This window comes from Camellia sinensis, unplaced genomic scaffold (genome assembly GCF_055761805.1).
Source record: "Camellia sinensis isolate YWXY unplaced genomic scaffold, ASM5576180v1 Unanchor3, whole genome shotgun sequence".
Classification (NCBI taxonomy): Eukaryota; Viridiplantae; Streptophyta; class Magnoliopsida; order Ericales; family Theaceae; genus Camellia; species Camellia sinensis.
Window position 1 is genome coordinate 6,654,637 of NW_028129178.1, and position 72,089 is coordinate 6,726,725.

At 38.9% G+C, this 72,089-nt stretch overlaps 2 protein-coding genes across 2 annotated transcripts; both read right to left on the minus strand.

Annotated features, from left to right (window-relative positions):
• Positions 1 to 27,413: 27,413 nt before the first annotated feature.
• Positions 27,414 to 30,351, minus strand: LOC145816064 (uncharacterized). The gene is made up of 4 exons (XM_082912311.1): positions 29,818 to 30,351; positions 29,044 to 29,731; positions 28,292 to 28,437; positions 27,414 to 28,154 (listed from the first exon to the last, which is right to left on the minus strand). Exons 1-4 carry the CDS (start codon positions 30,349 to 30,351, stop codon positions 27,414 to 27,416), a joined length of 2,109 nt encoding a protein of 702 aa, XP_082768437.1.
• A 6,436-nt stretch (positions 30,352 to 36,787) lies between these two features.
• Positions 36,788 to 37,930, minus strand: LOC114262126 (uncharacterized). Its single transcript, XM_028202482.2, has one exon. It carries the CDS (start codon positions 37,928 to 37,930, stop codon positions 36,788 to 36,790), a length of 1,143 nt encoding a protein of 380 aa, XP_028058283.2.
• Between the last annotated feature and the right edge of the window lie 34,159 nt (positions 37,931 to 72,089).

The window sequence follows — 72,089 nt, forward strand, 5'->3', positions numbered from 1 at the left end:
TTGCAAACAAATTTCTCTTTCCCTGTCTCTACAAAACCTTCCGGTTGATCCATGTAAATTTCTTCTTCAAGATCACCTTGAAGAAATGCGGTCTTCACATCAAATTGCTCAATTTCAAGGTTCATACTTGCAGCCATGCCAAGTACAACCCGAATAGAAGACATCTTCACAACTGGCGAGAAAATTTCATCAAAATCAATACCTTTCTTTTGCTCAAAGCCTTTCACAACAAGACGTGCTTTGTACCTCTGATTCTTGCCCTCATTCTTCAATTTGAAAACTCACTTATTTTTCAAAATTTTCCTCCCCTTAGGCAACTTCACTAAATCATAAGTCTAGTTTTCAAGCAAGGAATTCATCTCCTCGTCCATGGCCTTTTTCCAATCACATTTCTTTGCATGCTCAATTGCTTCTTGGTAGCTCTCGGGCTCCCCTTGATCAGAAATCAACACAAACTCATTGGGAGGATACTTTCTCGAAGGTTGTCGGTCCCTTGTAGATTTTCTTAACTCAAGTTGTGGTGGCGGTTCTTGAGTTGGATGTCCTTCCTTAATTTCTGGCTCAACTTCATTAGGATTAGTATCATCCTCTACATCTTCAATCGGTGGCTGCACATCTCCCCCGTTTTTATCATCAACTGAAGATGAAGGAGATGGATCTATGTCAATGAGATCACTAATTTTTGGCTCCGGTTGATCACCTTTGCCAAAGTCTTCAATTGTTTGGTCTTCAAGAAACACAACATCACGGCTTCGAATGACTTTCTTGTCGACCGGATCCCACAATCTATACCCAAATTCATCATGCCCATAGCCAAGAAAAATACATTGTCTTGACTTGCTATCAAGCTTGGACCTCTCATCTTTTGGAATGTGAACAAAAGCTTGGCAACCAAACACTCTCAAGTGCTCATAAGATACATCTTTACCGGTCCAAACTCTTTATAGAACATCACCATCCAAAGGATAGGAATGAGACAAATTGATCACGTCAACCGCTGTCTTCAATGCCTCACCCCAAAAGGATCTTGGCAATTTAGCTTGTGAAAGCAAACACCTTGTTCTTTCCACAATGGTGCGGTTCATCCTCTCGGCAACTCCATTTTGTTGAGGAGTCTTCTTAACTGTCTTTTGATGCCGAATACCTTGGCTGCGACAATACTCATCAAATGGCCCAATGTATTCACCACCATTGTCTGATCGGATGCACTTCAATTTCTGCCCTATTTCTCTTTCAACCATGGCCTGAAAATGCTTAAATACTTCTAGAACTTGATCTTTAGTTTTTAGTAGAAAAGCCCAAACTTTCCTTGAATAATCATCAATGAAAGTAACAAAATAAAGTGTACCACCATGTGTTTTAACTTTTAAAGGACCACAAACATCTGAATGAATCAACTCCAAAACATTTTCTTTTCTAGAAGCAACATTTTTATGAAAAGAAACTCTATGTTGTTTACCCGCCAAACAATGAACACAAGTTTTGAGATGTGTACCTTTCAAACCGGGTAGAAGGTCTTTCTTGAACAAAACTTGCAACCCCTTTTCACTCATATGGCCAAGCCGCTTGTGCCACAATTCAGTAGAAGTATCATCTTCAAGTGCATTGACAACACCTTTACAAATTTTTCCTTGCATCGAATAAAGTGTATGAGTCTTTTTTCACTTAGCCACCACCAAAGAACCCTTTGTAAGCTTCCATATTCCATTACCAAATTTGTTGTTGAAGCCTTCATCATCTAGCTTTCTAGTAGAGATCAAATTGAGGCGAATGTCGAGAACATGCCTCACATCTTTAAGCAACAACTTGCAGCCCAAATTTGTTTCCAAGCAAACATCACCCATGCCGATAACCTTGGACAAACCTTCATTACCCATTCGAACAGAGCCATAATCTCCTTTAGTGTAGGTAGTGAAGAAATCAACTCGAGAAGTCACATGAAAAGAAGCACCAGAATCAATCACCCAATTGCTCTCTTAGCCCACAAAATTGATACAATCATCTTCACAAACGACCATGAGATCACCATTAGTAGTAACTGCCGTTGTGTCTTCTTGCTTCTTGTCCACACTTTTTTCATACCTTTTCTCCTTATTCTTGAGCTTTCGGCATTCTTGCTTCATATGCCCTTTCTCATGGCAATAATAGCACTCAATGTCTTTCTTTGAAAAAGAACCATCTTTTGATTTATCACGGCTTTGATCACGACCATGAGGAGTTTTACTCATCCCTCTTGTTTTGCTTCGGCCTCTCACAACGAATGCTTCCGAATGAGAGGAACCTGTTGATTTTCTTCTACTTTCTTCATTCAACAGGCTACTAGTGACTTGCCCCATTGTGACAACTCCATCGGGCGCCGAATTACTAACCGTTACAACCAAAGTCTCCCAACTTTCGGGTGAAGAACTAAGTAGCATCAAGGCCTGCAACTCATCATCAAAAACAATTTTCATAGAAGCAAGTTGGTTAACAATACTCTTTATTTCATTTAGATATTTCGGAATAGGGCTGCCCTCTTTATATTTTAAATTAACCAACTTACAAAACAGAAAGGTTTTATTTGTGGCTGATTTCCTATCATAAAGGCTCTCTAATTATTTCCATAAATCATGTGTTGAAGTTTCAGTAGCAACATGATGAAACACACTGTCATCAATCCATTGACGGATAACACCAACGGCTTTTCGATTAAGCCTATTCCATTTATCATGTTTCATACCCTCGGGTTTGCCACTATCACCCTCAATGGGTCCATACAAATCTTTACAAAATAATAGGTCCTCCATTTTAGTTTTCCAAGTTACCCAATTACTTCCATTGAAGCTAGATATACGACCCACATTCCCCTCCATTGATTTACACAAATAAATAAACTCAAATAGACCGTAAGCTCTGATACCAGTTGTTAGGGAACATATGTGATTCCCCACAAGTAAATCAATCAATGGGAATAAAAACTAATGCGGAAAAATTAAATCAAAAGCAACACAAGAATTTTTACGTGGTTCCCTCAATGTGAGGTACGTCCACGGGATTGAAATCCAATTCCACTATCAACCAAATAGTTCCAAACGATTACAAACGAGACACTAATGGTCTCACAAAACCACCCTTAGGTGAATTCCAAATAATCACAAATAAACAAAGAGGAAAGACCTCATCAAATAGATGAATCAAAATCTTCAGAACCAGAGTTGTAGAAGACCCAAAACAACGAACAAAATTAGTTTCAAAGCAGCCACAAACCGAACCAACAATAGCTTCACCGAATAAATTTGATCCAAACGGCACTCACACAGCAAGAACAAAAACCACCAATTTTGATTCTGTACCATGCACTATCTCACCAACAATTAATGATCACCAATAGTTGCTCACCTTTGAAAAACCAAAAAAAACCGTAAGGCAGGCGTTCACCATTTTTCTTAGGCAAAACCAATACCAATAATATATTGAATCTAGGGTTTTTTATCAAACCTTAATTGTTTCCAAATTGGATTGGATCTCCTCAAATATAATATATAAAAATATATTATACTAAGCCAAGCCAAATTAAAACTCTTTTAATAAATCAATTGGGTCCCACACTCCAATAAGGAGGTACACCCAACAGAGCTATGGGAGGGACTGGGAGCTTCGAGATCACTGGTTGGCTAGTATGTGATGTGTTTGGCTGATTCTATGTTCTATTAGTTGTGGTGTTTGTATAGTGCTTGTATGGTTGGTTTATGTATGTATGTTGTTGAAATTTGCCCATGTATCTTCCTCGAGTTCCCATCTGTCTCTTTGATAGACGGTGCAACTAGGGAATGTTGATACATGGGAAAATGTGTTTATTTTGTATTAGACCTTGCGGAATGTGCAAAGGTTGTTTATATTTGTGTTAGAGTGTTTAATTTGCACATCTCCCCCCAATCGTAGGGAGATGTGTAAAAAGTGTACTGAATTCGATTGGCTATTTTCTGTGGACAACAATTCCTGCATGTGGCTATGGTTTCTGTGTTTTGGGAAGACTTTCCTGAGATTGACTGACCTATTTGCTTACTTCATTGTGTCTTAATTGTGGAGCTCTGTGGGCCATATCTTCTTCTCCCATAGTTTGGTTTAATGACTATGGCAGTCACGGCTATGAGAAATTGAGTGCTTATTAGGTTCCTATTTCTCCTCGGCAGAGACTGAGAGTTGTGGATTTTTAGTGGTTTTTTTGGTGGTTTTCGGTGGTACACAGTGGTCTCTTGATGGGTTGTAGAATTTATCGACATATTGTGCATGGGTCAAGTCGGGACGGGTTTACCAAAAATCCATCACCCGACTCGACCATATCAGATGGAAAAAAACTCACCCATTCCCAACTGATGTATGGTTTGAAGTTGCGGAACTCGGTTTGATCAGTTTGGTGGTTGGATCGGCCGAAACCGAACAATATCAAACGAGCAAAAGAAAAAGGAAAAAAAAAAAAAAAAACATATTTACAAAAGATCAGCAACAGATTGAATAAAAGAAAAATTACCTCATCAATAATATTTGTAAAAATAAATACAAATTGCAAATGTGAAAAAGAGATCTAGAAAATTGCAAAAGCTGTTGGAAGGTTTCTGTTGGTCTTCAAATACATATCTAATCTTCTTCTTCTTCTTTTTGTAGAGATGGAGTGGCATAACCATATTCATTAGTGATGGAAACAATATAACCAAAATCATTGGACACAAAACTAACAAAGCCATTCGCCATAGATGGAAGTCATTATTCGCCGGAGATGGTCTTTATCTCCATAATTGCTAGAGAAGAAACTTTGATCTTTAAAGATAATGGGACTAGGGTTTTGATATTTGAGAATTTTGTGACAGGTGAAGAGAAATGGTTGAAATTGTAAGAGTAAAAGACTTAAAGACAAAGATTTTGAAACTTGATATTACTTTTTTGAGTTTTGTTTAGGGATTTTGGTAACAGGAAAATGCTTTAAAAGTTTGAGAGAGAGAGAGAGAGAGAGAGCGCGAGAGAGAGAGAGATGGTGGTGTAAGATATGTGAAGTCAAAAAGTGAGGTCTTTGTCTTTGGAAAAGAGAAAAAAAAAATACAAAGCAATGTGCAATGTGCAATGTGCAATGTGCAATGTACGGTGAAAGGTTGCCTTAGGATGGTAAAAAAATATAAGTATTCTTCTCACTAAATAAAGGGCTTTTTTCATATTAAGCTTGTTTTGTATCTTAATTTTTAAATTAGGTTTAGTTTGGATGGAATTTTTAAACTAAGCTAAAGCGCTATTAGAAATCACGCTTTCACTGTTTGGAGCTCAAAATGTGATGAATAATGAAAGCGCTATTGCAAACCGCGCTTTTAATTAAGAAAGCGCTATTAAAAATCACGTTTTTAACGGAAAATTTTTTTCTGAAGAAAACGCTATTCAAAATTGCGCTTTCACTGCACATTCGTATCCGGAAGAAAACGCTATTTGAAATCGCATTTTCACTGTGCATATCTGTTTTCTTAAGAAAACGTTTAAATTAATTAAAATGTGACCAAAATAAAACCCAATTGTTTTGTAGCACAAATGGTAGTGTGCTTGTTTTGCACCACAGTGGTGTGGGTTCAATCCGCGGGAATTACTACCTTTCAATTAAGTTCAACTCTTTTTTTTTTTTTTTTTCCTTCCACTCACTCTATACTTTATATATTTATTATGTAATTTTTTTATAAAAAAAAAGTAAAATGTTTGTTTTGTTAACTAAATTTTTTTTCTATAAAATACATTTTTTTTCAATATGTCAACATGAATATTTAACAAGTATTTAGTGTATTTGGTTTGAATTTTTTGGATTTAGTTATTTGAAAACTGAATTTTTTTATTTTCGTATTTTTTTGTTTTTAGTGAATATTTTTAAAATTTTAAACATTTTTTTTTACTTTTTTAGATGCACCTTAGTTAGATGTATCTAAAAAGTAAAAAAATTCTGAAAAAAATATTTTACAAAATTAATAAATACATAAAAAATGTACGCTTTTAAAATATTTTGGTACATTTTAAAAGCGTACATTTTGCTGAAAAAATATTTTTTGAGTACACTTTCACTGTGCATATTTTTTTTAGTACATTTTGCTGAAAAAAAAATGATAATTTGCTGAAAAGATACTAAAAATACAAAAATATTTTTTCAGTACATTTTTTGTATTTTTATGTATTTATTAATTTTTTAAAATATTTTTTCACAATTGTTTTACTTTTTAGATATATCTAACTAAGGTGCATCTTAAAAAGTAAAAAAAAAAAAGTTTAAAATTTTAAAAATATTCACTAAAAACAAAAAAATACGAAAATAAAAAAACTCAGTTTTCAAATAACTAAATCCAAAAAATTCAAACCAAATATACTAAATACTTTTTAAATAATCATGTTGACATTTTGAAAAAAATTGTATTTTATAGAAAAAAATTTTAGTTAACCAAACAAACATTTTACTTTTTTTTGATAAAAAAATTACATAATAAATATATAAAGTATAGAGTGAGTGGAAGGAAAAAAAAAAAAGAGTTGAACTTAATTGAAAGGTAGCAATTCTCGCGGATTGAACCCACGCCACTGTGGTGCAAAACAAGCACACTACCATTTGTGCTACAAAGCATTTTTGTTGTGCTTTGGTCACATTTTAATATAATTTAAACGTTTTCTTAAGAAAACAGATATGCACAGTAAAAGCGTGATTTCAAATAGCGTTTTCTTCCGAATACGAATGCACAGTGAAAGCGTTATTTCAAACAGCGTTTTCTTCAGAAATTTTTTTTATGTTAAAAGCGTGTTTTTTAACAGCGCTTTCTTAATTAAAAGCGCGATTTGCAATAGTACTTTCACTATTCATCACATTTTGAGCTCCAAATAGTGAAAGCGCGATTTGTAATAGCGCTTTAGTTGTAATAGCGCTTTAACTTAGTTTGAAAATTCCGTTCAAACTAGGCCTAGTTTGAGAATTAAGATACAAAATAGGCTTAATATGGGAGAAGCCCCCTAAATAAATGGTGAGATGTGACTATTATAGTATATTAAATATATAGCTGTCAGTTCGGATTAAATGATTTTTTTCCCAACAAACCGTGACCCAACCAAAATTTATAAAAATTTGATAAGTCTCAATTGCAGCCGACTGTTCACACTGACAAAATCGTCTGTGAAGCTTTGGGGTCGGTTGGTTTGGATCAAATTCATCGGTTGATCGGTTATTTGCACACCCGTACTTCATACTACTTTGTTGACTTTGTTGCTTCATGTGACACTTTCTGTAGTTGTTCTGTGACCATTTCCAAAATGGCCTGAGGAGCCACAGGCGTGGGGAATTGAGGCCTTTGAGAAACTATGGGAGGGACTGGGAGCTTCGAGATCACTGGTTGGCTAGGTTGTGGTGCGTTTGGGTGATTATATGTTCTATTAGTTGTGGTGTTTGTATTGTGCTTGTATGGTTGGTTTATGTATATATGTTGTTGAAATTTGCCCATGTATCTTCCTCGAGTTCCCATCTATCTCTTTGATAGTCAGAGCAACTAGGGGATGTTAATAAATGGACAAATGTGCTTATTTTGTATTAGACCATGCAGAATGTGCAAAGTTTGTTTATATTTGCTTTAGAGTGTTTAATTTGCACATCTTCTCCCAATCTTAGAAGGTGGAGTAGAATTTTGTTAGGATTGTAGAATTAGCCTGGGGTATGCCCTTGTACACATGTATATTTCATTGTCTTTATTTTATGACTTAATTACCCAAAAAAGTTATCCCATAATTTCCCTCTAACTCTCGCTTCATTAGGTGCATATACATTCCAAATTACACATTCAAATGAGTTGAACATAATACTTGATAGGAGTATAAACCTTTTACTGTTGCAGCAATCAACTAATTGGAATACCTTCGGATCCCATATGTATGAAAGCTCTCCAACTGAGCCCTTACAGTACACTACCATATATTCCATTTTATTCCCCCCCCCCCCCCACATTGCTCTAACCTCTTTTTCTGGGATATCTATTTTTTTTAGAATGTCCACATTTGTTTCATTCACTATCTTCCTTAACTTTCCTTTCTTATCTCGCCTTCCAATATATCTAATATTCCAAACTAATATCTTCATATAGAAACTTTCAAAACTCCTTTTAGACCCCTTTTTTACTGTAGTGTTGCAACTACCCCAATTTCCCCTTTAATCCTTTACTTATCTTTCATTTCAAGTTCCACTATTTTGTTTATAACTTCAGCTTCTCTTCCATTATACTGCGAACCCAATATTTTCCTCATTTGTAATGTTGCTTGAGCCTCATTAAAAATCATTATTCCGCCATCATTCCTGTTAAGTTTTTATTCTTGACAATCTCGTTTGACAAAACTTCTTTCAGTTGTAATTGTATTCAATCTTTTATTTCAGTGAGGCTATGAGTTTTAGATGCGAATCCAACCCAAATTGTGCCATGCAGAGATGTTTTAGAAGTTAATTCCATCATGTTTGTCACTTTGCTGACTATGTTTAGGATCGAGCTGCCCGGTCAGCTTGCGGGGGTCGAGGGGGCAACGCCCCTTGGTGGGTCCAAGACAGCGCTTGGCGGGGTTGAAAGGTAGTGCCCCCGGAGCAAAAAACAAATTTGCAGTCAAAGTTGCTTGTCCGCTCGAGCAGCCGTTTGTGCGCTCAAGCGAAGAATGTTTGGTTCTAGAAGTTTGACCTGTCTGCAAAAGTACTAGAAGTTGGGATTTTACACTCGAGTGAACTTTCCTGCGCTTGAGCGAGGTCTGCTTCAGCGGCCATTCTTGTGCTCGAGCGACGATCGCGGATCAATTTTCTATAAATATGTGGTTTCATCCGTTTTTAGGGTTACGGCTTCAGATCTTCTTCTTGGATATTAGGGTTTATATCTGGAGTTTCTTTGCTAGTTTCTTTGATGTTTGTTTGAGTTTAAATCTGGTTTAAAAAGTATACATCAAAGGATTGTTTGTTTCGTTCAATACAAAAGAGAGTGTTGTTCTTCGGTGGATTCTAGAGTGACTCATTGTCATGGGTTTGACATCGACGTTGTGGATTCAACGTTGGGCAAAACAATTCTGAGATGAAGACGGGGTTGGAAGAGGCACATTGGGGTCGATTCGATTCGGACATGGATTCGCTAGGTAATTGAGAGTACACTTGTGTAATTCCTTTATGTCTTCTTAGTGGATTGTTTTGTGGTTGTTGCCCGTGGTTTTTTTATCACAATTGGAGGTGCTCCAATTGTGATTTTTCCATATTAAATCATTGTGTTGATTTGTCTTTGATTGTTTTATTGGAATTGTTATTTACTGGTTAAAATTGATACATAATCACAAATCAATATCTAGGGAATTTCTAGATTTTTCAATTCCCACTCTCAATGGATGCCGATAATGATGCTTCTGCAACTGAACCTCTGAGTAATACATGCTTTAGAATTGTTTTGCTTGTTGAATCTCCCTTATGGCCATACCTTCTCACTAGATCAAAAAAATCCATTTTTCTGAGGTTGATTCCTTCATTTGGCCTTTTTAATCCATTTCTTCTTCTTACTTGCTTCCTTGCTCGTACTTTTATTCATCTGGGCTTTCTTTTGACACTATTCTGCACCGCCATTATTTGGATTTCCCATTATCATCATTGTTTGGCATGCTTCTATCTCGAGCTCCTTTCCCACTTCACCACACGACTCTGCAACTACTGTCACACTCTTCTCATCCACCTCTTTGTCCACCTCTATGTTGTTGATATGTCCACATGTCTTATGCCCTCTTGCCAACTCATTACATTGCCCCAACTCATAGGCTGACGCATCAACCCTATCATCATCCTCTTCATCTTCTCTGTTCCTCTCCTTCTTGAACTGATGTGTCTGTTCATTTGTGTTGTAGTCCTCTTTCATTTGCATATGCTTCTTACAGATACAAGCTTCTTTAATTGTTTGGACTACAACAATTTGTTCTTCACATACCCATACTGGGTATATTATCTCCTTGCACTCCATATTTATCACCTTATTGATTGGCTTCATGCACTTTGTGGATATCTTTATCTTTCCATAGGTGAACAATTGTGGCTGACCCAAATCTCCCTCAATACAAATGATTTCGCCTTATATACTACCAATTCTATGGAAGAAAGACCTTACAGTCAGCTGCAGAGTATTAGTCCTTTCAACTTGATAGAAGCCCTACTCTTTATAAAATATATATATATATATATATATATATTAAAATTAAGAGGGAGTGATTTGGATTCAGAATTGTAGTTCTCCCTCATGCATGTATGCCTTATAAAGTAGTTGTTATGAATTAGGGGGGGAAAATTACTATAAATTTAAATTTGTGATATAAATTAGATTTAGAATAAATTTGATTCACAAATTTTTAAATGTTGTTGAATATTGCTTTTGGATATGTAATACTGCTATCATAAACCATGTATAAACAACTAAAAAAATATATATTATTGAGAAAAGAGAGTGGTGCAACGAAAGGGCAAATTTGTCAAAACAAAATATTGTGGAACTGCTATGGTTAATAATGACATAGGTGATTCTACTTACACTACTATTTAACCTCTTTACACCCTCCATCTCATTACACCACTAAAAAAAATGTAATTCTCATTACACCCCCAATATATTACCAAAACTAACCCTAAATTAACTATTTCACCTCTTTACACTACTAATTTTGGTAACACGGTACTAAACAATTTATATTATTCCAGTGTTATTCTGCCGAAAAAAATAAATCTCTCTAGCATTTTATTGCTATACATTTACAGAGACATTTTCTTCCAAACAATGATTTTTTAATTTGTGATAGGCTTGTTTCGTAATACAATACTAATTAATTTGAATTATTCTAGTGCCATGTTACCGGACAATATTTTTTTTCCCAGCATTATGCTGCCGTCCAATTAGATGATAACAATAAATTAATTTGGGTCCTTGTGAAGTACATGTTCAATGATACATTGTTATACAAATGAGATTACTCTAGTGTCATGTTGCCAAACTACAATAGAGTTGTTTGGACTCCCGTCGCTGTATATTGAAAGATTTACTTTTTCCTTGAAGTATCCATAAAAAAATTCATAAATCACACTCATAAAATCATACATAAAAATATCAAGTGTATGAATATCTACAAAGTATTCATAAAATCTATCATTGTTTAAATCCATCAATCAAACATGTTATCACAATTCGTCTTGGTAATTTGTAGGTAATTTTTCCCCTTAATAGAAATAAATATCCATACTTTTTAGAACTTGTCAACCTCAATCGTTCCTTTTTGATCTTTTTGTTGTCTCTATAGTAACCACATTTCTTACAAGCAAGTCTAAGTCTTGGTTTTATGTCATTGCCTCCCGCATCGGATGTTTTTACAACAATGACAAAACCAGTCTTCTTTCCAACATCAGAAGCCCATTTAATTAATGTTTCACGACTACGAAAAATCTAAAGATAATAAATACATTTATACGTCAAATTAATAATAAAACTCAATACAAATTAAAAATAACAAAAAATCGTATTCATAAAAATAAAATAAAAAACAAAAACTTAACAAATCTCATCTGTAATGAATCATGACTAGAGTCCACTAATATTGCAGTGCTTGCGTTGTTGTAATAAGTATAAGCATAGTCCTTCCAGGCAAAAAAATAAAAAAATATATATATAAAAAAATGAAATTGAAAATACAAGGTAATGAGAAACTGAACAAATTAAAAAAAAATCGATTTGGGGTTACCAGAAATGTATCTTTTATTCGGTAGTTGGTTACCAGATTTATATTTTTTGTTTGGCAATGTGATGTTGGACTATTTTATTTTGTTCGATTTTGAACCACCGAACGAAAGTCGAACACCAGTCGAAAAAACGAAAAAAAAACCTACCAAATAAATAAAAAAAAAACTCACAATTTTACTTTTTTGATGGTTCTTCACCACTGTTTCTTTACTTTCTTTAATAATCAAAATACTATGATTCTTACTTTTTGAAAAAATATGTAGAAGAGAAAATAAAAATTAAGAAAGAAAAAGAGTAGGGATTGAAGACCAAGGGTGTAATAAGACAACAAAATATATTTAATTTTAGTATTTTGTCCTTAAAATTAATTTCACATATGGATAAAATTGGGAGAAAAAAAAGAACTCATGTGAAAGATATAAAGAGATAAAGTAGCGGTGTAAATAGAATCTCCCTAATGACACAGGTCATATGTTTAAAGAATATTATATACATAAATACATAAGAGGTAACATATTACAAACATATAATAACAAAGGGTGTGTGAAATAATGGAGAGGATGTGAAGGAGATTGAGAATAAAATTAGAAAAATGGCCCAAGGCAATGATGAGACCCTTAGATTAAAGCAAGCCACCTCATATGGGTTACCCACTCTAGTTAGCAAAAATTATTTAGTGTTATTTATTACAATATCACAAATGCCTTCAAATTATTTATTTGTGTCCATTTTATCCATTTTGTTTAATTTACGTTTTGAAAATTATTTTTTAATATTTATTGATTTTTTAATAGTTTAATTATTTTATTTTTTTGGGTACTTTTTAAATATACTTATTCTATATGGAAAATTCTAGGTATACTTAACAAATAAAATATCTATGAAGAAATTTTTTTTAAAAAACATAACAAATTTAGTGAATTATTTTTAGACTTCTTCACAAATATATTACTTTTTAAGTACATCTAAATTTCATGGATCTAAAAAAAATTATAAAAATATAAAAAATGTTCTTAAAAACATAATTTGAGTCTAAGACCCATATGAGTAAAGTGATTTCTGGAAGGAACATGGTTGAAAGAGATATTATCTATTAAAAGATCATGCTTAAGTTAATTAGTCTTTGACTAATTAAAATTTTGAATATCGGGGGCATGACACCAAAACGGGAAACAAAAACTTCAAGGGCTAACTATGAAATTACCAAAACTTGAAGGGGTATAGTGTAATTTATTCAATAATGAGTTACTTTGTTACATGGCTACCAACATGCTATTTTTTTTGACAGATGTTAGCTATTGGAGCAAATTGGGAAAAGTTTGAAATGTTAAGGGCCTAAGTGAAAAAATGAAACTACTAAAATGAAAAATGGTGAAACTTGAGTGCAAAGTGCAATTTACCCAAATAGTTAAGGTGGGGAAGAGTAGGTGGAAGGCTTAGTGCTTAGATTTAGAAGTAGATTTTTGCATCTTTTGTGTTAATTTTGGAAAGATTGTTTGAAATCAAGTTTTGAATGTTTTAAATTTTTTGAATAGATTATTTATTTATTTATTTATTTTTTAATGTGTAGATGAGAAGATAACTTTCTTTCGATGTAGAGATTGCATTCTTTAATGTCTCTTTAATATAATTTCTTTATTTATAAAAAAATACATTTTACTATAATAACTAACTACCAAACAAAAGAGGAAAACAAAATTTATTGTCTTTCGTTTTTTTCCCAGACAATTGAATGCATTCTTTAATATTTTAGGCGTCTTTGACAACTTGCAAAAAATGAATACAATAAGTGTCCATTTTTAGATTTAGAAGTAGATTTTTGCATCTTTTGTATTAATTTTGGAAGATTGTTTGAATCAAGTTTTGAATGTTTTAAATTTTTTGAATAGATTTTTTTATTTTTATTTTTAATGTAAGAATGAGATAACATTTCTTTCGATGTATATATTGCATTCTTTAATGTGTCTTTAATATAATTTCTTTATTTATAAAAAAAAAATACATTTTACTGCAATAACTAACCACCAAACAAAGGAGGACAATTTTTTTTTATTACCTTTTTCGTTTTTTCCCAGACAATTGAATGCATTCTTTAAAATTTTAGGCCTCCTTGACAACTTGTAAAAAAACTATTTGTCATTTGTCACATCATAAAAAGTAAAAAAAAAAATCATTTTCTAAAATAAGTCCAAAAAAAAAAATTTTAATTTAAAATTTAATGTATAAACTGCCGTAAAATGAATCCATAATGGTTTTGTTAATCAATATCTTTGGAAAACTCATTATCAAAAAGATAAAAGTATAAAAAAATGTTATATAAACTGGTAAATTTTACAATTATTTTTTACTATCTAATGTATAGTGCAATAACAAAAATTTGAAAACTAAAATAGGACCGACTTAGGTAATGTAAAAAGTGTAACATCATTAAATAATTTATTTTTTTTTTATAAAATTTATTAATTTGTATAACAAATATAACACATGATTTTTCTTCATGAATTTCAAATCTAGTGCACATATAAACATAATGTACTCCTTTGTTCATGTATATTTTAAATCAGGAAAAAGACAAGCCAAGCAAAAACCACAGCGAGTACAGCTGGAGAGAGTGTGCTGTCATGTTTATTAGGTAAATATTGTGGTTTATTAAAAGCGAGCAACTTGCCTCCAATTTAAGATCGGACGGGACGATACTGTTTGGCTTGTAGAGACTCACTCCGGATTTTTTTTTGATAATCTGAACTGTTCAATGTATAAAACTCGTCGAGTACTATATATTCATAAAAAATCAAGTTGATCAGATATTGATAACTATGTGATCAAATCAGTTTTGTATAAAAAAAAAAAAATAGACGGTGAACAAATTAAAGGTTGACAAAAACTGATCCGATGAAATAGCTATCGATATCCGATCAACGTGATTTTTTACAGACATATAGTACTTGACGAGTTTCACACATTTGAATGGTTCAGATTATTAAAACAGGACCCGTGGTAGGCCCCCACAGGCTGAACAATACCGTCTAATCTGATTTCGGGCTAGAGAGAAACTACTTCCTTATTTAAAAACCTCATCTTTCAATCTCTACGATTTTGCATTGATTCTGAGGGGGTAATTAAGGTGATGTTTGGGATGCAGCTACAAAATTTATTTTTTTGGCTAAGCCAAAATGCAACCTAACTTTTCAACTCACAAAAAATATAATTTTTTAACAATTTCTTAAATACATTAACTTTTTTAGCCTCTAAAAATGCTTCAAATCTACTAAAATGTCAAAAGAACTCTAAATGAGTTCAAACCCAAGAACTTGAGCATGTTTGTACTGTATAGTTGTCTACATCAACAAATGGACAAATGAGAGAAAATTATTTCCTTTTTTCACCTAGCAAAAATGTTATAAACTTAAAAAGGTTTCCAAAATTAAATCTATAATATATATTTAAATTTATATAGTGTGGATCTAATATAGAATGTATATCTCATTTACACATTTTAAATTTAATCAGAAGGTAGTACTATTGTTTTATCCCTTGCATTATTTTCATGACCCCAAGTATGGTAGAGATTTAAATGCATGTGATTACCTTCTGGAGACAAACCTGGCCCCTATATAAGTTGTTTCCCATCCTTCTTTCCTCTCCTATCCAGTGAACCAAACAAGAACAATATGGTGAAGGAAGCATATCAAACAATGACCAAATTTACCACCCTTCTTATGGTAGCCCTCCTCCTTTCTCCCATGCTAACCAAAGCAACTGCACGTCTGAGGCCTTCCACGGAGAAAACCCAACTTAGGGTATATGTTCATTTCATTTCATCTAATCTCATCAATTGGTTGTTAAATATTTCTTGATTAATTTTTCAATCTTTTTAGATTTAATTAAGGGTTTATTTTATCTTTCAATATATATAGGATGGCGAGGCAGAGCTTATTGATGAGATTGATAATGAAGAAAGTTGCGAAGAAGGGCTTATTGATGAGGTTGATAATGAAGAAAGTTGCGAAGAAGTGCTTATTGATGAGGTTGATAATGAAGAAAGTTGCGAAGGAGGGAACAAGGAAAAGTGCTTGATAAAAAGGACATTGGTGGCTCATATTGATTATATATACACCCAGAAACCACCCCCCAAGCCCCGAAGGCATGAATAATATCTTTGTGTAACATCAGCTAGTATCATAATCAAATAAAACAACATATTACTAATATATGATTTTCATGTGTTTTTGCTTTAAGGAGTTGGCTTGTTATTGGACTAAAAGGTCTGGTTAAGGGACTTTTTTTTTTTGATCAGCGTCTGGTTAAGGGACTTGTGGGCACATTCTAGATCCATCTCAATAATCTAAATTGTTATCTTATTATGTCCATCAAGTAGATCATTCATTAGAAAGAAAAAAGAAATTAAAAAAATAATAATAAAAAAAAGATTTATTAGATATGGATAACCACTTATTTGGATCACATTGGTCTTATAGAAATGGATGACAAGTATAATTATGAAAACATGCTACTCATTTTTTGAACGTAAATGTGATCTAAATATGTGGTTATCAATGTTCTATAAACTTGATTTTTTGCTTAAATAATGTACTCGGGAGGCACTAAAATTGAATGATTCAAATGATCAATAGAAGCCCAAAGTAGGCCCACAATCCTTAAAAACGTATAAATAGATCCCTTATATTATTGAGAAGTATCACTTTGCCCCTAAACTATAAAAATGTACTAATTGAACCCCCTAATGGAATGGGTCAAAGTGAAACATGCCAATAGTTTATGGGGGTTCCATTTATACGTTTTCATTAGTTATGGGGCAAAACAATACTTTTCAATAATTTAACGTGTACATTTTATAGGTCGAAGTGATACATTTCAACAATTTATAGGGTTTATACATAGATAATCCTTATTTTAATCAAACTAATATCACAGAGAAATTTGTATGAGTTTATTTATTGAAAGAAAGTTAATTTAATCAAACTAGTAAGTTAAAGGCATTACACTAAACAACAACACATATTTCACAAAGAAACTTTTCTGTGCAAAATTACATTTTGTGCAGAGAAATTTTACTCTCAGCACATTTAAAATCCAAAATAATAAAACATATCAAATAGAATCATACAGAGTTTCTATATGGAAAATTTATCTTACCTAAAGTTAAAATAAACAAATTCAATAATGAATCCAGCCAAATAAACTGTCTTAATAATTATTTGTTATAAAATAATAAAAACACATTACTTTTTATAATCTTTTTGTTTGTATAAGATTATTGTAATGAATTTCATTTGATTATTTGCAGTTTTCTAATTGTAACGTTGAACTGACAATTAGGTCCAGTTTGTCCAGTTTGAGAGTAGTAATCTCAGTATAATCTTTGAAAACCAGTGTAATCTCAGTGTAATCTTCATATGATCATGGCAGTTACATTTTTCTTTGGTAGTTATCTTGCCTATTATGAATCAACACAACTCTTCACATAAGCAAGTTTTAAGGTTGTGTTTGTTTGAGGAAAACATCATAGAATTGGACTATTTATCTTTATTTTTATTTTTTTTGGTTACTTCGGAAATGAAAACTATTTATCTTTATCAATCATGTGTATTTGAATACAAAATGCGTAATTTCATCTTTGAATCATAAATTGTTATAATTCTACCAAAAAAAATATAATATTTACTACTAAAATACGTAACATAACTAAAAAAGCACGTAATAATGGTACATATGACATACACCTTTTTGAGGGGGTGTACCATAACATTACGCTTTTTCCACTATCAACTTTCGAACAAGCAGAATGGTTCCATAAGCGAGAAGATGACCAAAAACGATCAAAAAGGCTTTTAAAATGATCCGGAAAAAAAAAATTAAAAATTGAAACTTATGCAAAATTATATATACAAATCTATTAAAAAGAGTAAACTAATGGCAAATCTACAACATAAAAGCTCTAACGTTGTGTTTACTTGGGAGATTTGAAAAGGGATTTGGAAAAGAAAAAGGAAAAAGAAAAAGTGTGTAAAACTAAGTGAAATATATATATATATATATATATTTTATTCATATTTTCTCTATTTTTTCATTTTTTTTCTTTTCAAATCCCTTTCCAAACCTGCCAACCAAACACACCGTAATGGAATAATAGAGTTCTTCAATGTAGGTTCAACTTCTTCGACTGGTTTTGGGTGTAGTGATATGAACATAGTGTATGTGGGTTTGGGTGTGTGTACATTATTTAGGGTGCATGTAGACTTTTACATGTGGGATATATTTGCAATATAAAATGTTTGGAGTGAGCAATATTAAATGTTTACAATATTGAAAATGATGTGCACAAAAAAAATAAAAATAAATAAAAGTAAATAAAATAGTGTGTGAAAATAAAAGCTCCCAACAAGGTGGGGATACAACACGAAAGGATTAAAGAGCTAGAAGACTAAAATACTTTATCATTGTGATTGTTAGTTTGGGAGTAGTAAAGGCAGTTAGTGTAATCTCAATGTAATCTTTGAAAAACAGTGTAATCTCAGTGCAATCTTCATATGATTATGGCATTTATATTTTTCTTTGGTACTTATCTTGTCCGTTATGAATCAACACAACTCTCGACATCTGCAAGTTTTAAGGCGAGCAATGACATATTTTCTAATTTTGAAATTTTAATTGAACTCTAATGATGTGGTAGTAAATAATATAAAATAAAATAAAAAAATAAGGTCAAAATATCACATCATAGTGGGGCTCACTCCCATTAGAGCTCTTTATTAGAGCTCCCTGTCACTTTTGTTTTAAGGCTTTTAAGGCTGTTGTTTGTTTGAGGAAAAAAATCATTGAATTGGACTATTTATGTTAATCAATCTTGCATGTTTGAATACAAAAATCGATCTACAAATTGATAGTCTTCCCAAATTGAGAGAATGTGGGATACAACACGAAAGGAGTAACGAGTTAAAAAAATTAAAATACCATCTATATTTGATTATTATATCATGTAAAATATGTTTATTGATTGCAAATAAACATAGAATAAGATCAAATTAAACTAATCCTCTCTACTAATTTAGAAGTAAAAATTAAATAAATAGGTGAACCTCATTAGTCAAAGATAACACTTGGGATGGTGTGACACCCAAGACTTCATGCATATGCATATCATGACATTTGTGCATATTAGTTTCATGTTAAACGCTTATTTGCTTGAACTAGGACTTGGTTAGGAGAAGAAGAAGTTGGTTTAGAAACCTAAACTTAGAAGTATTGTTTGTTCCAAGGTTGAAGTTAAGGAATGGTTTAGATTGGAATTGAGAACCATAGGATATCCCTATGCCTTAATTAAGGAGCTTAAAAACTTTAGTCTAATAAACTTGTTCATTCCATGTTTTTTTTTTTTTTTTTGATCGGCAAAAGAAAACTTTATTGATAGAACACATACAAGGTATGAGAAAAAACATCAATAAAGAGGAGCTTGGAGCTAAACCAAGCTCCAACCTCTTAGTTGGTGAAAGACCAACGAAAGAAAGCAACAAAAACAAAGCACAAACAGAGCCAACACTGTAACCAAGCCAAAAGGTAGACAGACCAAACAGAAGTAGCCAAATGAAGCAGCCAAAAAACTCAAATTGAGCTCAACTAGAAAGAAGCCCAGAAGCAGCAAGCAGCAGATCAACAGATCAAAGAACAAAGACAGCAAAGCAACTGAAGGTAACCGACAGATCAGTCTAACAAATAGAAAGCAACTGAATGCATTGAACAGATTAGTCAGGCAGATAAGAAGCAACTGAAAGCTTTCAACAGACCATCAAAGACGCAACTGAACATCACTCTACTGAGAGCATCTGAAAGCATGCATCAAATCAATAAAGCTGCCAGAAAGAACTGAAAAACATCACTCAAACATCACCCAAACGGAACAGAACATTACCCAAGCATAAGCAGCCAATATATAAACTCAGAACATCACCCAAGCAGAACTAACAGAACATCACCCAAGCATAAGCAGCCAAGATATAAACTCAATAGCAACAAATGATTTGCCTCCAATTGAGAACAACATTAACCATTGAGAAAAAAAAGTCCTTGAGAGAGTTTTTAAGCCAAAAAACTAATCTGAACTTAATGAGATCCCACAGATTAGCTGGTTTCGGATTAGCATTGGTGAAGACACACTCATTTCTATGCTTCCAGAGTGACCATAGAACTACAAGTGGAATAGCTCTCCAAAATTTCCTAAGTGGACTCTTAAATTTGACACCCATCCACCAGTTGAGGAGATCTGCCACCGTTTCTGGGATGCACCATTGAAGCCTCCATTCAAACAACACATGAGACCAGATGGACCAAGAGAATGGGCAATGGAGTAAAATATACTGAGCAGATTTAGGGGCAGAATTGCAGAAAGAACAGCAGGTGGAGACAGTGATACCAAGGATGCCAAGGTTTTTCAAGAAATCAACAGTTTTGATTATATTTTTCTAGGTGTAGACTGCCCGGAACTCCGCTCCGTGCGTGAGGGCGCGAATTGTAAGTTCTAGCTACTGTAGTTCGGACTCCTGTCACGGTTCTAAATCTAATCTCACAAAGTGCAATGTAAGACTGATAAATCACCAAAGAGTCCAAATCTGGCAAATCATTTTGGAAAATCGATTTTAATAAAAAAAAGCACCAAACATGGACTGCTTTGCTAGATTTCAGAGTTACCACCTAAATATTTTGTTTTTGGGAAATTTAGGAAACCCTGACTCATGCCTAAGGCCACGTGTCCGTCATCACAAAAGTGGCCTCAGCTTGGGAACTTGGGTACGAGAGGGGAAGGTCCTGAAATGAGCACCCCCGCTCGCCCGATCAAAGATCGGCCTCTACTAACATGATATGTTGTTTTGAAAACACATGTGTCCTTATTTCGGTTATGATGCGCACAGCATACAAGTATAGACTCAATCGCAAGAATTGAAACAAAACATCTCATGTTTGTTTTTCAAAAATGGTTTGAAGGTGCTACTCGCAAGTAGGCTAAGACACGGATTTGCCACCTTCAAGTGGGCTTAGAAAACATGATTTGCCGCTTCAAGTAGGCTTAAAATGCACATTTTGATGAATTCTTTCAATTCAAGCAATGAAGCCTTCATCCACAGGCATTCATGCAGTTAAACACTTAAGCAGTTAGCCTCATCGCAAGCATGCTAATCATGGAAATCACTTACACACATGCAAGGATGCTAAAGCGAAAACACTCACAGTGTACTCTGAGTCAAAAAATAAGCTAGTTAGCAATCAATGCATGATCCTAGCTATGTTAAAGATGCCGAATGCAACGCATGCAAAAATGCAACTAAGATAGGCTCAGCTATCCTAAGATGTCATGTGAATGCAACTTGATAACATGTATTCAAATTGGTATTGAAATACAACGCAGTTTGTATGATGCGCCGAGCTCGGTGCATGCAAAACAGAAGAATGATGCACGCATGCGAAGCATAAGGATGCTAATTGAAATATGCCCTAAACTAATCATCAAAAGCTGATAAGTAAAAGGGAGAAAGAAATGGGGGTTGGACGACATGCATCACACACACGCATGCTTATTACAACATTTGCCCTCTCGACGGAGGGTCCGAATAATAAGCTAACTAGCTAATCTAAGCTAATTAAACTAATTATTACAAAATAGAACTAATTAACTAACAAGTTAACTAATTATTACAAAACAAGCTAATTAGCTAACTACACTAGCTAATTAAATACAAATGAATAGCTAAACGCATTAACTACTTAAGCACAGAACCAGAGTGTAAGCTAGCTAAACAAAGCAGCTAAATAAAGTAGGAAAGAGATGTCCTCAAGGCGAGAAGTGCATGCATGCTCGGTCGCCTCATTCGGAAATCCATCGTTATGCCCCAACTTGCCTCAGTTTGCATTTGTTTTCAAAGCTGTAACAACCCTCATACTGATTACTGATTAATGACTGATTGATTACCGATAATCACCGATTACTGTTAAACGGAACTGATAACTGACTGAGAATTGAACTGATTAAAGTACTGAACTGACTGACCGAAATTGAAACTGAATTGAGTGAATACATCTGTTTGAATTGCATTTTATCTGTTGACTGTTTGTTTGATCTGTTCGTGTTTTATGTTTAAACTATTAATTGAAGGCCTTATCGGCGGCCGAACCGGAAATGGGTTAGTGTATTATGATCATCATATTTAATATGATTTTATGGTATAATTTATCTGAAAACTGATTAGGTATGATTAAATTAGATTAAATATTGATCAATTGCAGAGTTGGCCTTATTTACCGAACTACCCCTAGTGGACCACTATCTCACACACACACTTGAGCCTTATACATTGAATCAAACATTTCTTTAGCCTATTTGTGAGACCCTTAGCTGACCGTAGAGAGAGAGAGAGAGACTTGAGGAGTTGAGTTCATCTCAATATTGCTTAGAATTTGAAGAGAATTGAAGTGTAAATTGCTAAATTGAGCTCCTAGTCTTCTAATTCAAGACCTAAGGTAGAGTAATTACCCTCTTGCTTATGAATTGAGCTTGTTCTTGCATGATTCATGTCAAATTAAGGAGCTAAGTCTTGTTTTAGTTCATACATGTTGAAATAGAACATAATTCATGCATGCATGTTTGAATTGTTGGATTTTGAGTTGAATTCATGGCAAATTGTCACATGCATGTCCATAATTTTGTAATGGTCCATGTTTTCATCTTGTTTGTGAATCAATTGGCTCACTAGAGCATGTTTTGAAGCTTGAAAGTTATTTAAAGTTCATGCATGTCATGTTTGAAGATTGTTCTTGAAAATGATTTGAAATTGAGCTTGAATTAAACACCCTTGGGCTTTGATTTCTCAAAATTAAGCTTTGAACCATGTTATACTATGTGTTTATAAATGTTTTCCAGAAAATGGGCCCAAGAGGATTGGTTTTGATGCATTTGAGTGTGAGTTGGAGCTTGGAGGTGCAATCTGGAATTCCCAAATTTTGCACTTACGCTCGAGCGGGGAAAGTGGCGCTCGAGCGTGGAATCCAAGCATCCAGCATCTCTCTGCACTGTTTTGCAGTCCGCTCGAGCGGAGGATTGGGCGCTCGAGCAGAGTCATGTCTCACGCTCGAGCGGGCGTCGAGCGGAGATTTCACCCATCCAGTACTTTTACAGTACGCTCGAGCGGGAAAGTTTACGCTCGAGCGTGTACCTTTGTTGCATTACCGCTCGAGCGGGGAAACCTGCGCTCGAGCGGAACTCTGTTTTTCTGAAAATGCTTTTAAATGTGCATCTTTGCATCCTCATCTCATTCTAGGCATTCTTAGGCCTACTTGTAGACATCTTGTTGAGGATATAGATGTAGAACACACCGAGGCATTAGGGGTTAAATTATTATCTTTCCCAGCTGTGTAGCTTAGTGTGTTCAATCTGTTAATTGTGTAGGGTTGGCGACTGGAGAGACACGCTCTAGCATACTGTAGCCCGAACTCTGTGAGTAACGAATGTGTAAAGATATGTTCACAAATGATTATTTTCTGAACAACTGAACTGTACTGTTTTCTGAACTGATTACTGTTAACTGAATGAATGTATGTCCTATATTCTGAACTGTATTGTGGCAACCTTGGCACCTACTGCTTACTGTTACTGCGACAGAATTCTCTGTCGGTTCCCTCGTTGGAACCACTACTATTTACTGACTGATGGCCATCATTACTGTTCGGTCTTTTAAGACCTACTGTTACTGTTATGCTAATGGATGTACCACATATGACTGTTTACTGTACTGAGCAACTGAAATACTGATTGAAATGAACTGTTTTCATTACTGTAAAGACATTCATTCTAAACCCCTTTACGCTTTATGTTATTCACTGGGCTTTAGCTCACTGCTCATATATATATGTAGGTGTACAGGCACCGGATTGAAGCTAGAGGCGTCAGGGTTACTCCAGTTTTGTCAAGCCAGCCTTTGTGCCTCACTGCGAGGTTCCGAGCCTAACGTGTTAGGGCTTAGGGGTGTTTTACAATTCCCCCTTTTGTACTGTTTCACTGTTTTGTATAGATTGAATGTTTACCGTACTGTTATCTAGGGTTGAGTCCCTAGTCTGAATGATTGTAAATATTGTGCATACCGTTTTGTACTGTTTACGTATAAATGTATGAAAAATCTTTTCATATAGACTGTCGCAGCTCATTGGGCATTGTTTATTTACTGTTTTGGCTTCCGCCAGGCCCTGTACTCTGTTTTACTGTATTACTGACCTGCAGGCCTTCGGTAATCTCGGATTACTGGCCGGTTACGGTGCTAAACCCGTGGGGCCGGGTTTGGGTCGTGACAAAAGCACTGTACAAACCTCCAGATAGCTTCTACTTCATCATGGAGACCTCCAAGAGCATTGCCGACCACTTATTGGTGTTGCCAACCACCTGCCGACCACTTACCTTTGCTGCAGACCAGAAAAAGTGGTTGGCCAGCCACTTTTACTGGTCTGCCGACCAGAAAATTCTGCACTTCTCCAGTTTGCTGCAACAGAGAACAAGAAGGGGCACGACAATGTATTTGCAAGATATGTGTGCACAACCACACTCCCTATCATTTCTTAAGCTCAAGGGAGTGTAGTTCTCGACTCTCGGGCCACCAACCGAGCATCGCAATGCACGATGGCCGAGAAGCCAAGATTGCACAATTCAATGTAAATGAATGCACAAATAACACTTAAGGGCCTTAACCTCTGTCATGCATGATCAAGAGGGTCGGCGACCGAGAAATGAGGCACATTTCATCACTTCAAGTATGAAACGTCACTCGTTTCTCGTGTTTGGACTAACACCTTATCCAAACACAATGCAATGCATGCATGATCAACTTATCAAATCTAATGGCATGCAAACTCAATGCAATGTATGCACATGCAAACAACATGCAAACACAATGCAAACAACAACATTCAAACAACATGCTCAATGGACTTAAACCGAATATAGACAGACCTCAATCATGCCCAAAACAATGGCTACAATGCTGAAATGATGGCATGAAATGCAAGATGATGCATGCTCATGCCTTGGCTCAGCAATTGAGCATAAGAGCACAACTCTCAAACATGAGCATGGAGTGACAAATATGGAAGTGTAACAACACTACAAGCTCTAAAATCATGTATGAAATGATGTCGAATCATCCAAACAACATAAGCATAGCATACTAGGAGGCCTAAGGCACAAGGCTACTACACGGAATTACACAGGAGTCATGCAACACATGGCACCAATGATTGAACTAACCATGGACAAAGCTCAAATAGGTCAAAACAAAAACCAAATCATGCTGAGATGGGAGCTCAAAGATCTAGACAAGCATGCATACACATTAGGCCACAAACAATGCAACAATGCATGACCCTTAAAGGCACTCAAAGGGTGAAAGGAATGGGAACATGGCAATGCTATATTCTCTGAAATAACATGTGAAATGATGCCAAATCATTTACATGTTACAAATGAAGCATGCTAGGAGACTCAAAGTTTGAAACTAGCGTAGGCACTTACACTATAGCTATGCAATACATGAAGCATATGGCCAATACAACCCAAAACAGTCCTAGAGTATGTCAAATCAAGGCTAAAACATGCACGGAGTGTAGCCAAAACAAGCTAGCATGAAGAGCCAAAACAACAAGCATGCAAAGCGAACAAGGAGGATTACACTACACCTACCAAAACCAAGCATGAGATGACTTAACCAAAAAATATTAGAGTTATGGCATGTCAAAATAACACCAAAAATGGACTAATACCAAGTCAACACATGCTAGGATAACAAGCTCACTCGTTAGGCATGCAAGGCTAGTAAAGAGGACTTACACTACAAGTGTATAAAGCATACAAGAGGTGACCAAACCAGCCTAAAACAGAGTTATGGCAGGTCCTAAAAGTTACAAAAAAATGCTCAAACAAAGCCTCAAGAAGATAGAAATACATGCTCTTTTGATGGGCTATCAACACAAGTAAACAAGAGAAGGGGAGGGGGGACAACCCCCACCCATTTGGGACCTCAAAACTCCATTTTCACCACTGAAATTCCTTTGGAATTCAGTGGTTTAAAGGCCAAAAAAGTTAGTTTGAAAGGTGGTGAAAGATGGCTCAAGAGGCTTTACAAGCTAAGGAGCAAAAGGGAGGAAAACCCCCTAGCCAAGCAAGGCACAAACTAACACTATTAGGACTGAAAAACAGAGGAAAAACAAAGGTTTTTTTAGTTCAACACCACCCCAAAAACAGTTTACAAAGGTGGTAAAACAAGCATGCAAAGCAAAGGTTTAAAGGGACAAGTGCTTACCCTTGAAGCACCTTGAAGGACAGCAGCAAAACCAGCCAAAATCTGAGCAAAAATTAGCCTTTTGGAGCTCCAAATGATTCTCAAAGAATCTCAGCCCAATGGTGGTTAAGTTTGATCAAGGGTCTCTTTGCAAGAGTGTAGAGAATTCTAAGCTTAAAGCTCAAAAACAAGAAGAGAATGAGAGAATTCTAGGGAGGGAGAGAGTTTTGCTCTTCAAAATTATAGAGAGAGAAAGACTTTAGAGAGAGAGACTCCCCAAAACTTGCTTCAATGTTCTTCTTTGCAAAAATGGGAGATATGGCTCATATATAGCAAAAAGCAAGAGTTGGTTCGAAATATCTGTCTATGGAACAGCTGGAGGTTGTGAAAGATAGGTGGAGATAAAATATCTTCAAAAAATCTGAGTTTGGGACCTGCAGACCACTTATCTGGTCGGCCGACCACTTTTCTGGTCGGCCAGCCAGTTTTCCTGGTCGGCAAGCAAAATTCTGTTTTCTAGATCCAACTTCAAATGGCCATAACTCCTTCATCTGGACTCCGTTTCAGGTCATTCTTGTATCCAAATTGAAGCCCCAGAAGTAAACTTTCCAATGGTGGAAGCCTTGCATCAAAATTCCAACTATGTAAAAATTTATTCCTGTTTTGGTGAAGCCGCTTAGTTTCGATCCTTCCCGGATTCATGCCGAACTTCTCCCAAACTAGTTTTCTTCTCTCCTTTCCTCCTTTCTTCAACTCCGAACCCCTAAACAAGGTGTTTTGAAAGATTTTTCAAATATTTCATCTCTCTTTCATTCATTTCCACTTTGTCCTCGCTCGGTTTACCGAAAAGCGCAACATCGTAGAAACTTTATTTCAAAAATATTTTGAAAGAGAGGGTTTTAAGGTCTAAAAACCATTCAAAATAGCTTTGGTCCAAAATGAGGTGTAAGGTTGGGATTTGACTCTCCTTGCCAAAGAAACCAAACCTTTGCACTGCACAACTTTCAGCACCAAGTAAACCATCAGTAACGCCCAAGTCTTAAGGGCGGTCAAAAATGGGGTGTCTATACCAGGCCAGCCACCCAAAGAAATGGACTTTGGGTGGTAAAATGTTACTCCAAATAAATTTGCTAATACTAAGATTAGACCTATGAAGAGAAGTGCTGAAGGAATATAAAGAAGACACTGAGAAAGAGCATGAACCTGTAGATGAAGAAGCCCAAGACAGACTATCAGCACTAACTGGGTTCAGTGAAGGAGCAGAGGATAACAAAGCAATTAATCTCACTTCATCAGCCAGCTCCCAAGCATACAATACTCTTCTCTAAAGGAAGTGCCAATCAGAGTTGCTGGTTTTCCTAGCATAAAATTGGTGGAGAGAACCATTCTTTTCTGTAGAAAGGTTGAATAGAGAGGGGAACTCCTCCTTGAGACAAGAAACACCACACCACTTATCATGCCAAAATTTGATTCTGCTGCCATCCCCGACCTTGATTTTGCAGTTTTCTAGGAAGAAATTGAAGATGTTACTATTTTGAATCCCAATGAAGGAAATATCCTTCCACACCCTAGAGTGCTTGTAAGAAGAAGTGACAGGAGGATGCCAACTATGCATTTCAATTTTGTATTTGCTGCAGACAATTTTCCTCCATAGTGCATTTATTTGATTCCCAAATTTCCACCACCATTTGAGAAGCAGGCTTACATTCACATCTCTAATCCTCCTAATGCCCAAACCTCCCTGTGCAGAACTCTTTGTGACCTTAGTCCATTTCACCAAATGAACTTTTCTTTTTAGTTCATTACCACCCCACAAGAAAGCAGCTTCAATCTTTTCAAATTCTCGAGCCACACCTTCCGGCATCTTGAAGAGAGAAAGGTAGTAAACAGTTAGGCTTGATAAGGCAGACTTGATCAAGGTTAATCTTCTAGCAAAGGATAGCAATTTCCTCATCCAGCCTGATAGTCTTGATCTAATGTTGTCAAGCATTGGTTTCCAAGTGGATTTCCTACTTGGGTTGGCATCCAGAGGTAGCCCTAAGAATTTCAAGGGCAAGCTACGTACCTTGCAATTCAAGAGGTTAACAAAAGAATGCAATGACTCAGCTGCCACACCACCCCACAGACCACACTTTTGTGGTAGTTGATTCTCAGTCCGGATAGGACTTCAAAACATCGAAGTACTCTTTTGATAATTACTACCTGGTCCATATCAACTTCACAGAAAAGAATAGAGTCATCCGCAAATTGAAGATGAGATATAAGAACCTCATGAGCCCCAACCCGAACTCCATTGAGGATGCCAAGATAAAGTGCTCTGGTGAGAAGAATATTGAGCCCTTCAACCACTATATTGAAAAGGAAAGGTGATAATGGGTCACCTTGCCTAAGACCTCTTTACAGAGAGAACTCTTGCGTTGGTGATCCATTCACGAGGTTGGAGATATGAGTAGTAGATACACAAGTTTTCATCCAAAAGACCCATTTGGACCCAAACCCAAAACTAAACATCAAAGAGAACAAGAATTCCCAATTAACTGAATCAAAAGCTTTCTCGAAGTCCAACTTGATAATCAGCCCTTGCAGCTTGGCCTTCTTTCAACTATCAGCCACTTCATTAGCAATAAACACCCCATCTAGGATGCTCCTACCTCCTATAAAAGCTGTCTGAGTTTCACCAATGATTAATGGCATCACTAACTTCAATCTATGTGCTAGGACTTTTGCCAAAGTTTTGTAGAGTGAACCAACCAGGCTGATGGGTCTATAGTCAAACAGGTTGCTGGGATTATCAATCTTGGGAATAAGGGTGATGAAGGAGTTGTTTATTCCATAGGTAAGCCTACTATGGTTATGGAAATATTTAAAGAACTACATAACCTCATGCTTCATGACTTTTCAAAATTTCTGATAACATAACATATTAAAACCATCGGGGCCTGGAGCTTTGTTACCATCATATTCATTTATGGCTGCCCAAACTTCAGCAACAGAGAATTCTGGAATAAGATGTTGGGAGACAGTGATGGCCTCAATTGATTTGAACTCCCCGTGTAAAGTAGGCCTGTTAACCCAACTATCATGGAAGTGGGTCCTGAAGTGACTTAAAGCTTCATGCTTGACTTTGCTAGGATCCTTAACAGATACACCATTGACTGTAATAGAATTGATCATGTTGCGACTTTGCCTAGTACTTGCAATAACATGAAAGAACTTGGTATTTTTGTCCCCCTGCAGGGACCAATTCACTCTGGATTTTTGATGCCATAACCACTCCATTCTTCTATAAAGCTGCCACACTTCACCTCTGACCACCCTTTTTCTAGCCTTTTCTGAATCAAGTAGTTCTCTAACCTCAGCAGTGATATCTATTTCATGTAATTCATTCTCTACAGCCTTGAGATTAGTTGAGACATTGCCAAACACTTTAGAATTCCATTTCTTTAATTCTACCTTCAGGTGTTTCAGTTTTTGTTGGATAATAAACCCAGCCCAGCCCACAACATTAGTGTTTTCCCAGCAAGACTTAAAAAGAGAAGAGAAGCTAGGATGGAAAATCCAAGCATTGATAAACCTAAATGGTTTAGGGCCCCAATCTCTTTCATCTTCATCAGTAGTAGAGGGCAGTGATTTGATATTAGTCTAGGCAATCCCCAAAGCTTCATTTTAAAGTGAATCAACCACTCTGGGCTTAGCAAGACTCTATCAATTCTGCTCCATTTCTGTGCCTCCTGAGCATTACACCAGGTATACTTCATTCCCAAAAGAGGTAGGTCATTCAGCTCACATTTATCTATAAAGTCATTGAGATATTTCATTCCCCTGTCGCTTCTGGAGCAATCAATTCTCTCACCCATATTCCTTATTTCATTGAGATCACCTCCCAAGCACCAAGGATTGGGGAAAGAAGCTTTGAGGTTAAGAAGACTATTCCAAAAAATAGATCGACTGCTGACATCATTAGGTGCATATACATTAAGCAAAACATAATCAAATGAATTGTATAATATGCCTGAGATTAAAATAAATCTTCTGTTACAACAATTGCCAGTTAACTGGAAAACATCAGGATCCCAAATGCAAAGGAGCCCTCCTGCTGTTCCAACCGGATCCACAGATAAGAAGTCCATGTTTCTGCTTCCCCAAATTCCTTTAGCTGCAATAACTGAATCAACCACCTTCTTAGTTTCTTGAAGGAAAGCAATATCAAAATGCCTATCTTTTAGTAACTTTTTTATTCGACTTACCAATCCCCCTAACATTCCATGACAGGAGCTTCATAAAGAAAGAAAATGGACACTCTGAACTCCCCCAGCTGCTGCTATTACAACTTATCCTTACCATCTTTGGTAAGTCTTTCTTTATCCTGAAGTTCCAGATCAATGATCTTATCCAGCACAACTTTTTCTTCTCCTCAGAAGTTTACTCCAAGATTCTTCCCCAGTTGAAGAGTGGCTTTGGATTTTTTAAGCAAATAACTATGCAAGCTTGATTCACCCTTAGAGAGATCAGAGTGTGCAAGAGCAGCAGCTGCTAGTCTAAGATAACAGCCTTAGAGGAGTGTTTAGCAAGTTCTACAGCTTTGTGGCCATAGAGTCTAGCAAATCGAGAGAAGCCCTCCATCTGAGCTTTCCTTTTTCCTGGTTTCTTGATAGGTCGCAAACGATCGAGGATGGTAGCAGAAGATCCAACTTGAGCTTGATCATGAAGACCCAGAATATCCAACCCATTAATGACACCATTTGTATGTGGCCCAGTGGATTTAGATGGAGCATGAGGGTTGCACCCAGGTGGGCTGTTACAACTAGGCCTATTGATCTGAGAATTAGCTGGAAAATTCAAAGAGTTAATAACTGAATGCACATAAAGAGGAAGGCCCAAGTCCACCTCCAAATTAATGCCAGGCCCAAGACCATCAGGTGGTCCACTCAGACTTTTTAAGACACCAGAAGATAAAGCTTGCTAAACACATCTTAGGGGTTCATCATAGCTCTTTAGGCAGGGTACACGCTTCTGCATCATTGCTTCTTGCACACCTACTGCACTAGGTCTACTGAGCTCTACATCACACAGTGAATCCTCAACCACTGTATCTACCTTCTCTCGATTGTAACAGTGAATAAGCCCCTTCGTTAGTGCCACCTCATTGGAAGGGATGATTACAGCAGCAACATGTCACACCCCACTGCCTCCTCATCATCATCTTCGGTCCTCTTGTAATTCACCTCTGAAAGTCAAGCTTCCTTGAGCCTACAGTAACCTGCAATGGAGCTGCAATCTTCCGTCCCATTTTGCATCTTACTGCTGGACTCCAGTGGGTTGACAAGAAACTCTTCACATACAAGGATTGGGTGAAGTTTACCCTTGATTTCCAGGTTAATGGTTTTGTTGATGAGCTCCATGCTTGTTGTAACCACTTTGATTCTGGAGTAAGAGAAAGATTTTGGTTGGTTAATATCACCTTCTAGATTGAGGACTGTCCCTCACAGGTTTCCAATGGTATATAGTGTATTCTTATTAAATAGGTTTAAAGGTATACCCTGGCACCTCAACCACACACATCTCTCCTGAACAAGTTGGATACCTGGCCTCCATTCCAACACGAACTGGCTTCAATCTTTAAACCATTCCTTGATGTTGTGAATATTGGATTTCAACTCCACTTGGGAGGTAAAGGTCAAAACTGCATCACGGCCTCCTCCCTCTCTGACCACAACTTGAGTTAACCCATTCCTCTTCAGAACATCTCTAATGCTCCTGATGGAGTATTCCGAATTGAGTTGGATAATTACACTTTCATATAGCCAACCATGACCATCTTCATTAACATTGATGGTTAAGCTTACTGACCTAGCTGTATTGGTTGGAGCGCCTTGTAGAACCTCTGCATAAGATCTGTGACCAACAAAAGGTATTTTACCCTTTCTTCTGAGTGCTTCAGCAGCACCTCGGATGGGTTGGGGCCTTCCTCTGCTGTGCGCATCCATGGTGCGCCTGACATAGGTAGCATGCTTGACTTCGAGTACTCTGTCATCTACCAAAAGTCCATTAGCTTTCTGGACTGCAATATCTGATGCTACATGACAGTCAAACCGCATAAACCCAAATCTAGAGTTTGTCATTTTCCTTCTTTTGAAAGGGATGAAGACATCTTTTACTATGCCGAACTTTGTAAAAAGTTTGAATAGAGATTTTGCATCCATAGAACCTAGGAGATTATCCACAAATACAGTAAATAGGCCATTCCTAACGTCGTTGCTCCGAGAAGCACCTCCTCTCCGTTGATGCACAATCAGGATCCAACCGCCATTCCCTCCTCTCCGTTGATCCATTTTTTAATTTAGTTTAATTTTTCATTCCATGTTATTTGATGTTTTGCTAATTAGATTTAGAATAAATTTGATTCACAAATTTTTAAATGTTGTTGAATATTGCTTTTGGATATGTAATATTGCTATCATAACCATGTATAAACAACTAAAAAAATATATATTAATGAGAAAAGAGAGTGGTGCAACAAAAGGGCAAATTTGTTGAAACAAAATATTGTGGAACTGGTATGGTTAATAATGACATAGGTTATATGTTTAAAGAATATTATTATTTATGAGGTAACATATTACGAACATATAATAATAAAGGGTGTGTGAAATAATGGAGAGGATATGAAGGAGAGTGAGAATAAAATTAGAAAAATGGCCCAAGCCAATGATGAGACCCATAGATTAAAGCAATCCACCTCACAAGGGTTACCCACTCTAGTTAGCAAAAATTATTTAGTGTTATTTATTACAACATCACAAATGCATTTAAATTATTTATTTGTGTCCATTTTATTCATTTTGTTTGATTTACATTTTGAAAATTGCTTTTGAATATTTATTGATTTTTTTAATAGTTTAATTATTTTTTTTTTGTACTTTTTAAATATACCTATTCTATATGGAAAATTCTAGATATACTTAACAAATAAAATATCTATGAAGAAATTTTTTTAAAAAAATACAAATTTAGTGAATTATTTTTAGACTTCTTCACAAATATATTACTTTTTAGGTACATCTAAATTTCATGGATCTAAAAAAATTATAAAAATATAAAAAAAATGTTCTCAAAAACATAATTTGAGTCTAAGACCCATACGAGTAAAGTGATTTCTAGAAGGAATATGGTTGAAAGAGATATTATCTATTAAAAGATCATGCTTAAGTTAATTAGTCTTTGACTAATTAAAATTTTGAAAATCGGGGCGTGACACCAAAACGGGAAACAAAAACTTAAAGGGCTACATATGAAATTACTAAAACTTGAAGCGGTATAGTGTAATTTATTCAATAATGAGTTACTTTGTCACATGGCTACCAACATGGTATTTTTTGAAAGATGTTAGCTATTGGAGCAAATTGGGAAAAGTTTGAAATGTTAAGGGCCTAAGTGAAAAAATGAAACTACTAAAATGAAAAATGGTGAAACATTTTTTTTTTTATCGGCAAAGAAAACTTTATTGATGAAAACAACTGAAATACATCAATAAAGAGGAGCTTGAAGCTAGAAGAAGCTCGAACCTCCTAGTTGGTGAGAAACCAACAAGCAAGGCAAGACAAGGAAAAACCCAAGAAAACCAAAAAAAGCACCAACTAGGTGGCAAAATACACCAAAATATGAACAATAACCAACCCTTCATCACCAAACCTCAGAACAGCAGAAACATCACTGAGATCAATCAGCAATCAGCAATCAGGTCTAACAGTAAAACAACTCTAAGAAAGCACCAGACTGAAAAGGGCACCCAAATAGTAGAGAACTGAAAAGGCAACTAAGGAAATATTTTGCAGAACTAAATGTAACAATTGGTTGCTATAACTGGAACTAACTTTGAAAGTGCCATTAGACTTATTGAAGCTCAATACAACAGTCCTCAACCCAACCAACACTAGATCTGAGATCTAAATTGCAGAACAGATAACAACACACATTCTAACTGCAGAACAGATGCATAGTTCCAGCATACACAACAAAAAGCATACTGTAGAAAATCAGACAGAGCATTGTAGCCTAGCATCAACAGCAAAACCACACGGGAGCAGCCTAGCAGCATACCACCATAACACTTCAAATTACAGCCAGCAGAAGTTAAAGAACCAAAGGACAAACTCTAACATAATAGCATAATCAAAGCTTAAGAACCAAACCAAGTATAGCAGCTCCTCCATCTCTAAACACCATCTATACCCCAGACACACATCCACTGCTCAGGCCACTAACCAGCAGAAGGAATGGTACAATGAATAGGCCTCCACATAACTTTATACACTTTTGCCACCTCCCAAGATGAATCTGATGCGCTCTAAATTAAACATGAAATCATGAACTGAAAACATATGTTCCTTGAATACTTCCTTAAACCACACAGCCATTTTTAACTTAATCAGATCCGTTATCCCATCCACACTTGGGACAATATCCCAAAACAAGCATTCATTACGATGATTCCATAAGGACCACATTACAACTAAGGGGAGGGCATTCCCCAACATCCTTTCCTTTTTGCTAAAACCCATCCCTGACCACCATTCAAGAATGGTCTCCACTGAAGCTGGCAGAGCTCCTTGTACCTTCCACCATCTAAGCATTTTATACCACACTCTCCAAGCCACTGGGCATAATAGAAGCACATGGACAAGTGACTCCTTCCCAGATTTGCATTGGCAGCATACTACAGATGAACTAGCAGGCAGAACACCAATCCTGTGAAGAAACTCAGCCGTCTTTAGCTTTCCTTTCCAAGCGAGCCATCCAAAGAATTGAACTCTAGGTGGAACATGTTTTACCCAAATCCTCTTGCTTATTGGGCTGAAGTTACTAAAACCATCAACCAAGTATTTATACATAGATTGAACTGAATAACTCCCAGATTCTGAAGCTTTCCGAACAAGAGAATCTTCTGAATGACACCTAATAACAAGACATGCCTCAATCTGATTTACCAATCTGATTACCTCCTCTCTTTCCCAGTCGAACAGAGCCCTTCGAAACTAAAATACCCACTCACCAGCTTCCTCTTTCTTGACCATCATAGCAGATAGGGTTACTTTCTTATCAGCTACCACCCTGTACAACAGTGGGAAAACATCTTTAAGGCACAAGTTTTCACACCACTTATCCATCCAAAACTTAGGTCTATTACCATTACCCACTTTCACCTTACAGTTGTCCAGAAAAATACCCACCAGATTGCTACTCTGTTCAGACTGTAGTAGTATATCCTTCCACATTTTAGAGCACCTGACATTAGAGCTTACTTGAGGGCTCTAATTCCCTTCCTCAATCCTATATTTACTACTAAAAACTCTCCTCCACAAAGCTTTATTTTCCATACCAAACCTCCACCACCATTTTAACAAAAGGCATTTGTTAACCTCCTTTACTATCCTAACCCCCAAGCCCCCTTGGTCTATAGGTTTAGCCACTTCCTTCCATTTTGCTAAATGAACCCTCCTCTTCAAATCAGAACCTCCCCACAGAAAAGAAGCTTGGAGCTTGTCCAAATCTCTAGCAATCTCCTGAGGCAACTTAAACAATGACAGGTAATAAAGAGGCAGCGAGGAAAGGACAGATTTGATTAAAATAAGTCGCCCAGCAAATGACAAAAGTTTCCTTTTCCAACCAGCTAGTTTACTTCTGAATTTGTCTAATATAGGCCGCCAAGTTGTTTTCCTACTTGGGTTTGCCCCCAGCGCTAAACTGAGGTACTGAAAAGGCAAACATTTAACTGCACAGTTCAACACTGATGCATACTCATCCATTTCCTTAGCCGAAATACCCACACCACATATTACACTTTTATGATAGTTTATATTCAGGCCTAATATTATCTCAACGCACCTCAGTAGCTTCTTAACATTTCTTACCTCCATTGCATCAGCTTCACATAATACCAGAGAATCATCTACAAACTAAAGGTGAGTAAGAACTAAACCATCAGAGCCAATCTTCACCCCCTTAATCAGTCCCAGATCCAAAGCTCTATTCATCAAAATGCTTAAACGCTCTGCAGCTATGATGAACAGAAAAAGGGACAAGGAATCTCCTTGTCTTAGCCCTCTCTGTGGACTGAACTCCTTAGTAGGAGAGCCATTAATAAGCATAGATAGCCTAGCTAAGGTAATACATACCTTAATCCACTCCACCAATTTTCCCCCAAACCCAAACTTGACCAACATGGAGAGTAGGAACACCCAGTTCAGTGAGTCATAAGCTTTCTCAAAATCTAGCTTAATGATCAAACCTTTCTTTATGGACTTCTTCCAACTGTCAACAACCTCATTGGCCACCAAAACACCATCCAGAATATTCCTTCCTCCAATAAAAGCTGATTGGTTTTCACTCACAATCTGGGGAATCACTGCCTTCAGCCTTGAGGACAGAACCTTAGTAAGAATTTTATACATCGACCCAACCAAACTGATAGGTCTGTAGTCAGCCAACCCCACTGGATTCTCCTTTTTAGGTACCAAAGTGATGAAAGAGCTGTTAATACCTTTAGCCAACTTACAATTCTTATGAAATTCAGGCAAAAAATTCAGCACATCGAACTTCATTACCTTCCACAGTTTCTGAATGCAAGCCAAGTTAAACCCATCTGGACCTGGAGCCCTATTCCCATCACAACCCTTTATAGCAGCCTAAACCTCTGCCTTACAAAAACTCTGCCTCCAACAAATCAAAACACGGACTATCCCTCACTGACTTAAATGGTCCTTCCAAGACAGGCCTATGTTGCCAATCCTCAGAAAACTGCTTCAGAAAATGGGCTAGGGCCTCTAGCTTAACTCTACATGGATCATCAACCACCACATCCCCAACAGTTAGAGAATTAATTTCATTTCTCCTCTGCCTACACTTTACTAACACATGAAAATATCTTGTGTTTTTATCACCATTAAAATTCCAGTTGAGCCTCGATTTTTGGAGCCACAACCATTCCGCCATTCTTGTTAAACATCCAGCTTCAACTTTAGCCTCTCTTTTTCTTGTTTTTTCTGCCGCTTCAAGCTCTCTTTCCGCTGCTAACAAATCATTCATATGAAGCTCATCCTCTACCTTCTTCAACTTAGTATTTACATTACCAAAGACTTCACTATTCCACTGTTTAAGTGCTATTTTCAGCTCTTTTAGTTTCTGAAATAACCTAAACCCAGCCCAACCCTCTACCTGATGCTCCCTCCACCACTTTTCCACAAAATGTAAAAATTTTGGATGTAAAGTCCAAGCATTAACAAATCTAAAGGGTCTAGGGCCCCAATCTCTCTCATCTTCCATTAACAGTAAAGGACTATGATCAGACAAAACTCTAGGAAGCCCCCACAACTTCAAATTAAAGGTTTCCACCCATTTTGGATCCACCATAACCCTATCGATTCTGCTCCATTTCTCCCATTCCCTGGCATTACACCATGTGAACCTTCTGCCTAATAAGGGCAAATCATTCAGCTCACTTCTATCAACAAAATCATTCAAATCTTTCATTACATTCTCCCTCCTAGAACAACCTTTCCTCTCTCCAATATTTCTAATTTCATTAAAATCCCCCCCTATATACCAGGGCTTAGAATACTCCTCCCTTAACTTGAGAAGGCACTCCCACAGTTTACCTCTTTGGCCCACTTCATTTGGTGCATACACATTGATCAAGACAGAATCAAAAGAGAAGAATAAGGACCTAGAGAGAAGTATAAACCTTCTATTACAGTAGCAACTTGACACTTGAAAGACTCCTGGATCCCATATGCATAATAGGCCACCAGCAGAGCCTTCAGCATCCATAGTCATGAATTCCATTCTATCCCTTGCCAAAGCTATTTTATCTCATTTTCTGACATGGAGGCCATCTTTGTCTCTTGAAGAAGAACAATATCAATACCTCTAACTTTCAACATCCTCTTTATTTTAGTCCTTTTTTCCTTTTCCCCCAAACCTCTGACATTCCATGTTAGTAGCTTCATCATAACCATTAACACTAAACTCTGACCCCCAAAAACTAAATTAATTCGCAGGAACTACATCCCCCCCCCCCCTTCTTGCTCTATCCCTTGCCTCAAGGTCCATAATTTTGGTCAACACTTCCTCTTTTTTACCTTTGTAGTTTATACCCAGCAATTTTCCCATATGAATAGTGCCCTGAGCCTCATTAACCAGCGATCTACTTCTAGCTACTCCACTTGCAGTTGATTATGAACCAGATGCTGCCGCAATTGCTGCTCTCCATAAAGCTCCTTTCGAACCCAATTTACTAGAGGAAGCTCCTTTGTGACTATACCTTTTTGGCTGCTGAAGATACCCCTACTTCATCTCTTTGATCTTCCATCCACTAGATTTAGTAACTACTCTCTTCCTCCCTTTATTCTTCTGGTGCTTCTTCCTTGAGCGTAAATTGTTGCACTGTGTTTCTGATAAGTCTGAGCCTATCATTAAAGGACTCACTCCATCTTTAAGCCCACTTTGAAGACCAGCCTTGAAGCCCTGGGTTTGCATCTCCACCCCTTCTCTCATATCCACAAGCCCATTACATAGGCCCACCTCTTTGCTCCGACCCAGCACCATCTCTAAATGGATCCCCGGTTTGAGTATAGAAGAGCCACTCAAACTTCTGATAGCACCTTGCGTGACAACCTGCTCATTACTTTTCTGATCTACCAACTCACAGCTGTTGCCTATGCTCCCAGCTACTTTCATGATGCTATCAGCTTTGCCCTCGAGCTCATTACCTGCAGACTTTGGCACCACTGTTTCAGATTGCCTTGGTAACCCCATCTCCACCTCATCACTACACCTCACTCTACCTGGCCCATCCCCAATACACACCTCCTTTGAATGGCCCAGCTCCCGAGCTGACTCACCATCCCGGTCATCATCTTCTACAGCCACATCAATCACCATTACCCTTACACCAACCTTCTCACCATTGTTTGAGCTACAAACTCCTTCCCTACCATGCTCCAAAGAACAATCATTCCTCTCTGCCCAAATCTTAGGTAACCCATATAATTGTTCCCACACTCTCACAGTATGGGAATATCCTTTGCACTCCAGATTGATGACTTTATTAATTGGCTCCATACACTTTGTTAGAATTTGAATCCTTACATATTCAAAAGATTCTGGGTTGCATACATCACCTTCAATACAAATAACCTCCCCCCCATAAATTTCCAATTCTATTTATAGTTGTTCTATTCCAAAGATTCCATGGGATCCCAAAGCAACATACCCACACCTTACGTTCCCTCACTTTGTGAAAATCAGGACTCCACAGCACAATATCCTCACACCAATCCTTTATCCACTCCTTCACAGTTCCCAAACTATCATCCCTACATTCTTTAGATTTGAAAGTTAACAACACATCCCTACCTTCTCCATCCCTCACTAGTACATTCTCTATGCCCCTCCTCTATAATTCAGTTTTAAGCTTAACATTGGCATATTCAACTTTAAGACGAACCATCACACTTTCATAAAGCCACCCATTTCCTATTTCCTCTGCCTGGACTGACACACTTCCACTTTCCATACCATTACCATTCTTGATGACCTCTGCATACGTCCGAACACCTGCTATTGGCTTCCACACATTGCATTCGCCCCTTCCACCCCGTGGAAAACCTTTTTTTTGAGGAGGATATCGGGTTTTGACTTCCTTAGCTTTCTTACCATAGTCTGCATGCTTCACTACCAATTGCTTATCCCCCACCCATATCCCATTGGCCTTCTGCACTGCTACTTCTGCTGCCACTTCACAATCAGACCGAACAAAAGCAAATCTAGTGTTCCTCACTTTCCTTCTCTTCAGAGGAATGTAGACACCCTTCAGCACTCCAAACTTCCTGAATATGTCACCCATCATCTTCAAGTTCATAGATCTGGGTAGATCTTCTACAAAAATTGTGAACAATCTTGCATTATCTTTCTTTCTCCACCCTCCGTTTCTACCTCTCTGACTCAATACCGGAATCCATCCTTCTTTCTCCATTCTTCTAAGGATTTTATTGCTATATACGTTGTGTATATCTTACATGGGGAATGCAAAAAGACTTATTTTTTAAACTCTCACAGTCTTCGTGAAAAATGGTGAAACATGAGTGCAAAGCGCAATTTACCTAAATAGTTAAGGTGGGAAGAGGAAGTGGAAGGCTTAGTGCTTAGATTTAGAAGTAGATTTTTGCGTCTTCTGTACTAGCCCATCACCCGTGTTCTGCACGGGATAATTATAGATATTTATATTTGTTTTATATTTTTTTAATATATAAATTATGTTTTTAAGATTTTTATAAAAATAATTTAACAATCTTATCACTAACCATAGTGTATGAGAGAAATTAAAAAGGGTATTGCAGTAATTATATACAGATTGTATCTATAATTATTTGTATGAGGGATTTTAAATGCTGATCAGGTGATTTTGACCAAATCAATAAATGCAGGCATGTGGAAAGACATGTGGATTGAAAAAAGTTAATAAATGCTGATCAAGGGATTTTGATCAAATTAATAAATGCTGAGTTTTTTTTTTAATAAAAAATTTAGAAAATTCAGATTGAGATATTGAAGTTCCCACAGGCCTTAGGGTTAAAAACGCTCTTTTACTTAATATATAGTATAAATATAGATATAGATAGATAGATAGTATAATATAGATAGATAGATATGTTGAAATTTTCAAGAAATTTTGTTTATGCTGGTCTTTAATGCATTAAAGTTTAATTATGAGGGGATTTTGACCAAATCTCCCAAAAGGCATGGGGATTGAGAGAAATTAACAAATGCTGAGTTTTTTTTTTTAAATAAAAAAATAAAAAAATTAAGATTAGGATATTGGAACTCCCACAAGGCTTATAGGTTAAAAACCCCATTTTCCTTAGATAATTGTGTTTATAATTATCTATATATGTGAATTGCGATTTTTAAATATTTTTTTTTAAATGTCTTTTTTTTTTCATTTTTTATATTATATTAAAGTTTAATATTTTGATAATAATCATATATGATGGACTTTTCAAGAAATTTTTTTATACTTGTTCTTAATGCATTAAAATGTTATTAGGAGGGATAATAATAATATGTGTTGGAACTTTTTAAGAAATTCATATGTGAGAAGTTAATAAATACTAAGGTTTTTTTTTTCTAAATCAGGAAATTTAGATTGGGAGATTGGAGCTCCCACAAGGCTTGGGGGTTAAAAACCCCCTTTTACTTAATAAATAGTACAGATATATAGATTGCGATTTTTGAATGTCTTTTTTTTTTGACAAAAAATGTCTTCTTTTTTTCCTTTTTTATATTATATTAAAATTTAATATTTTGATAATAATCATATGTGTTAGACTTTTCAAGGAATTAAATGTCTTTTTTTTATTATTATATTATATTAAAGTTTAATATTTTGATAATAATCATATGTGTTAGACTTTTCAAGAAATTTTTTTTATGCTTGTTTTTAATGCATTAAAGTGTTATTATGAGGGATAATAATCATATGTGTTGGAACTTCTCAAGAAATTCATATGTATTGGATTTCAAAGAATTTTTTTTATGCTTGTTCTTAATGCATTAAAGTGTTATTATGAGGGTAAGACTTGGGGGTTGGGAGAAGTTAATAAATGCTAAGATTTTTTTTTTTAAAATCAAAAAATCAGAAAATTTAGATTGGGAGATTGAAACTCCCACAAGGCTTGGGGTTGAAAACCCCCTTTTGCTTAATATATAGTATAGACTACCCTATCATCCGTGCTATGCATGAGATAATTATAGATATTTATATTTGTTTTAATTTTTTTAATATATAAATTATGTTTTTTAAGATTTTTTATAAAAATAATTTAACAATCTTATCACTAATCACAGTGTACAGGAGAAATTAAAAAGGCTACTACAGTAACTATGCACGGGTTGTATCTATAATTATTTGTGTGAGGAGATTTTAAATGCTAATTAGGGATTTTGACCAAATCAATAAATGCAGGCATGTGGATTAGAAAAAGTTAATAAATGCTGATCAAGAGATTTTGACCAATTCAATAAATGTTGAGATTTTTTTTTTTAAATAAAAAATTTAGAAAATTAAGATTGAGAGAGTGAGCTCTCACAAGGCTTGGGGTTTAGAAACCCTATTTTTCTTAATACATTTACAATTATCTATATATGTAAATTGCGATTTTTAAAATTTTTTTTTAAATATCTTCTTTTTTTTTTCTTTTTTTATATTATATTAAAGTTTAATATTTTGATAATAATCATATGTGTTGGACTTTTCAAGGAATTAAATGTCTTCTTTTTTTATTATATTATATTAAAGTTTAATATTTTGATAATAATCATATGTGTTGGACTTTTCAAGAAATTTTTTTTTATACTTGTTCTTAATGCATTAAAATGTTATTATGAGGGATAATAATCATATTTGTTGAGACTTTTCAAGGAATTCATATGTGTTGGATGTCAAAATTTTTTTTTTATGTTTGTTCTTAATGCATTAAAGTGTTATTATGAGGGTAAGACTTGGGGGTTGGGAGAAGTTAATAAATGCTAAGGTTTTTTTTTTTTTTAAATAAAAAAATCAAGAAATTTAGATTGAAAAATTAAAGCTCCCACAAAGTTTGAGGTTAAAAATCCCATTTTCATTAATATATAGTATAGATTAATTTTGGAAGATTGTTTCAAATCAAGTTTTGAATGTTTTAAATTTTTTGAATAGAATGTGTATATATATATATATATATATTTTAATGTATAGATGAGAAGATAACTTTCTTTCGATGTATAGATTGCATTCTTTAATTTGTCTTTAATATAATTTCTTTATTTATAAAAAAAATACATTTTACTATAATAACAAACCACCAAACAAAAGAGGAAAACAAAATTTATTGTCTTTCGTTTTTTCCCAGACAATTGAATGCATTCTTTAATATTTTAGGCGTCTATAGCAACTTGTAAAAAATGAATACAAGAATTTATTATGAAATAGAAGTGTCCATTTTTAGATTTAGAAGTAGATTTTTGCATCTTTTGTACTAGCATATCACCCGTATTATACACGGATTGTGTTTATAATTATCTATATATGTAAATTGTGATTTTTAAATTTTTTTTAAATGTCTTTTTTTTTTCCTTTTTTATATTATATTAAAGTTTAATATTTTGATAATAATCATATGTGTTGGACTTTCCAAGGAATTAAATGTCTTTTTTTTATTATATTATATTAAACTTTAATATTTTGATAATAATCATATGTGTTGGACTTTTTAAGAAATTTTTTTTGTGCTTGTTCTTAATGCATTAAAGTGTTATTATGAGAGATAATAATCATATGTGTTGGGACTTTTCAAGGAATTTATGTGTTGGATTTCAAATTTTTTTTTTATGCTTGTTCTTAATGCATTAAAGTATTATTATGATGGTAAGACTTGGGAGTTGGGAGAAGTTAATAAATGTTAAGATTTTTTTTTTAAATAAAAAAAATCCGGAAATTTAGATCGGAAGATTGGAGCTCTCACAAGGCTTGAGGGTTAAAAACTCCCTTTTGCTTAATACATAACTAGCCTATCACCCGTGCTATGCACGGGATAATTATAAATAGTTATATTTGTTTTAATTTTTTTTAATATATAAATTATGTTTTTTAAGATTTTTTATAAAAATAATTTAACAAACTTATCACTAACCATAGTGTACATGAGAAATTAAAGAGGCTACTGCAGTAACTATGCACAGGCTGTATCTATAATTATTTGTATGAGAGAATTATAAATACTAATCAGGGATTTTGGCCAAATCAATAAATGCAGGCATGTGGATTGAAAAAAGTTAATAAATGCTGATCAGGAAATTTTGATCAAATTAATAAATGCTGAGATTTTTTTTTTTAAAAATCAAAAATTAAGAAAATTAAGATTGAGAGATTTGAGCTCCCACAAGGCTTGGGATTTAGAAACCCCATTTTTCTTAATATATTTACAATTATCTATATATGTGAATTGCGATTTTTAAATATATATATATATATATATGTATTTTTAAATTTTTTTTCCCTTTTTTATATTATATTAAAGTTTAATATTTTGATAATAATCATATGTGTTGAACTTTTCAAGGAATTAAATGTCTTCTTTTTTTTATTATATTATATTAAAATTTAATATTTTGATAATATTCATATGTGTTGGGACTTTTCAAGGAATTTATATGTGTTGGATTTCAAAGAATTTTTTTTATGCTTGTTCTTAATGCATTAAAGTGTTATTATGAGGGTAAGACTTAGGGGTTGGGAGAAGTTAATAAATGCTAAGATTTTTTTTTTATTTTTTTAAATAAAAAAATCAAGAAATTTAGATTGAGAGATTGGAGCTCCCACAAGGTTTGGGGTTAAAAACCCCCTTGTAGACATCCCCGAAAGCCCCGAGAGGGGCGAGCTCCCGTTCCGTTCATTTGGGGTCACTACAGCTCAGGACTCTTCAAATTGTCACGGTTCTAAATCTGAACCAAAGAGTCCAAATCCGGCAAATCGTTTTGAGAAAACTGATTTTTAGAAAAGAAGTGTCAAACATGGACTGCTTTGCCAGATACAGAGTCGCCACCTAAATATTTTATTTTGGGGAAATTTAGGAAACCCTGACTCGTTTGCCTAAGGCCACGTGTCCGTCATCACCAAAGTTGCCTCGGCTCGGGAACTTGGGTACGATTGGGGAAGGTCACTTCGTGAGCACCCCCGCTCGCCCGATCAGAGATCGGCCTCTACTAACCATGATATCAAGTTTTGGAAACATTGTGTGTTTTTATTCTGGTTATTAGCCTAGATTTACTATGTGATGCACACAGCATACAAGTATAGACTGGGTCGCCTGAATTGGAACAAAACATGTCCTGTTTGTTTTTGGAAGATGGTTTGCTACTCGCAAGTAGGCTTAAAATGCAGATTTTGCCACCCTCAGGTGGGCTTAAGAAAAGATGGTTTTTGCCACTATCTAGTGGGCTTAAAACAAACAGTTGATGATTTATTCCAATCCAAGTAGCCCAACCTTCACCCACAGGCATTCAGGCAGTTATATCACATAAGCAAATAGCCTCATGGTAAGCATGCTATTCATGGCAGTCACTCACACGCATGCAAGGATGCTAAAGCATAAAAACTCACCGAGTACTCCAAGCCAAAACAGAAACTACATTAGAAATCATGCATGATCCTAAGTATACAGAAATGCCTAATGCAACACATGCAAAAATGCAACTATAGCAGGCTCGGCTATTCTAAACATGGCATATGAGATGCAACAGCTAACAAGTACTCAACTTTGAAATTGAAATACAATGCAGTTAGTATGATGCGCCGAGCCCGGTGCATGCAAAACAGATGAATGATGCAAACATGCTGTCATACTGTATGCTAATTTAAACATGCCCTAATCTAACCATCATAAGCAGGTAAATAAAAGGGAGAAAGACGTGGGGTTGGAAGACATACATCACACACACGCACACTTATTACAGTTGTGCCCTCGTGCAGAGGGTCCGAATAAATATACAATCCCGAATAAAAGAATAGTACAGTCCAAATATGTACAAGTTCCTAATTAATTAACAAATTAACTAAGAAAATAAATAAACTGGCATGCAAGCCAGGGACTGCTTTGATTCCATTCCGGATGATGAATGATGCATGCCCGGGTTGCCTTTGCGCGGAAATCCATGACGGTGCCCCAATTAGCCTCTGTTTGCACCTGTTCTTGAAATGCGTGCCAAGCCTCGGAAGACCGCTGATTCTTGATTTGCTGCAACAGAGAGCAGGAAAGGGGCATAGCAATGTATTTTCACAAATGTATGCATGTCTCGATTCTCGTGCCACCAATCACGCATATCGATGCATGATGGCCGAGGGGTCGAATTGCACAATTCAATATAGGATGAATGCGCATGAAAACAAAACAAAACCTAACTCCATCATGAATAATCCGGAGTATCGGTGACTGGGGGAATTGAGACACGTTCCGTCACTCGGAGTACGAAACGCACCTCGTTTCCCATGCCCGGGCTAACTCCTATCCCGAACACGATGCAATATGCATGACATGCATGAAATGCAACTAAGATACAACCCTAACATATACAATGTCATGGAATGGCATACACGCTACGCGAGGTAATACACAACCGAACATACACAATGCTATGGATGAAATGGCATACGCAATGCAATAATGGGCTTACACCAACATGAGAGAGCCTCAGCCACACTCACATAGGAGGCCATCAGATGAAAACAAGACAACTCGAAATGCGTGCACGCATGCATGTAAACCGAGGATCGACCCTCAGGCACCGAAATGCCACTCTAATGAGAGATGGAAAAGATATGGAATATGGCACACTATAATGCAAAAATCAGAGGTAAAATGAGATGCAAAACAGCCTCGAAACCCGGTAAAATGAAACCCGATGCATGGAACGAGCCCTGAAACATGGATTTTGGCGCATGAAATGGCCTATAGCTATGCAATGCATGCATAATTTGAACATGAGATGAAAAGACAGAAGCAAGGCAGCCCCTAGATAAGCATTTTTACAATTCAAAGCATGGCCAAACAGCAAACACAAATAGGGAAAAAATAGCATGCAAAAATGGCCCTAAATGTGAGATAATGAAACAACTCGCAGCTGCTGACCCCAAACAGATTAGGTCCCTTCAACAAAATTGAAGAGGGGCCCAAAATATGATCTTTTACAGTTTATGGAAAACCACAAAAACCAGCACAGGTATGGCTAAACTCTCATGCAAGAAATGGGCCAAAAGATGGCCAAAGAAGCAAGTGGTGGTTGCTGGCCTTAAACACAAAGGGGCCCTTCAACAATGTTGAAGAGGGGCCAAAAATAAAGCATTTTACAGTTGATAGCAGGACCCAAAACAGTATGAAAATATGTCCAAAATGCTATGCAAAAATGAGGCCAAAAAGGGAGATATAACATGAAGTGTATAAAAGATGCCTCAAACCATGAAAGGCCCTTAATGAAACATGAATAATGGGCCAAAATAAGACTATTTTCAGTTCTGAAAAGAACCCAAAAACAGAAGCACAATGGGCTGCCAAATCATGCAAAAATGGGGACCAAAGAGGGGTATAATGACAAGTGGCACATGGAGGTCCCAAACAGTGATGAACCCTTCTTCAATGTTGAAGAAGGGATCAAAATAAGCCTATCTACAGTTTACATCATGCTCCAAAACAGATCACACATAGGCTAAAAATACTATGCAAGATAACGGTATATAAGAAGGATAATGAAGCAAGTGCAAGATAGGGACCTCAAATGCCAAAATTCCCTTAATGAAACATGAAATGGAGCTCAAATAAAGGGTACTTTCAGTTTTGGTCGGAGCTCAAAACAACAAGAAAGATAGCTAAAAAAATGTTGCAAAATTAAGCTCAAAAAGAGGGAATTGGTACTTATCCTTGGAGACAAGTCTTTAGCAACTCTTGGCTTGAGTTTGCAGCACCCCTAAGCTCTGGAGAACACCCTCAAACTGCTGGAGTGGAGGATGGAAGGGTAGGGCTTGGTGGTGTAGTGTAAAATGGTGTAGGGTTTGAAGAATGGAAACTTGGAGATGAAGAGGGAGAGAGATATAATGCAAAGGGCTTGAAGGGAAATTTTCTAACCCTTTTGATAGAGCTGGCCAGCCAAGTATATGGACCAAAGAGGGGGAGAAATGGAGGGAAAAAGTGGGGGGAAAACAAGCCAAGTTTCCCCCCAAAAGTTGTCCCCCCGGATACAGGTTTTTGGGGGGAAAAAAGTGTACAGCTGTAATGTACACATTGCGAGGATCATAGCCGGCTAGTTTTTGGAGCTTCAGGTGGCCGGCTGGCCACCCCTCATGGCCGACCGGCCAAGGGTCAAAAGGGTCAAGAAGATTTAATGGCCGGCCACCACAAATTGCTGTCCTCCCAGGTGCCCTCAACACAACCCTGTGGTTCAAAATTGTCAATTGTAAAACAGGAGAGAGAATAGGCCATTTTTAGGAAGGGTTCAAAAGGGTCAGGTGGAATTACTGGCCAGCCACCAACTTTTAGTGTCCTCCCATGTGTCTACAACACAAATATGTGGTTAAAAGTTCAAGAAAATGGCCCAAGGGTATTCAACATTGGCTTGGAAGTGAGAAAAAGCGGGCGTCGGAGGGCGCCGGAGGAATATAACTGGTTGCTGACACAATTGCTGGCCTCCCACCCTTCTACGGCCTTCCTGGGGATGAAACAGAGGTACCTGCCAAAAATGAACGAAAACCGATGCAAAATGAATGTTCAGGGGCCAGAACACGCAGTTCGGGGCCCCGAAAACTGCCTATTAAGCACCGAAAGTGGCATTCGACCACGAAGTGGGTCTCTCAGACCTCAGTGTCCCTCAAAAGGGAGTAAATAAGATGCATGCCAAAAACCGGAGCAATAGGAGATGGTTAAGCGGTCCCGAACCGAGGCACACGGCCTGACGGCTCCGAAAACCGGGAACCGGGCTCCAAACGGGCAAAAATGGCCTACGACCACAAAACGTAGCCTATGGCCACTGAGAGATGGTCTACGAGACCTCTCCCTCCCTTCGCGATGAGAAAACAGAGAAAATCGAGCCTGGTTCGCAAACCGAGGCAAAGCATGAAAGAGTTCGGAAGTCCGGAGGCAAGGCTCACGGCCGCGACCCTGAGACTTCCGAATGAGCACAATATGCAGTATCACCGAGCGCTCAACTGGTGACGTCTGAGTCTCAAGGTCGGTGAAAAATGGGGTGTCTACAGTTGCCCCTCTTTGACAAAACTCGAAAGTCATAAATGACGGGAGTGAATGTCAAAGCCCAGAGACAACCCATTTTTGACAAGGCCGAAGACTTAGACAAACAGGCGTGATAAATAGAGATGTGCCCGCAGGCATGCCAGCAGGCAGGGGCAAAATGCAACTGATAATGCAAGAAGCCGAACATAACTTATGATCATGCAAAGAAACATGGGGACGTATCCCGGTGTTTAGGGATGTATCCCGATGTTTAGGGACGTATCCCAAGGTTTAGGGACGTATCCCAGGATTTAGGGACGTATCCCAAGATTTAGAAAAGAAGAAGAAACATAGGGTCGTATCCCGGTGTTCCGCAAGGAATGTGAAACATAGGGACGTATCCCAGTGTTCCGCGAGGAATGAGAAACATAGGGACGTATCCCGGTGTTCCACAAGGAATGTGAAACATAGGGACGTATCCCGGTGTTCCGCAAGGAATGTGAAACATAGGGACGTATCCCGGCGTTTCAGAATGGTATGAGCATTGGAACGTATTCCGAACACTTTTAACCGAAGCGGGAGAAACATAGGGACGTATCCCGGTGTTTTAGAATGGTGTAAGCATTGGAACGTATTCCGAACGCTTTTAACCGAAGGGGGAGAAACATAGGGACGTATCTCGGCGTTTCAGAATGGTGTAAGCATTGAAACGTATTCCGAATGCTTTTAACCGAAGCGGGAGAAACATAGGGACGTATCCCAGTGTTTCAGAATGGTGTAAGCATTGGAACGTATTTCGAACACTTTTAACCGAAGAGGGAGAAACGTAGGGACGTATCCCGGTGTTTCAGAATGGTGTAAGCATTGGAACGTATTCCGAACGCTTTTAACCGAAGACGGAGAAACATAGGGACGCATCCCGGTGTTCCGTGAGGAATGTGAAACATAGGGACGTATCCTGGTGTTCCGCAAGGAATGAGAAACATAGGGACGTATCTCGGTGTTCCGCAAGGAATGTGAAACATAGGGACGTATCCCGGCGTTTCAGAATGGTGTGAGCATTGGAACATATTCCGAACACTTTTAACCGAAGGGGGAGAAACATAGGGACGTATCCCGGTGTTCTGCAAGGAATGAGAAACATAGGGATGTATCCCGGTGTTTCGGAAAGAGAGGGAAACGTAGGGACGTATCCCGTTGTTTCGGAAAGAGAGGGAAATGTAGGGACGTATCCCGTTGTTTCTGAATGGAAAGAGAAACATAGGGACGTATCCCAGTTGTTTCGGAAAGAGAGAAACGTAGGGACGTATCCCGGTGTTTCAAAAGAAAGGAGAAACATAGGGACGTATCCCGGTGTTTCGGAACGGTGTGAGCGTTGAAACGTATTCCGAATGCTCCTAACCAGAGAAGGTCTAACCCGTCGTACGCGCGAGGAGAAAGAATGATAATTGCAAGTGAAAAGGTGCATAACAATGCAAGGAATGAGCATAACAATGCTAGATAGGTGTGCAAAATCAATGCAATGAATAGGTATAACAATGCTAGTGAAGTGGGTGCATAACGATGCAACTGGAACGTACATCACGATGCAAGTGAAGTGGGTGCATAACAATGCAATTGGAAGGTGCATAACAATGCAATTGGAATATGCATCACGATGCAAGTGAAGTGGGTGCATAACAATGCAATTGGAATATGCATCACGATGCAAGTGAAGTGGGTGCATAACAATGCATATTTAAAACAAAATGCCGAATAAGGGAATACAAGCCTTAACGAGACCAAATTCAAACGCGACCTCTGATTTACCTTTCAAACGGGCACACCCTGTTCATACCAAAGAGAGATAACATCTGCTGCTGCTTTAATTTCCATTCTGACTTGGAATAGGCTTAAGCTTGGGGCCGAGATACACTCATGCTTCAGAGTAGTGACAAGGCCTGAGGAGGTACATCCGGAGTACAATCACGGAATTTGCTGAAAGTGAGACACACTCAGATGCTTAGGTTTTCCCTCTTTTCTTTTGCCCTGCAGTCCGGAACCTGTATAGCTTCAGATAGATCCTGATTTTACTGTTCTCACGTGACCTGGGTTGAACCGTGCGGTTTTATGAAAGAACGAATCTTGTTTTGTACAAATATGGAGAACGGCACGGCACTCGGAGCTCAAAACGATTTTATTTTTGAAATTGAGAGATGAGTTTTCGACTAAGTATTGAGCCTACGACTGAACACAGTAAAACGACTCAACAAGGAAATAAAAGGCACACAACCTAGACACATCGAGTAACACCCGAAACGACTCAAAACAAGAATCGAGATAAAACAAAAAGACACGACACTCAGACGTGCACAGGGAGCCTGTTTCACCGGGTAGTGTTTCTCACCCTTTCTCATTTGTGGTTCTCACATCACTCGGCCCTCAGGCTCTGTTTTTCTGAAAAAGCCCTCTTCTCACTTTTCCTCTCATCGCACATCTCTCTATTCTTCAATCTCTCATTTTTCATCCCTCCCCTGGGTGGTTGATGGATGAACAGCAAACTGTGGGCTCGTGCCCCTAGCATTCTGCTAGATTCTTCTTTTCCTGCGCGCAGCTAGTGAGTTCCTCTCTCAGAGGGGTTGTGCTACAACAGGATGTGTAGCAAATCTGCAGCTAACATCGATTGATGATGCTCTGTCGGGGAGTTTGGACGTGGTTAGACCTGTCCAGGTGAGGGAGTGGGATATCTTGCCCCATTCTAGTTCGTGCTTCGCACTTTGCTTGATACCTCGTTGCTTGGAGGATGTGAGAGTTTTCTGCCCTTTGTTGTCCCCTTTTCTGGCGAATACGGTGCCCTTTCCGACAAGTAGAGTGCCCTTTCTGGCAAGTATTTTGACAAAGGGGAAAAGACAGAACACCTGACTCAACTGTGCCCTTAGTTCATCATTTTGACCATTTTTTGTTTTTGCTTTCTACTAAAACAGTTTTGACCAACATGAGAGTTAGATTAACGCGCTTGTTCGATTTTCTGATTTAAAATCATGCAAGTTAGGCTATGAGTACTGAGAGTTTTCCTTTTTTTGGATCCAAGAAATGGTCCAGTTTTGAAAATGGAATACTTTTGAGAAGATTAGTCAACCTCAGTAAAAATTCTCAAAAACTATTTCGCAAACGGTCACTACTGAACGAGCACGGAACCTACCTTTTGAGATGCACAACCTCGGATCTATGGCAATGGAAAATTGCCCCTTGTCTGAAGGACACTGCATGGCAACGGAAAGTTGCCCCTTGTTTGAAATGACACTGCGGCGTTTTGAATGGCAACAGAAAGTTGCCCCTTGTTTGGATAGCACCGCAGCGCATTGAATGGCAACGGAAAGTTGCCCCTTGTTTGGACGGCACCGCAGCGTTTTGTAGGCAATCCTCAGAGCAGCGAACACAACCGAATTCTCAGATACAGAGAAGACAAAGATGACCAAAACCATCGCATGGACACAATCGAATTTGAAGTGTTTTACGGCTGGACTTCAGGATGAAATTGCCTACGTATCCCAAAGATGGGAATCAAGCCTTACGTAGTTCGGGGTTAAGGTACACTCGGGTATTAACCTCTCCTTTTTAGGCTCTAACTTTTGCCAAGGCGCCCGTTGCGGATTTTCGACCTTGCGAGCTTTATTTTTCTTTTCTTTTCAATTTTCGTGTTCTTTTCTTTTCTTTTCATTTCTTTTGATTTTCTTTTTTTGTTCTTTTCTTTGCATCTTTCTTTTTTGTTTTTTTCTTGTTCTTTTCTTGCTCTAACTTTTGCCTGGGCCGCCCTTTCAGGTTTTCGGCCCAGCGAGCCTCTCAAGGGTAAAAGTAAAGCTTGGTCCATGCCAAATGGTTATAGGGTTTCGAAGCCATCCGTATCCAGGAGAGTGGCTGTTGATTTGCAAGAGGACTCATCTTCAGCTCTTCGAGCATGTCTGATATCTTTGTCCCTAGTTCGAGGGGTACTTCCGTTCTAGCTTTGCAAGCTTCTTCTGATCTTCTGATCTTTTTGATCTGACTTTCCTGGCCTCTTGTTCGAGGGCTGCTTCAAATTTGGCCACACAGGCCTCACATCGTAGTTGACCGTTGAACCTTCTGAATTCAAGTTCAAGGTTTGGAAGCGAAGGGGTTGAGTCTCGAGGCTGAGAGTGATCATAGGCTGCACAATCTCAGGAGCGATTCCACACAGGTCTTCGTAGGACCGCGCAAAACATTTTGTTTTTGAAAGTTTTTAAGAAAGCGACAAATCGCTCGCGCTGAAGATAGTGTGAAACCAGTCTGGATCAAGCCAGGGTCCTTCTCAGTACTCACGCTAACAAGCATGATTTCATTCATTAAGGGCTTGGCACGCCTCTCTTTCTCTCAAATGATCAAAGTTTTGCAAATCCCGAGGAATTCCTTCCTCTTCGTTTTCACCGCAGTGTTTTTTAAAAAAAAGTTTTGAAAAACTTAGGTCGATACAATGAATTCAAAGCACAGAAAAGACACAGCTTCTAGTCAGATACTGCCATCTCATTTGGAATTTCTGGTACAACTGGCACATGGCAGAAGCAAGCACAAAAGCATGGAAAAAAAAAAAAAAAACCACTGCTATTTCATTCAAATCTTCTGGTGTTACTGGCTCCCCGGCAGAAACAGACTCAAAAGAAAACAAAAGGACAAACACAAAACAAAATAGTGATATCCGAGGTAAGACCCCCTGGAATCACCCGACTCCTATACAACAGGGCTGACTCGATATAACAAGACAAACCCAAAACAAAAGAGACTGACTCAAAACAAAAAGACAGACTCAAAAACAACAAGACTGACCCAATACCTAAGTCAGAATATACAAAACCAGCATTCACAAATGCTCAAAACAGTGCGTGCCATACACCATATCTGAAATAAACTGAACGCCGCCCGCAGGTGGTTCATCCCTTGATCACATCACATTACCCCCCACAAGTTCACTGATCAAGTGTAGATAGACTTTGCAGGACCTGGTGCGGGGATGACCCCGTTGTCAATCAAATTTTGTATCTCGTGGCGGAGACGGACACAACTGTCGGTGTCGTGACCGGTTTGTTGATGGAAAGCACAGTACTTAGTCGGGTCAGGTTTTGGAGGGAGAGGATCGGGTAGAGGCCGTTGCTCTAACGGTTTCAGATGTCCTTTCCTGAGTAGGACCCCTAGGGCTTTAGATAAAGGCATATAGAGTGGGGCGAAAACCCTCTTGCCTTGGGGTAGATAGTCTGAAGTTCGGGGGTTTGAAGTGGATGCACCAACAAAGGGGGTGGCTGCTCTTGGTGTGGTGGTGGCGACCATGCCCACTTCAGAAGATCTTGCACCTGCGTCACCGCTGGTGGTCGCATTCGAACTGCGGGTAAACGCCCTCCTGAGCTGCTCCTTCTCCTGATCAATGAGGCCCTGCTTCATAGCATCCTCGATCTGTACTCCCATCTCATGCAGATCAGAAAAGGTAGGGAAGGGGAGTACAATCATCTTTTGCATCAATTTTGGCTGGAGATTGCGCACAATCATCCTGATCTGGTCCTTGTCAGTAGGTCTCAGGGTCATCATTGAAGCCTTGGCCCTCCAGCGGGTCACGAATTCTGAGAAGCCCTCCTTCGGCTCCTGCCTCATCGTCTCAAGATCACGGGTCGTAATCTCGATTTGGGTATTGTATGAATATTGTGCGACAAAGGCCTCGGCCATCTCCTCCCAGCTTCGTTTCACTGAATCCTCTAATTTGGCATACCAGAGAACATCTGAAAACAAACTCAGGTGGACTATGGAATCTCCTGACCCATCAAAACGGTCGATGTGAGGCATCTTGAACCTGTCCGGCAGAGTTACAGCTGCGTCGGTGTACCCGTCCTCAATGTCCGGGATGGACTTTTACCCCCTGGGATTTCTTGAACAACTTTTCAAGCTTGCTCAACTTCAACGCTGTGCGGTCGACCTCGAACTCAAAGGGAGAGTCCGGTAGATTGGTAGGTGCTTTGGATAGTTGGGGTAAAATTGGGGGCAGAGCTGGCCCTACCGGAATGTCCGTACCTTCCTGGACATTTGGCGTCTCCCCAGGTGGTGGAGCTCCTGCTGGGGGAGGAACTTGTTGTGAAGCGGACGCGTCGCTTTGCTGTTGCAGCTTAGTGATGAGCTCGGCCTGCTAAGCCATGATTGCAGCTTACTGCTTGGAGAATTCCGCTTGACGGACAGTATCTTGCTGCATGAGTTTCATACTTTCTTACATCTAGCGCATCATTGCCTCCATCCCTGACGTGTTCTGCTGATCCATCTGACTGACCGGTATCTATCCCTGCAGTAGAAACTGAGACCTCAGCCTGACTGTTCACTGGTGGGGTCGATAATGGCCACTGATCTGGTAACTGCTAAGCTGGTAATTTGTGCCCGACTAGCCCTTTTACCCTGCCTCTGGCAAAGGAACACTGACTGCCCTTGAACTGAATCTCTGACCTGACAGAGTCTATCAGCACAAGTTCGATGAACCTCGGGGGATATCGGAGCCTTCTGAAGCTATGGTTCCAAGACTACCTAGCAAAGAGAAAACAGACAGCACCTCAGCCTGATTTCACGATAACCCATATGAGCAAAGCTGAGTGAGTGTACTTTCTATTGAATTCTGCCCCAAAATTCTGTCCCAAATCTAAGTCTGATACCCACAGGTAAAGCTGACTCCCAAATACTGATAGTAATGCCCGCAGGCCTGATGCCCAGACTTGCAAACTGATACATGCATTCCTGTAGAGACGCACTCTAAAGCACATAGCAGATAAGTGAGAGCCAAAACACCCCTATGTTGGGGTAGGGTTTCCCTGTCCTATTTTGTCAGGAGCTAGGGTTTCACTACGCACGTAGTGGTTTCAAACAACCTATAAACGGGTAAGCAACCTGTCCTAGTTTGGAATGGTCACTACGGATCCGAATATGCACTAGATCGATTGGTCAAAAAGGGTGCCCCGGTAAAATCGGGGTTTGTGTTGGATTTCAAAGAATTTTTTTTATGCTTGTTCTTAATGCATTAAAGTGTTATTATGAGGGTAAGACTTAGGGGTTGGGAGAAGTTAATAAATGCTAAGATTTTTTCTTTTTTTTTTTAAATCAAAAAATCAAGAAATTTAGATTGGGAGATTGGAGCTCCCACAAGGTTTGGGGTTAAAAACCCCCTTGTAGACATCCCTGAATGCCCCGGGAGGGGCGAGCTCCCGTTCCGTTCAATTGGGGTCACTACAGCTCAGGACTCTTCAAATTGTCACGGTTCTAAATCTGAACCAAAGAGTCCAAATCCGGCAAATCGTTTTGAGAAAACTGATTTTTAGAAAAGAAGTGTCAAACATGGACTGCTTTTCCAGATACAGAGTCGCCACCTAAATATTTTATTTTGGGGAAATTTAGGAAACCCTGACTCGTTTGCCTAAGGCCACGTGTCCGTCATCACCAAAGTTGCCTCGGCTCGGGAACTTGGGTACGATTGGGGAAGGTCACTTCGTGAGCACCCCCGCTCGCCCGATCAGAGATCGGCCTCTACTAACCATGATATCAAGTTTTGGAAACATTGTGTGTTCTTATTCTGGTTATTAGCCTAGATTTACTATGTGATGCGCACAGCATACAAGTATAGACTGGGTCGCCTGAATTGGAACAAAACATGTCCTGTTTGTTTTTGGAAGATGGTTTGCTACTCGCAAGTAGGCTTAAAATGCAGATTTTGCCACCCTCAGGTGGGCTTAAGAAAAGATGGTTTTGCCACTATCTATTGGGCTTAAAACAAACAGTTGATGATTTATTCCAATCCAAGTAGCCCAACCTTCACCCACAGGCATTCAGGCAGTTATATCACATAAGCAAATAGCCTCATGGTAAGCATGCTATTCATGGCAGTCACTCACACGCATGCAAGGATGCTAAAGCATAAAAACTCACCGAGTACTCCAAGCCAAAACAGAAACTCCATTAGAAATCATGCATCATCCTAAGTATACAGAAATGCCTAATGCAACACATGTGTAGACGCGTCCCGCGTGGGGCCTTCGCTACTACAGTTCGGACTCAATTTGTGTCCCGGTTCTAAATCTAAACCAAAGAGTCCAAATCTGGCAAATCGTTTTGAGAAAACAGATTTTGAAAGAAGTGCCAAACATGGACTGCTTTGCCAGATACAGAGTCGCCACTTAAATATTTTATTAAGGGGGAATTTAGGAAACCCTGACTCGGTGCCGAAGGCCACATGTCCGTCATCACCGGAGTTGTCTCGGCTCGGGAGCTAGGGTACGATTGGGGAAGGTCAGCTATGAGCACCCCCTCTCGCCCGGTCCGAAGACTGGCCTCTACTAATCATGATATCCGTTTTTGAAAACTTTATGTGTTCTTATTCCGGTTATTAGCCTAGAATTACTATGTTATGCGCACAGCAAACAAGTATAGACCAAATCGCCTAAATTGGAACAAAACACTTCATGTTTGTTTTGAAAATGGTTTGCTACTCGCAAGTAGGCTAAAAATGCAGGTTTTGCCACCCTCAAGTGGGCTTTTGAAAAGATGGTTTTGCCACTACCTAGTGGGCTTAAAACTCACAGTTTTAATGCATTATTCCAATTTAGGTAATTCAACCTCCATCCACAGGCATTCAAGCAGTTATATCACATAAGCAGCTAGCCTCATGGTAATCATACTGTCATGGCAACACTCACACGCATGCGATATGCTAAAGCATAAAAGCTTACCTAGTACTCCGAGCCAAAACAGAAACTAGTCAGTAATCATATGCATGATCCTAGTTCATGTTAAAAATGGCTAATGCAACACATGCAAAGATGCAATCTAAACAGGCTCGGCTAACCCTAAAATGGCATATGAAATGCTACAAGTAACATGTATTCAATTTGGAATTGAAAAGTACAATGTAGTTTGTATGATGTACCGAGCCCGGTGCATATCAACAAATGCATGAATGCACGCATGCATAGCATAAGGTATGCTAAAATAAATGTGCCCTAATCTACCATCATAAGCAGGTAAATAAAAGGGAAGAAAGAAGTGGAGGTTGGAAGACATGCACACCACGCACACACACTTATTACAGATTTGCCCTCACTCGGAGGGACCAAATAAAAATTACAAATTAATTAACTACGCAAGCTAATTAAATATTACAAATTAATTAATTTAATTAACAAATTAAATAAACTAAGAAAAACAGATAAACCGCCTCGGGAAACGCGCCGCCATGCGCAAGCTGCCTCTGTTTTCTTTCCTCTGCTCCTCTGGAGGCTGTCAAAACCTCAGGACTGCATCCCTGGACACTGGGGAGTGCCACCGGCTGAGTGGAATTACCACCGGCAGTGGTGTGTGGCCATCGGCATAAAATGAAGCTGTCGGCAGAGGAATTGTTGACGGTCGGCACCTTACACTGCCAGTCGGCAGAGTGTTCCTGCAGAATCTGCAAATGACAGCAACAGAGGGCAAGGCAAAGCATGGCAGCACAATTCAAGGCATGTATGCACCAACCATGTCCCTTATCATGATAATGACTCAAAGGGGGCATGTGCCTCGATTCTCGGACCACCAATCACGCATTTCCATGCATGATGGCCCAAAGAACCAAGTATGCAACTTTCATGTCAAATGAAATGCAAACCAATCAAACAAACTAAGGCCCAATTCCTATCATCAAGTCAAGGAACAAGACATGCATGCAAGATGCAATGCAACCTAAGCATGCAAGCTAAGGATGCAACATGGCATGGCAACTAACTTATGCAAGCATACAAGCAAACATAGGGGCATGCAAATGGATGCAAAGATGGACTTATACATGAATTAGGCAGCTCTAAATAGGCCTAAAACAGTGGCCAAAATGCTATAATATGAGGGACCAAATACATACACACATGCACATAATTGAGGGCCAACACTTAAGCACAAATTGAACAACCCTCAAACACATTTGAAAGGGGGATGGCATGGGCAATTAATATGCAACACAAGTTCTGAAAATGCATGTTAGGATGGTGCCAAACCAAGCAACAAAATCAAGCCAAACATGCAACAAATAGTCCAAGTGTTCAAAGCAAACCAATGGGGCATTGAACTACACTTAGCAAGACCAAACATGGCATGAGCTTATTGACCAAAAACAGAGTTTTGGGACATTAATACAAGGCCTAAGGACCACTTAGATGGCATCCAAATGACCCAAAAACAAAGGCATGCATAATCACCAAAACATGGAGCATGAGATGACAACCTTACAAGGCATTAAAGGGACATCAAATGCGAGCTCTCAAGCATACAATAAGGTCTGAAATGGCATGGTGGATGGTCCCAAATCACCAAAACAATGCAAGGATGGCATGCTATACATTCACATACTTAAGGCCAACAAGCCGGAATGCAAAGGGGCTATATGATGCATGCCAAATTCGACCCAAACAACCTAGGACAGACCTAGAACATGGCAAAACATGCACAAAATCTTCACAAGTCTAAGCCTAAAACATGCTCCAACAAACGCTAACAACCTAAGGCACATTGAGGCAATAACATGGCATTACAAGGCAACTATGCTAAGCATGCATGGAGTACCAAAACCAATTTAAAATCATGTTATATTATGGATATATAAGCATGAAAAACAGCCTAAACATGCTCAACACACACTCAAGCATAGGCTCCCTTTAGAGACCAAAACATGCCCTTTTCAAGGACAACAAGGAGAGGGGGTGGCCCTCTCCTTCTTGGGACTTCAAGGCATCACCTTCACCACTGAAATCCCTCAAGATTTCAGTGGTGAAGAGACCCCAACACCAAAATCCCGGAGCTAGCACAAAAGGGCACAAAATGAGGCCTTTTAAGGCCTAAGGGTGTTCAAACTTACCCAAACCACAAAACACTCTTAACAAACAACCAAGAGAGTCTAAAAACAGAACTTTTTTGTATTATACACTAAGCTCAAAAACGAATTTAAGATAGGTAGAAATACAATGCAAAAATGGGGTAAAAAGGGGTGAGATTCTTACCCTTGAAGCCTTCTTCAACAATGATGCTCCAATGGCCTCCCTTGGCTTGAATCTAACGCCACAACTTCAAAATCAGTCCCTTAGAACCTTAAAAGCTAGACAAAGGTGAAACACTAGGTGTTTGTGTGCAATAGTAAGGCACAAAACACTCTAAAACACACACAAGAGGGAAAAAGAGAGAGATAAGGTGTAACAAACCCTAACTCTAGAACTCAAATCCTAACAATGGCTGCCTAAGCTCTCAAAATATCTTAAAATGTCTCTCTCCCTCAGCCAAGAAACCAATCTCTCTCTATATGGCACTTCTTGTCTTGTAAAGCTTACAAGACAAGCTTCATAAGAGGGAGATCCCTCCATACACGTGTATGGAGGGGAGCAAAAGCAAGACAGCTGTCTTAAAATATCTGCAAAAGCAGATGCACAATAATCGGCCGGCCAAAAATGCCATCTTGGCCAAAAAGAGTGCCGGCCGGCACTAAAAAGTGCTGACCGGCAACAAATAGTGCCGGCCGGCAATATATATTGCCGGTGGCAGCAAAAACCAGCCGGTGGCCTCTAGCCACTGCCGGTGGTGGGTGGGGATGGTCTACAAGCCCTACCCTGCCTCTCCAAGGCAAAACACAAGTGTTTGGTGTCAAACCAAGCACAAAACGGTTGAGTTCGGAGATCCTGAGGCAGGGCACGCGAGCCGAGACCTCCGGGAACTCCAAACGAGCACAAACATGGATGATCACCGAGTGTTCAAACGGTGACGTCCAAGTCTTGAGGACGGTCAAAAATGGGGTGTCTACAGTTGTCCCTCTTTGACAGAACTCGAAAGTCATAACAATGACGGGAGTGAATGTCAAAGCCCAGAGACGACCCATTTTTGACAAGGCCAAAGACTTAGACAAACATGCAAGACAATCAAGATATGCGCCCGAAGGCAGGGGCAAAATGCAAGACAATGCACGAAGCCGAGCATAACTTATGATCATGCAAAGAAAGCTGTAACGAAGCATACATGCGACAGTTTTAAGCTAGCATACACCGAACTACACTACAATGCAGAAAGGATGTAAGAGAATTATGCAATTCTCGATACGTCTCACTCGGAGGATACAATACCTATGCGGCTCGTCTGGTTGCACCAGCTTCAAATGAACCGTACATACAATATCGTGCCTGCAAAGAAAACAAACTTAACAGGTACAATATTGTTAGCAACATGCATGACAATGCAAGAATAGTGGTGTACTCGAAATGCGTGACAGCGCAAAGCAAGTGGGGAGCATGACAATGCTTGCGAAAATACAGACATGTAAGTGGAGCATGCGGTCTACGCCGGCAACGAATTTGATCATAGGCATGCGGTCTATGCAGGTAATGAAATCAACAAATTATGCGATCTACGCAAGCAATACATGCGGTCTACGCAGAGAATACATGCGATCTACGCAAGTAATGAAATTAATATACGGTCTACGCAAACAATACATGCAGTCTACGCAGGTAATGATATAATGCGATCTACGCAATCAAAACATGCGGTCTACGCAGGTAATGAAAATAACAACGCGGTCTACGCAATCAAAACATGCGGTCTACGCAGGTAATGAAATTAAGAAATATGCGGTCTACGCAAACAATACATGCGGTCTACGCAGGTAATGATATAATGATGCGGTCTACGCAATCAAAACATGCGGTCTACGCAGGTAATGAGATCGATAAATATGCGGTCTACGCAAGCAAAACATGCGGTCTACGCAGGTAATGAAATTAATAAAGATGCGGTCTACGCAATCAAAGCATGCGGTCTACGCAGGTAATGAAATTAATAAAGATGCGGTCTACGCAATCAAAGCATGCGGTCTACGCAGGTAATGAAATTAATAAAGATGCGGTCTACACAATCAAAACATGCGGTCTACGCAGGTAATGTAATTAATAAAGATGCGGTCTACGCAATCAAAACATACGGTCTACGCAAGTAATGAGATCGATAAATATGCGGTCTACGCAATCAAAACATGCGGTCTACGCAGGTAATGAAATTGAACAATTATGCGGTCTACGCAAGGGAAGAAATGATTACAAACATGCGGTCTACGCGGGTAATGTAATTAACATGCGGTCTATGCAAGTAAAGAGATGATTACAAACATGCGGTCTACGCAGGTAATGTAATTAACATGCGGTCTACGCAAGTAAAGAATGATTACAAACATGCGGTCTACGCAGGTAATGTAATTAACATGCGGTCTACGCAAGTAAAGAATGATTACAAACATGCGGTCTACGCAGGTAATGTAATGAACATGCGGTCTACGCAAGTAAAGAATTGATTACAAACATGCGGTCTACGCAGGTAATGTAATGCACGAAACAGTGCGATGCGCAAAACAGCGCGATTGAAATACAATGCACAAAATAGTGCGATGCGCAAAACAGCGCGAATGTAGCTGTGATGAAGCAATTATGCAAAATAAATGCAACATTTTAAATGCCAGCAAGTAGACATGAACCAAACTACATCTCATGCAGAAAGGATGTAAGAGAATTATGCAATTCTCACGAACATGTGCGTTAGATACACAAAAGTGAACGAAGTGTGATAGATACACTAAGTGGACAAACATGCGTGATAGATACACAAAAGTGAAGAGAGTGTGATGGATACACTAGGTAAGCGTAGTGTGATGGATACACTAAAGGTGAACACAAAGCGTAATAGATGCACCTAGTGAACAAGTATGATAGATATACTGAAAGCGAACACGAAGTGTGATAGATGCACTTAGTGAACAAGTATGATAGATATACTGAAAGCGAACACGAAGTGTGATAGATGCACTTAGTGAGCAAGTATGATAGATATACTAAAAGGGAACACAAAGTGTGATAGATGCACAGTGTGAACAGAGTGTGATTGATACACTAAAAGCGAACACAAAGTGTGATAGATGCACAGTGTGAACAAAGTATGATTGATATACTGAAAATGAACACAAAGTGTGATAGATGCACAGTGTGAACAAAGTATGATTGATATACTGAAAGTGAACACAAAGTGTGATAGATGCACTATGTGAACAGAGTGTGATTGATACACTAAAAGTGAACACGAAGTGTGATAGATGCACTTAGTGAACAGAGTGTGATTGATACACTAAAAGCGAACACAAAGTGTGATAGATGCACTATGTGAACAGAGTGTGATTGATACACTAAGTAGATTAGAGTGTAATTGAAATTAGAGTGTAATTGATACACTAAGTGAATGAAGTGTGATTGATACACTAAGCGAATGAAGTGTGATTGATACACTAAAGTGAGTGTGTGTGATTGATACACAAAAGTGAATGACCTTAAAACGGAACTTCTTTGAATGAACCGTGCATACAATATCGTGCATGACTGAGGAAGAAACTTGACAGGTATAATGCATTACAATGCAAGTGAAGTGGGTGAATAACAATGTAAGTGGAAGAGTGCATAACCTTGAAGCAGGATTGATCTTGCGCCTGAGGTAGAGGTACACTCATATTTCGGAGCATTGACAAGGTCCTGAAGAGGTACGTCCGTAGTACAATCACGGAATTTTCTGAAGTTGACACAAACTCAGATACTTCGATTTTCGCTCTTTTGTTTTTGCTTTGCAGTCTGGAACCATCATAGCTTCAGATAGGTCCTGGTTTCACCGTTCACACTTATCGGGGGTGGACCCTGCAGTTTTATGGAAAAAAGAATCTTGTTTTGCACAAACGTGAAGGATGGCACAGCACTCTGAGCACAAAACGATTTATTTTTGAAATTGAGAGATGAGTTTTCGACCAGGTATTGAGCCTACGACTGAACACAGCGAGAAAGACTCAACAACGGAAGACAAGAGGTAAACAACCTAAACACGTCGAGACACGCTCGGAACGACTCAAAGCAAGAATCGAGACAAACAAAACAAAAGACACGACACACAGACGTGCACAGGGAGCCTGTTTCACCGGGTATTATTCCCACCCTTTCTGATTTGTGATTCTCACATCACTCGGCTCTCGAGCTCGGATTTTCTCTCAAAACCCTTCTCCTCACTTTTCTCTCAACTTGCACCTCTCTATTCTTCATTCTCTCATTTTTCATCCCTCCCTGGGGTGATTGATGGATGAATAGGGAGTTGTGGGTTCATGCTCAACACCGTTAGCTCACGGCCATTTCTTCTGACGGGTAGAGCGCCCTTCTGGCAAGTACATTGATGACGGGGGAAAGACAGGACGCCTGGCTCAACTATGCCCCTAGTTCATCATTTTAACCATTCTTTGTTTTTGCTTTCTACTAAAACAGTTTTGATCAAAATGAGAGTCGGATTAACGTACTTGTTCGATTTTTGATTTGAAAAGTATGCGAGTCAGGCTGCAAGCACTGAAAATTTTCCTTTTTGGGTCCAAGACAATGGTCCAGTTTTGGAAAATGGGATAGTTTTCGAGAAAATAGTCAACCTCAGTAAAAATTTTCAAAAACTATTTTTCAAACAGCTGATGCTCAACAAGCATAGAACTTACTCTTCGAGATGCGCAACCTCGGATCGGAGGCAATGGAAAATTGCCCCTGGTTTGAAGGGGGGTGGGAGGCAACGGAAAGTTGCCCCTAGTTTGAATGGCGGCTCACAGCGGCTCGTGGCAACGGAAAGTTGCCCCTTGTTTGGGATGGTGCCGCAGCAATCCGCAGACAGTCTTCATTGGCGGCGGTCGAGCTCTTGGACACAGCGATGACGAAGACGGTCACAACAAATATATGGACACAGTCGCCTTTGGAAGCGTTGGCGACTAGACTTTGGGATGAAATCGAAACCATTGCATGGACTGAGACACTATGAAAGCGTTGGGGGCTGGACTTCATGATGAAGTTTCCTACGTATCCCAAACATGGGAATCAAGCCTCACGTAGTTCCGGTTAAGGTACACTCGGGTATTTTAACCTTCACTTTTGTTAGGCTCTCACTTTTGCCAAGGCGCCCAATGCGGGTTTTCGACCTTGCGAGCTTCTTTTCTCTTTTTTTTCTCTTCTTTTTTTCATTTTTTTCTTTCTTTTTCTTTTTCTTTTCTTCTTTTGTATTTTTCTTTTTCTTTTCTTTTCTTTTTTGTATTTTTCTCTTGCTCTAACTTTTGCCTGGGTCGCCCTTCCGGGTTTTCGGCCCAGCGAGCCTCTCAAGGGTAAAAGTGTAGCAAGTCCATGCCAAATGGTTCCTGAAATTGAAGCCTCCCTGTGTCTAGGAGAACGGCTGTTGCAATGATTTGCGGAAGAATCCATCCCGGTTACTCCATGAGCTTCTTCCGGCGAGATCTACTCCTTCCGATTCGGCTTTGGTGCCTCTTGCTCGAGGACTGTTTCGAAACTGGCCATACAGACCTTTCATGGCAGTTGTCCGTTGAACTTTCTGAACGTTCTGAACGGGTTCAAAGTCGGGAAACAAACGGGTTGGATCTTGAGGCTGAGAGCGATCCTAGGCTGCGCGACCTCAAGAGGGATTCCACACAAGTCTTCACAAGGCCGCGTAAAACATTTGTTTTTGAAAGTTTTTTAAGAAAGCGAGAAATCGCTCGCGCCGAAGATAGTGTGGAACCGATCTGGATCAAGCCAGGGTCCTTCTCAGTACTCACGCCGACAAGCATGATTTCACTCATAAAAAGGCTTAGCACGCCTCTCTTTCTCTCAAAATGATCAAAATTTTGCAAAACCCGAGGAATTCCTTCCTCTTCGTTTTCATCGCCGCAGTGTTCAAAAGGTTTGCTTTTTGAAAAACTTAGGTTAATGCAATGAGTTTGGCGCGCAGGAGAGCAGGCGAGATGTACTGTTGGCCCAACCGAATTCTCTGGCACTTATGCTGAAAGCGAGCATGAAGTTGAGATAGCAACAGCTGTTTCCTTCGGATTTGTTGGTGTAACTGGCCCCTCGGCAGAAACAGATTCAAAACAAAAACAGATAATTACAAGACAAAACGGTGTTCGGGACAACAACCCCAGAATCACCTGGTATTATATACAAAGGGGACTGACTCGATACAACAAGACAGACCCTTAAGCAAAAAGAGACTGACTCAAGACAAAGAGACAGACTCAAAACAAAAGACTGACTCGATATCCAAGCCAGGATTTACAAAACTCAGTTTCACCGATGCTCAAAGATGCGTGCTAGACGCTACATCCAAAATATACCAAATGTCGCCCGCAGGCGGTTCACTTTACATACTCGCAGTATCTGAGCCCTCGAAATCCAACAACTGGGTGGTAACGGACTTGGCTGAGGTGGGTGGAAGGATAACCTTGTTGTCGATCAAATCCTGCACTTCATGACGAAGGCGGGAACAACCATCGGTACTGTGACCGGACTGTTGGTGGTACGCGCAGTACAAGGTAGCATCATGTGTGGCGGGGAGATTCTTCGGGAGTGGCCGAGGCTCCAAAGGTTTAAGATGCCCATTCTTCGCCAATATTAGTAATGCCCTAGACAAAGGCATGTAGAGGTCGTGAAAAACCCTGCGCCCTCGGGGCAGGTACTTTGAAGTTTGAGGATTCTTGCCAGATGCGCTAGCGAAAGGGTCGGCTGGCACTACCTTGGCTCTTTGATCCTTTCCCGGTGCAGGGTTGGGAATGACAGGAATTGTCTGGGCATGACGGGGCCCATCCCGGTTTTCTGCCTGGCTTGAACTGCCTTTGATTGGAGCGGGGAAAGCATCATCTACAGCTTTGATCACGATCGCAGATGTTTGTTGCTTGTTCATCCCTCTGACTTTCAGAGCCTCGACTGCCCACAGCAGTTGTTCAATAGGATCGGCATCTACCTTTGCCTTGTCCTTTCCTCTAGCCTCAGCCTGATCAAGGGTCTGGGTCGGGGCTGGCATGTCGCGGCTGTAGCCGGAAGCCACCTCTGGCTGGCTGAGCTCTATCACAATCCGCCCCAGTAGAGGGGGCTCCTGTGGTATGAAATTCCCGGCATACGGCGCCGCTGGCGGTGAAGCCGACATTCCATAGGCCAGATCGGCCACTGACCTCTGGAGGTCACCTATCATTCCCATCAATTCAAAGGCGGTGGGCTCACGAGCCTGGTATAACTGGGGAGCCCAGACCGGGTGCACAACGGGCGACCTGGGTGGATGTGACATACTGATGCTGGCCTCACTCTGCGGAGCGGTTCCCCGCTCCAATGCAGCCGTCATAACCACAGCTTCTTCTGAATTTTGTGCCGCCATAAATCCTGCCTCGGCAAGGGGAGACACTGGCTATTCTGTATCAACTCTGCGACTTTCTGAACCTTGAAAGGAAAAAAAACAGACAGCATTTCAGCCCAAAACGGATCGAACACAGGTGTAGCCGAACAACTGTACCCTACTGCTGATCACTGTTCCCAGAAATCACTGTTCCCCAAAAACTGAACCCGGTACCCGCAGATAACTGATTCTTATAACTGACACTGATACTGGTGTCCTCAGGTCTGATACTCAAACTTGCAAACTGACATGTACTTTCCCTGTAGAAATACATTCTAAAAGCACATAGCAAGTAAAGAGAACTCAATCACCCCTATGTTGGGGTAGGGTTTCCCTGTCCTATTTTGTCAGGAGCTAGGGTTTCACTACGCACGCAGCAGTTCTCAAACAACCTAACATCGGGTAAGCAACCTGTCCTAAATTGGAATGGTCACTATGGATCCGAATATGCACTAGGTCGAATGGTCGAAAAGGGTGCCCCGGTAAAAACCGGGGTTTGTGTTCCCATACTGTCAGAGCCCATAGCCGGTCAGCCTTATGGTCATGCCTTGACAAGACAAGCCTCCAGCAAACCATTCAGGAATGGCAGATGGCAAACACGGTGTCCTAGGCGCACCAATGCACATGCAATGCAAAGAAACACAAAAGTGAAATCAAAACAGGATATCACGAGTTCGAGTCAAGCTCTCTAAAGTCCCCAGCAGAGTCGCCAGAAACTGTAGACGCGTCCCGCGTAGGGCCTTCGCTACTACAGTTCGGACTCAATTTGTGTCCCGGTTCTAAATCTGAAGCAAAGAGTCCAAATCTGGCAAATCGTTTTGAGAAAACTGATTTTGAAAGAAGTGCCAAACATGGACTGCTTTGCCAGATACAGAGTCGCCACCTAAATATTTTATTAAGGGGGAATTTAGGAAACCCTGACTCGGTGCCGAAGGCCACATGTCCGTCATCACCGGAGTTGTCTCGGCTCGGGAGCTAGGGTACGATTGGGGAAGGTCAGCTATGAGCACCCCCTCTCGCCCGGTCCGAAGACCGGCCTCTACTAATCATGATATCCGTTTTTGAAAACTTTATGTGTTCTTATTCCGGTTATTAGCCTAGAATTACTATGTTATGCGCACAGCAAACAAGTATAGACCAAATCACCTAAATTGGAACAAAACATTTCATGTTTGTTTTGAAAATGGTTTGCTACTCGCAAGTAGGCTAAAAATGCAGGTTTTGCCACCCTCAAGTGGGCTTTTGAAAAGATGGTTTTGCCACTACTTAGTGGGCTTAAAACTCACAGTTTTAATGCATTATTCCAATTTAGGTAATTCAACCTCCATCCACAGGCATTCAAGCAGTTATATCACATAAGCAGCTAGCCTCATGGTAATCATACTGTCATGGCAACACTCACACGCATGCGATATGCTAAAGCATAAAAGCTTACCTAGTACTCCGAGCCAAAACAGAAACTAGTCAGTAATCATATGCATGATCCTAGTTCATGTTAAAAATGGCTAATGCAACACATGCAAAGATGCAATCTAAACAGGCTCGGCTAACCCTAAAATGGCATATGAAATGCTACAAGTAACATGTATTCAATTTGGAATTGAAAAGTACAATGTAGTTTGTATGATGTACCGAGCCCGGTGCATGTCAACAAATGCATGAATGCACGCATGCATAGCATAAGGTATGCTAAAATAAATGTGCCCTAATCTACCATCATAAGCAGGTAAATAAAAGGGAAGAAAGAAGTGGAGGTTGGAAGACATGCACACCACGCACACACACTTATTACAGATTTGCCCTCACTCGGAGGGACCAAATAAATATTACAAATTAATTAACTACGCAAGCTAATTAAATATTACAAATTAATTAATTTAATTAACAAATTAAATAAACTAAGAAAAGCAGATAAATCGCCTCGGGAAACGCGCCGCCATGCGCAAGCTGCCTCTGTTTTCTTTCCTCTGCTCCTCTGGAGGCTGTCAAAACCTCAGGACTGCATCCCTGGACACTGGGGAGTGCCACCGGCTGAGTGGAATTACCACCGGCAGTGGTGTGTGGCCATCGGCATAAAATGAAGCTGTCGGCAGAGGAATTGTTGACGGTCGGCACCTTACACTGCCGGTCGGCAGAGTGTTCCTGCAGAATCTGCAAATGACAGCAACAGAGGGCAAGGCAAAGCATGGCAGCACAATTCAAGGCATGTATGCACCAACCATGTCCCTTATCATGATAATGACTCAAAGGGGGCATGTGCCTCGATTCTCGGACCACCAATCACGCATTTCCATGCATGATGGCCCAAAGAACCAAGTATGCAACTTTCATGTCAAATGAAATGCAAACCAATCAAACAAACTAAGGCCCAATTCCTATCATCAAGTCAAGGAACAAGACATGCATGCAAGATGCAATGCAACCTAAGCATGCAAGCTAAGGATGCAACATGGCATGGCAACTAACTTATGCAAGCATACAAGCAAACATAGGGGCATGCAAATGGATGCAAAGATGGACTTATACATGAATTAGGCAGCTCTAAATAGGCCTAAAACAGTGGCCAAAATGCTATAATATGAGGGACCAAATACATACACACATGCACATAATTGAGGGCCAACACTTAAGCACAAATTGAACAACCCTCAAACACATTTGAAAGGGGGATGGCATGGGCAATTAATATGCAACACAAGTTCTGAAAATGCATGTTAGGATGGTGCCAAACCAAGCAACAAAATCAAGCCAAACATGCAACAAATAGTCCAAGTGTTCAAAGCAAACCAATGGGGCATTGAACTACACTTAGCAAGACCAAACATGGCATGAGCTTATTGACCAAAAACAGAGTTTTGGGACATTAATACAAGGCCTAAGGACCACTTAGATGGCATCCAAATGACCCAAAAACAAAGGCATGCATAATCACCAAAACATGGAGCATGAGATGACAACCTTACAAGGCATTAAAGGGACATCAAATGCGAGCTCTCAAGCATACAATAAGGTCTGAAATGGCATGGTGGATGGTCCCAAATCACCAAAACAATGCAAGGATGGCATGCTATACATTCACATACTTAAGGCCAACAAGCCGGAATGCAAAGGGGCTATATGATGCATGCCAAATTCGACCCAAACAACCTAGGACAGACCTAGAACATGGCAAAACATGCACAAAATCTTCACAAGTCTAAGCCTAAAACATGCTCCAACAAACGCTAACAACCTAAGGCACATTGAGGCAATAACATGGCATTACAAGGCAACTATGCTAAGCATGCATGGAGTACCAAAATCAATTTAAAATCATGTTATATTATGGATATATAAGCATGAAAAATAGCCTAAACATGCTCAACACACACTCAAGCATAGGCTCCCTTTAGAGACCAAAACATGCCCTTTTCAAGGACAACAAGGAGAGGGGGTGGCCCTCTCCTTCTTGGGACTTCAAGGCATCACCTTCACCACTGAAATCCCTCAAGATTTCAGTGGTGAAGAGACCCCAACACCAAAATCCCGGAGCTAGCACAAAAGGGCACAAAATGAGGCCTTTTAAGGCCTAAGGGTGTTCAAACTTACCCAAACCACAAAACACTCTTAACAAACAACCAAGAGGGTCTAAAAACAGAACTTTTTTGTATTATACACTAAGCTCAAAAACGAATTTAAGATAGGTAGAAATACAATGCAAAAATGGGATAAAAAGGGGTGAGATTCTTACCCTTGAAGCCTTCTTCAACAATGATGCTCCAATGGCCTCCCTTGGCTTGAATCTAACGCGACAACTTCAAAATCAGTCCCTTAGAACCTTAAAAGCTAGACAAAGGTGAAACACTAGGTGTTTGTGTGCAATAGTAAGGCACAAAACACTCTAAAACACACACAAGAGGGAAAAAAAGAGAGATAAGGTGTAACAAGCCCTAACCCTAGAACTCAAACCCTAACAATGGCTGCCTAAGCTCTCAAAATATCTTAAAATGTCTCTCTCCCTCAGCCAAGAGACCAATCTCTCTCTATATGGCACTTCTTGTCTTGTAAAGCTTACAAGACAAGCTTCATAAGAGGGAGATCCCTCCATACACGTGTATGGAGGGGAGCAAAAGCAAGACAGCTGTCTTAAAATATCTGCAAAAGCAGATGCACAGTAATCGGCCGGCCAAAAATGCCATCTTGGCCAAAAAGAGTGCCGGCCGGCACTAAAAAGTGCTGACCGGCAACAAATAGTGCCGGCCGGCAATATATATTGCCGGTGGCAGCAAAAACCAGCCGGTGGCCTCTAGCCACTGCCGGTGGTGGGTGGGGATGGTCTACAAGCCCTACCCTGCCTCTCCAAGGCAAAACACAAGTGTTTGGTGTCAAACCAAGCAGAAAACGGTTGAGTTCGGAGATCCTGAGGCAGGGCACGCGAGCTGAGTCCTCCGGAAACTCCAAACGAGCACAAACATGGATGATCACCGAGTGTTCAAACGGTGACGTCCAAGTCTTGAGGACGGTCAAAAATGGGGTGTCTACAACATGCAAAAATGCAACTATAGCAGGCTCGGCTATTCTAAACATGGCATATGAGATGCAACAGCTAACAAGTACTCAACTTTGAAATTGAAATACAATGCAGTTAGTATGATGCGCCAAGCCCGGTGCATGCAAAACAGATGAATGATGCAAACATGTTGTCATACTGTATGCTAATTTAAACATGCCCTAATCTAACCATCATAAGCAGGTAAATAAAAGGGAGAAAGACGTGGGGTTGGAAGACATACATCACACACACGCACACTTATTACAGTTGTGCCCTCGTGTAGAGGGTCCGAATAAATATACAGTCCCGAATAAAAGAATAGTACAGTCCAAATAAATATTACAGTCCAAATATGTACAAGTTCCTAATTAATTAACAAATTAAATAA

Excerpts from the sequence above, each read along its gene's own strand:
- LOC145816064 (XM_082912311.1), bottom strand. The coding sequence starts at position 30,351 with ATGTTAGGGGGATTGGTAAGTCGAATAAAAAAGTTACTAAAAGATAGG. Across the intron at positions 29,732-29,817 it reads CCTGGTGTAATGCTCAGGAG|ACTAATATCAAATCACTGCC; the intron begins GCACAGAAATGG and ends GGGATTGCCTAG. Across the intron at positions 28,155-28,291 it reads GTGAAGTTGATATGGACCAG|GTACGTAGCTTGCCCTTGAA; the intron begins GTAGTAATTATC and ends TTGAATTGCAAG.
- LOC114262126 (XM_028202482.2), bottom strand. The coding sequence starts at position 37,930 with ATGGAATTCATGACTATGGATGCTGAAGGCTCTGCTGGTGGCCTATTA.